Source organism: Equus asinus, chromosome 3, assembly GCF_041296235.1.
Source record: "Equus asinus isolate D_3611 breed Donkey chromosome 3, EquAss-T2T_v2, whole genome shotgun sequence".
Taxonomy (NCBI): domain Eukaryota; kingdom Metazoa; phylum Chordata; class Mammalia; order Perissodactyla; family Equidae; genus Equus; species Equus asinus.
Genome location: NC_091792.1, coordinates 71,860,754 through 71,932,842, shown reverse-complemented (window position 1 = coordinate 71,932,842; position 72,089 = coordinate 71,860,754). Strand labels below are relative to the sequence as shown.

At 39.4% G+C, this 72,089-nt stretch overlaps 1 long non-coding RNA gene across 1 annotated transcript; it reads right to left on the bottom strand.

Moving 5' to 3' along the window:
- Positions 1–23,150: 23,150 nt before the first annotated feature.
- LOC106821903 (uncharacterized) lies at positions 23,151–65,639 on the bottom strand. Its single transcript, XR_011502069.1, has 4 exons — positions 65,159–65,639; positions 46,001–46,235; positions 24,175–24,211; positions 23,151–23,210 (listed from the first exon to the last, which is right to left on the bottom strand). It is a non-coding gene; the product is annotated as an uncharacterized lncRNA (long non-coding RNA).
- Positions 65,640–72,089: the final 6,450 nt, after the last annotated feature.

Genomic DNA, 72,089 nt, shown 5'->3' with positions numbered 1-72,089 from the left:
TAAATTATTGATATAAGAAAAATTTAACAAAACTTTGCGATAATATCTGATTTTTAGTTGTCTTCCCAAAAACATTTCCAAATACTGATTTAAACAGAAGAAAATAAGGAATCATTTTATTTACCCACATGCCTTTTGTTGCTGATTAAGGGCACTGAGAGTCGTACTGATGTTTTCACTTTATGAGACGCTTGATCATGTCAGCTTCTTTGGGCAGGTTGTGATTCACAAATGTCTCTTTGTTTCTGCTGCATTTTGGTGCGAGGGAAATTTCCTCCTCTTCTTTTCTAGAAGCTCTTGATTTATGAATTAAAAATTCATTCTCAAGCAAAAGTCCTGATTTTTTTCCCCTTTGTTCTGTGAGCATTATCAGAGCAGGGCTGATAAGCACAATATTACTCTAAAAAGCAAAATTGTTTCTTTTATAATACCCAGTTAGGGGACATGCAACGTTCTTCAATAAAAATAGCTAACATATTTATATGGGATTCCAACATATTATTAAGTTTTTATGTAGATTATATTTCTCCAAGATATTCATGCTTAGTAAGGGACCTTCATACTCTTGGTTTTACTGATGAAAACTCAAGACACTAAAATGTCATGAACTCTAAGGGCAGTTACATTTAGAAAATCTGAGAACAGAATCTATGTCTTAAGTTTCAACTGGATACCATTCCCCAGTTATGAGTGCGTATTTTACACTTGGACCAGTATCATCCTGATTAATAATGCTGTACCTGCCATCATATAGCAGAACCAAATTAATTAACCTGTTCCTTGTTAGATTTTTGTGTTTCTAGTTTTGGCTGTCAAAAACTACATATTGAACATACTCGTGCATGCATTTCTTTATCTCAATATTTTCTTAAGCAATGTCTAGAACTAGAATTTGGGGTCAAATAATCAGATTATTAGTAAGTGCTTATGATATGCCAGACCATGCCATCTTAGTATTTGGGGTGATAAAAAGACTCAGATGACATAGTGGATCTTTTATGTCCCTTCTGGTAAGTAAGGTAAACCCTGAATAGGAATAAATGCATCGAAGGCCACTAGGGAGATTCAGATAATGTGACTTGGTGTTTGATAAGGCAGTGATGACATTCTGACTACAGCCACCACTGTCAGGTTGTGATCAAACTATGATGACCTATGAGAGCACCGAGATGGTAAGGAATTTATGTTGTAAATTTTTATGTTACTTTTTAAGTTGAGATATATACATGAGCATAAAAGTCCATTTTCTTTTTTTTTTGGTGAGGAAGATTGGCCCTGGGCTAACACCTGTGGCCAGTCTTCCTCTTTTGCTTGGCCCTGAGCTAACATCTGTGCCCGTCTTCCTCTATTGTGTATGTGGGGTGCCACCACAGCATGGCTTGATGAGTGGTGTAGGTCCATGCCTGGGATCCAAATGTGTGAACCCGGGCCACCAAAGAAAAGTGTGCTGAACTTGACAACTACACCACTGAGCCAGCCCCAAAATTCACCTTGTAAAAATGCACTCAAAAGAAAACTTTTTACTATATTCACAAGGTTGTACAAATCAGTACCACTATCTAATTGCAAAACATTTTATCACCTTAGTAAGAAACCCTGGCCTTGTTAGCTGTCACTTCCTATCCCTGGTCCTCCCATACTCTGGAGACCACTAACCCGTCTTCTGTCTCCATGGATTTGCTGACTCTTGAAATTCAGTCTACATGGAATCATGCAGTATGTGTCCTTTTATGTCTAGCTCCTTTCACTTAGCATGAGGTTTTCAAAGTTCGTCCATGTGGTAGATAAGCACATTATTCTTTTACTTTACTTTGGAAAGTCTACATGGCATTACATTTGCCATTTTAACCACTTTTCAGTGTACAGTTCTGTGACAGTAAGTACATTCACATTGTTGTGCAACCATCAGCACCGTCCACTTCCAGGACTTTTTCATCTTCGACTGAAACTCTGTCCCATTAAACACTAACTCCCCATTCCCCTCTGCTCCAAGCCCTGGCAGCCACTGTTCTCCTTTCTGTCTCTATGAATTTGACTTCTCTACGACCCTCATAGTAGAGCAATCGTGCAAAATTTATACTTTCATGACAGGCTCATTTTACTTAGCACAGTGTCTTCAAGGTCATCCACATGCAGTTGGTGTCAAAATAGCCTTATTTTTCTGGCTGTGTAATATTCCCTTATATCCATAAATGGCATTTGCTTCATCCATCTGTTGATGGACATTTGGGTTGCTCCCACTTTTTGGCTGTGACAAATGAGGACATTTTTGTACTACTTTTTTTGTGAATGCATATTTCCATTCTCTTGGGTATATAGCTAAGGGCAGAAGTGCTGGGTCACATGGTAACTCCTACATTACATTTTTTATTCTGATGATGATCGTTGCTGAGTGAGACTGATGGGATAAGATAATTGAGCAGCTTTCTGGAGGACATGACTAACAGGGTGGGAAAGGGTTCCATACAGAAAACTTGCAATAGGATGTAGCCCTGAGAGCAGCAATAATACATCTTACCTATACTCAGGGACCTCACCATCTGCCTAGACAGTCATCCAACAATGAGCATGCCTAGAAACCTGAGAGGACATTGTGTCACTGGTAACTGAAGGAAACAAAAACCATTTAGTAAAACAACCCAAATTTAGTACATTTCTTCAAGACCTACTAAACTCTGTTTACAAGAATGTACTTTCCATATTTTAGAAAACAGCTTCCACTTAACACACAACAAATGTTCACATGCATAGATATTTTAAGAAATGGCCATTGAATCAGCAAGTTAAGGTAAACTGAAACAAACAAAACCCCCATCAGGAGCAAAAGATAAGCACTGTCAATATGTGAATGGACAACTTTCTAGATCTTTTTCTGTCTATTGAAGTCTGATGATTTTTCAGTCGTTTGAAATTGAGATACACATATGTTCTTGAAATGGTGTCATATTGTACCTATAGTTTTATAACCTGATTTTTCTACTGACAGTATTTCTAGAATGTTTTCCATGTTCACGATATTTTTCCTGACTTCATGTTTATTACATGAATATGTCATAAGGTGTTTAATCACAGTCAGTTTTTCTGGAATTGGAATATTGAATATTTCCTGACCAGTTCTATGTCTTTTCTAACCTGTTCAACCTCACCTGACCCCAAGGCCATGAGGTAAGGTGTGGCTGGATGTCGTGGCTCCTTTTCAGTCCTGGAAGGTGCGAATGGAGGCAGGAGGACCTGTTCAGGGCTGGGCTGAGCAGCCTAGTCTCAGGTGCAGAGCAGCTTGCCCAAAGTGGAGGACAGGACAGAAAACTGTCTGCTGAAGTATTTGGGTTTCCTTGGGATTAGGGGAAGAGTTTGGGGTTATCTACAATCCTTCTAATCTTTTCATATTGTTGTGTTTGTACAGTTAGAGGTATTATGCAAAATGGAATGGAGGAGCCAAATGTTACTTCCTTTCATGGTAACCCTTAATTATGCTTGCTCTCATGGTCTCTTTTTCCTTTCTCAGCTCTGGATTGTCTTTGTTCTTTCCCAGTAGAGGAATCCCAAGGAGGACTGATCAGTTTTCGCAGGTGCAAAACCATGTTATGTGTAAGTTAGTGTTTCCTTCTCATTGAAATAGTGAGACGTAAGTGTTTTCATTAATTGTTCTGAAGCGTCCTACCCAAAAGAACCCCATTTGATTATGTGCTTCCAAGTTACTCCCATTCCAGTGAACTGAACAATTGTTCCAAATAACCTAGTCCTCCTTATGTGGCCCAGGCTCTTCTAGCCAGTGTTTATGCATTCACTGACCAGATTATTCTCTCCTATGTGCTCAACTTAGTAATATTAAGAGCTATAATGGAGAAATGAAAAAATTAAGTCCTGTCAAGAAATGATTTGAGCTTCCCGTGTCAGGACTGTAGTTGCATGAGAGATGGAGATCCCATTTGGCCAAGCAGGGAAAGACTGACATTCTCACATACATGAGTTTTCTAGACACATGTGATAAAGCCCAGCAATGAATGGTCTCGGGAGGCTGGGATCCAATGCTCTGTGAGGTTTTTAGAATTGAATAGCAATATGATTTGGGGCTTGTAATATATGGATCATGGTTCTTCGTAAGGAATTTCTGAGTGATATGTCCAATGAATATTTTATTATTGACTAGTATGTGCTGAAATTGAATGACCTTGGTATAATTCTGCATCATCATACATCGAGTATTCTCTAAATCAGGAACCACAAAAGTGTTCAGTGAGGGATTGTTAATGGCCATAAAAAGAGAATAAAAACATAAGCTGTTTAAGTTATCAGAGATGAAGAACAGAAAAGACCTTAGATATGTTGTCCAACCTTGTGTATAGAAACCTAGTCATCTGGAGATGATCAAATATATTATAACTGTAAGTTTGAGTGCTATGCAGCCATTCAAAATATTTATTAAAATAAGAAAACTATGTGTCATAGGATTTAACATAAAGAATTTGAGGATTGAAGACATCCCTTAGCTTATCAAACCCTCTTATTTTTCTATCCCTCGTGACAATGTCTTTATTTCATTTGGAGTGTTTAGCCCATTTACATTTAATGTAATTATTGATACAGTTAGATTAAGGTCATCCATTTTATTATTTTCTGTCTTTTCCATCTGGCCTTTGTTCCCATATTTCTCTATTTTGTCTTCTTGGGTTAATTATTTATTTAAAATTCCATGTTAATTTGCTTATTTGTTATACTTTGTGATTATTTTTAGTGGTCACTGTCTCTATTATAATATATATTCTTAACTATTCAGAATCTACTTAGAGTTAATATTGAACCCTACTCTTACTCTTCAAGTGTAAGAACCTTGCAATTTATAGCCCCATCTTCTATATTGCAGCTGTCGTATATATTACATCTATCTTTATATAAAACTATAATACCATGTTTTTAATAACATCTGTATTGATATAGTACGCAGTACATCTTTAAAGTATACACTTGGATTCATTTTTTAAAAATTTTGATAGAATAGACATATAACATTATATTACTTTCAGGTGTACAACATAATAATTCAGTATTTGGATATATTGAGAACTGATCACACTAAGTCTAATAAATATCCATCGCCACATATAGTTACAAATGGATTAATTTTGAAATGTGTATTCATCCATGAAACCATGACTACAATCAAGATAATGAACAAATCCATCACCCACAATGCTTTCGTAATCCCTCCCACCTCCCAGCCTCCTCCCCCTCTGCCTCCAGGCAACCAGTGATCTGCTTTCTGTGACCAGAAATTATTTTGCAATTTCTAGAAGTGTATATAAATGTAATCAAACAGTATGTTTTCTTTTTTGTCTTGTTTCTTCCACTCAGCATAATTACTTTGAGATTCATCCATGTTGTTTCATGTATCAGTGCAATCCAATATATAGCAGAGTAGTATTCCATTATATGGATATCTTATAATTCATTTATCCTTTCTCCTGTCAACAGACATTTGAGTTGTTCCAGTTCGGGGCTATTATGAATAAAGCTGCTATAAACATTTCTGTGAGAGTATCTGAATAGGTCTAAATTTTTATTTGTCTTAGGTAAATACCTAGGTGTAAAATTGCTAGGAAGTAAGGTAGTTATATGTTTGACTTTAGGATGAATTGACAAGCTGTTTTCCAATTTTTAAAACTGTTTTATATTCCCACTATTAATTTATGACTTTTCCATTGACTCCACATCTTTATCATCCTTCTTATTATCAGTCTTTTGGATTTCAGCCATTCCCTCTAAACCCTTTTTTTAGGTGAATGTCACAAGTTTTGACATATTGTATCTTTATTATTATTCAGGTCAACATTTTAAGTTCCATTTGAAATTTCTTCTTTGACTCATGGGTTATATAAATATGTATTGCCAAATTTCCAAACATTTCCAAGATATTTCTGTTACTGATTTTAATAATTCCATTTTGCTCTAAGAATACACTCTGTGTGATTGGATATTTTTAATTTATGAGACTAGAGTTTTGTTGCCCAACATATGGTCTAACCTGGTGACTATTCCATATGCACTTAAAAGAACAGGTATTCTGTTTTTGTTGGGTGGAGTTTTCTATAATTGATAATTAAGTCTATTTTTTGGTAGCGTTTTCTTCTTTGCTATTACTGATTTGCTATCTATTTACTAAGAGAAGGGTGTTGAAGCATCTTTACCATTTTATTGTTTTCCCATTACTTTTCACTTCTGTTTGTTTCCTATGTTTTGAAGCTATTATTATGTACATTCACTCTTGTGAATGTGGGCTTGAGGAACTGGATACTTTTTCATTATGAAATGGCTTTCTGACCCTGGTAATATTCCTTGTTCTGAAGTCTCCTTTGTCTGGTACTATCACAGCCACTACAGCTTTCTTTGGATTAGTGTTTCCATAATATTCTCTCGTCTATCCTTTTACTTTTGACCTATTTATCTTATATATATACACACACACACACACACACACACACACATATATATTTAAAATGTATATATTGTGTAAATGTGTATATATATATATATATATATATATATATTAAAATGTGTAGTATCATCCTTTCTTTCCTAAATCCAGCCTGACAATCTCTAAATGTAACCATTAGACAATTTACAATTGATGTAATTATCTATCAGCAGTTCTAAAACTTTAACATGTATGAGAGTCACCTGGAGAGCTTGTTAAACCATACTTTTCTGGGCCCATCACCAGTATGTTTGGTGGAACCCATGAATCTGCAATGCTATCAAGTTCATAGCTCATTCTAATGCTGGTCCAGTAACCACATGTCTATGTATTTATGTCTCTATGTACCACTGGTGCCTTTTTTCCTGTCTGCCTATCTGCTGCTTGTTTCCTTTTCCCACTTTCTTGCCTTGTCTTAAATTGAATTTTTTTCTTTGGTATTTGCACTTTGGCTTATCAGATATACCCTTTATTTTATTTTTTGAGATTATTCTATGGTTTCCAGTATTTACCCCAGTCCATCCTCAAATACCGTTATACTACCTAGCATATAAGGTAAGAATGTTAAACAGTATATTTACCTTTTGCCTGCCTAGCCTCTGGATTATTTTTATCATACAGCTCACTTCTGCCTATAATGTACATCATACAATGCATCATCATTATTTTTGCTTTATGCATTTAGTCCTTTTTTAAAGAAATTTTAAAAATTCATTCTTCCATCACTTCCCCTCCAAAATTCTTACACCTGGCAGACACAAACTAAGGCGATCTCTCAGAGCTCCTTTTTATCTATTAATTTAAACCAAGGGGTAAGAGAATTTGATTGGAATACAGCCACACCCATTCATTTATATATTGTCAATGGCTGCTTTCCAGCTACAACAGCAGAGTTGAGTAACTACAAAAATATTTATTATCTGGCCCTTTAGGAAAAAAATTGCTGATCCTCAGTTAATGGGAGTAGAGGAATTTCTGAATCAATGTCACTCAGGGGGATCCACAGTGGTGGTGCTTGAGGCTCTCTGCCCTGGCCTTCTTCCCTCCCCCTTGGCTTTCACTCATCAAGTGGACACAAAGTAGAGAGCAGCGTTTGGTCTTCTTAAATATATGTTAGTGACAAGGTAGCTGGCATATTTAGGGGATTAAGAATTCCTTAATAACCAGACACCAAATAGCCAGACAGCTGAGGAGGACAGTGCAATAAAACCGCATATAACAATGAATAAAACCGCATATAACACTTGAGGCAGAAGATAACATGCTTGGCCATGGCATATTATTCTCTTGAAGAACTGTTCAGTTTTTTTGTGACTATTTTATTCAGAATTTTTGTACAAATATTCAAAATTGATATTAATACTGATTTCATATATTAATATTCAAAATTAAGAATTTAATATTCTTAATGTTTTGTTATTGCCATTACATGTTCATTAAAAGTTAGAGGGGCAGGCCTGGTGGTTAAGCTCGCGTGCTTCACTTTTGTGGCCCAGAATTCACAGGTTCAGATCCTGGGTATGGACCTATTCACTGCTCATCACAACATGCTGTGGTGGGCATCCCACATACAAAATAGAGGAGGATTGGCACAGATATTTGCTTAGCGACAAACTTCCTCAAGCAGAAAGAGGAAGATTGGCAACAGATGTGAGCTCAAGGCCAATCTTCCTCACCAAAAAATAAAAAATCTAGATTCAACTTGATTGCAAACCCATATGGCTCTGTTTTTTTTATTTCATTTCCTTTCTTGCGATTTTAATATTAGGGTGTTAACCACTTTCCCAAATTCATCTGACAGACTAGTGTTTCTATTTCTACTTTCTTTGAAGCCAACAGGTTACCTGGGTACCAGCCCCAGCCCAATTCCCTTGAGCACTTCCCATCCTGGTAGTACTGCTGGGTCGCACATAAAAGGAGCATCTCTAAATGAGCCCCTCACTGAAAATCAAGTATCATGTGTTCTTAGCCAATACTATGCTGGAGCTCAGGGCCCTTCTACAGGAGTATAAAATGCCATGTGGCTGCTTAGCCGTGTTTGGATACTTACCAGCAACCTTAACAATAGTGCAGATTCTTTAATGTGTGAAGGTTTTAAGGCAGGGTGAGAAATATCCACTAATAGTTTTATTTGTTTAATGTACCATGCCTAAAGTTATAATTTGCCAAATAATTGCCATTTCATTAAACTATCAACATTTCTCCAGATTTGCACTGTCAGATACAATAGCCACTAGCTACTTGTGGCTATTCAAATTTAATTGATTAAAATCAAATAAAATTAAAAATTGAATCCTTCATGGGTACTAGCCATAACCAAGTGTTCACTAGCCACGTGTACTGGACTATACAGATAAAGAATTTTTCTGTCATCATAAAACTTTCTATCAGATAGGAATATTCTGAATACCTACATTTTACTCATATAAATAAAGAGAATTTTATGGATTTAACAAATTAAATACTGCCACGAATTTAATCATCATTTGCATAATTAATTGAGTACTGTAAAGCATATGGTTAAAATCATAAATCTTTGTCAGATATTTGAAAGTGTCTTAATTCTATTCTAGTAGAAACAATATACAAAAAATATTGTTTAAAAATAGTAAATTGGAAAAAAGTTGACTTACATTTTGTTATTACCACTTTTATGTTTACACTTACTCATATTCTCATTTCTTACCATATTTCCCCTATGGTTATGATAACTGGATGATTTTAGATAATTCTTGTAGTTTCCATGTTTTTGCCTGACACACACACACAAAGTGTAATCAGAAAAAGTGAATGTTTTAGGAGCTAGCTTATCAACCAAATATTTCTCAGCCAGGGCCTAGGTCTTGGTGACCTTGTGATGGAGGCCACTAAATATCTTTCCTTTATTTACTTCTTACAAAAGTGTGATTGAGATGGGTTAAGATATAGTTTCAGACCCTTCCTCCCCTATGATGGAGTAACAAGGATAGGAGGCACTCTTTCACCTCAAACAACTTAAAAATATAAAAAAAAAATGTGTGAAATGACAGTGTTCAGACATTAGACAACTGTTCAAGACTAAGATCCCTGACTGCATAAACAGTCAAGGTGAACCCTATTATTTCTCCAAACATAGTGAACCAAGAGCCACAGTGGAAAAACTCCATAATATATGGAATATTGGGTAAAGTACGCAAAAGGAGACTGCCTTAATAGACAGGAAAAATTAGACCTATGACATACAAATGCTCTTAACTTTTTAAAAGCTATTCTGGTCTTGCCTAACAAAGCTTGAAAATGCACCTTGAAAGGATCTCAACGTCAGCATTTGCAAACACAGCTCCATCGTTATACATCCAAGCCCAGCCCTCAGGCTCCAGTGGCTTCAACATGCAAGGCGGAAAATCACCGTGATATCTGACAACTGGACAGAATCACCAGGGGCACCAGCTCCCCTTGTCTCAGATTTTTGTTTTAATCTGCTGGGTGGAAAAGTATGAGTAACCCCTTAGATCACAGGGCGAATGCCCACATCTGCTTGGAGTACTTTCGAATGTATATTCACTATGGGCTTTACCAGAGAAAAAACGGAGTCTCCGACATGTAGAAAGAACAAATGTGAAGTTAAACTATGGGGACTGGGTCTGCTGATGCTGCCCTTCTCATGGGCACGAGCCTCAGACCCATAGCCAGTTGTGACGCAAGGGGAGGAAGCCTAGGCAGGCACCATTGACGTGGGTCAGGGTCTGCCCTTAGCAGCTGGGTCAGGTGACCAAATCCTTTGGTTTCTAAACCTCAGTTTCTTCAGGAGTGGATTGAGGGGAGAGAGGAGAGATTAATAATCTTTCCAACCTAACCAGGCTGAAAGAGTCACCGTGATGATATCCATGGTCCCACTCCAGAGTTGCTACTCTGTGAGTCACATGTGTGCAGAACAGGACCTCTGCTTCTGGATTCATGAAAGAAATGTTGCACGGACATGAAGGAAGGAAAATGGTGAAAACGGATTCATTAGTTATCATTACTTGCCACAACCAACAGTGAACAGGAAGGCTTTGGTGCTTTTCTGGGTTAATCTTCCCCTGGTAAGCTAGACCTGTATTAATCAGATATAGTGAAAATGGATTGCAAGTTTGGGTTAGAAGACTTAGTTTCATAACCCATTTTTTTATTTACTAATTGTGTGACTTGGACAAATGACTGGTTTTCTCTTCTATAAATCAGAGATATTAACACTTAACTTTCCAAAATCGTTGTGAAGGTTAAATGAGATAAGGAACTACCAGAGGGCCAGATAGAGCCAATCACGGGACACACGGGAATTTCTTCCCGCCCTCCTTCTCTCTCTTCTGCCTTCCTTCTCACCCTCCACCATCTTGTTTCTCTCACACACACCCCCCTCCAAACACAATCACACAACCCACCGTCTTGTGTATCGTATTCACTGTGTACTGAAAAGTATTCTTGGTGGATTCTGAATAGCTATACTTTTATTTATGTTTTGAAGGTGGCCCACAGGGGAAAAAAAAAGAGGGGTACTTAAATTTAATCCTCCAGGAAGATAGTTTATAGAGTTCTTAATTTCAGTCACAAAAGGTAAATCTAAGCCTTCAGATTCTGTCTTTTTGGGTTTTGTCACCAGGTGAGCAGATACCCTAAACCTCAGGTCTCTGGGGCCTCAGTGGAGGAAAACAAAGGAAGAAGAAGTGTGAAGCCATTGTGGCCTTTTCAATGGGTCTCAAACCTGCATCTTAAGTGGAAGTTGGGTAAGGATTCGGTGGGGTAAACCCATGGGAAGTATCTGCGTGAACTGACTTTAAGCTTGAAAATCGGAGCATTTGGGATATCTTAATGAGAACAATACTAATAGAGGCACAATTTCCTTCTCAGACTCTGGGGACCCGGCACACACTGAGGGGTGGAGTAGGGTCATACCCACAGCACTGTTTCTTCTGGAGAGCAGCACCCACCTGCCCACTCCATGTGGGAACCAGTCCATTCAGAAAAAGGACCATGTTTCCAAGCCCTCTTAGAGGCTCTTACATCCATGATGAGGCTTCTTTTCATGATAATAAGAAGGTTTGGCAGTTTTTCTTCATCTTTTTGGTAACTTTTAAGTCACCACGTGTTGAGATCGCTACTGCTGAATCAAAAAACTAGGAAAATGCTCCCCAAATTTAGAAATCTACCCCTCAATCTTGCACCTAATAGAATGTAGTAGAGTTTGGCTGGAAGGAAATTCCTGGGATGGGACCTCAAGTTTTCCTAGGAATTCGTGTGGGACAGCTTGGCCTGTCTCTGCACAGGTCTGCACTGGGTCACCCTGCAGATCTGCTCACACAGGCTCACAGCTCTGATGCACAGCCCCATGACACGTCAAGGCCCCACACACATGTGGCCTCCATAGCTGCACCACAGGTTGGGCAGGAGGGCAGCCAAACGCCTCTCTGCGTGTGCACAGCGCCAGGTGGGGGTGGGGGCAGGGAGGGCCCCCATGGCTGAACCTGAGCCTGCCTGCCACATTTGCATGGAGCGCCCTTGAGTGACAGGTGTACACGGATGCCACATCGCTGCCAATATGTTATGAGAGGATGGTAACAATCGCGCATCTCCAGGGAGCATGCTGCTTCATTCTTCACTTTCAGACATGAAAGAAAGCATTTCAGGTGCCAGAAAAGAATCTCTGATAAAAGAAAACATTTCAGCTTTCATCGCCCTGGAGTTTGCCCTGAAGCAATGGCTTTGATAGGTTTTTTTTCAGTCTCTTTCTTTATGTTTACAATTAATCCATGATTATCTACAAACAGTCTTCTGGCCTATAAGGTTCTAGTAGAAAAGAATCGGTTTCTTTCTTTAAAAGAACAATCTTTTTAAAGATTTATTTGAATGTTATATATAGTAACATTTACATAGTGCTTGACCGTTTGCAAACAACTTTCACACACAGAACCTGATTTTAGTTCACTTAATCCTCACAACAAACATGCGAGGTAAGAATTACAAGATTATCTCTGCTCTGTAATGAATAATATTGTGTTTCATTCAAAGGGATCGATAAACGTGGAATTACCCCCTGAAAATTTCTTGACATCCTTTTGATGAAATGCTCCTGCCATCAACTCATCAATGGAAAACTGTGAAGAAATGGTCGAATTGTTCGAAACAAGCCAGATGTCTGAGGCTGTTTCCTGCTTTTCCTAAAGTGCTGTCCTCAGTTACACATGACAAGGATGGTGGTAGGAAGTGGAACTCAGGAGCTCTGCTCTGTTTTCCTCCTCAAAGTCTTATTTATTCATTGGAATTTGCTTTGTGTTTAAGAACCCATGACAAATAGAGAGCAAATTTACCCAAATGAAGCGTCAGCTTTGTGTCACAATTCCTCATTCGGTAGGGTTTGAAATGTAGAGTGTAGCAGTGCTAAATCTATGTATACCTATTTCTATATATAGATTGCTGCATTGTATCCTCATTATAGCGTGCCCTTGATCTTAAGTAATTAAAATTAAGAGCCTCAAACTTTGGTAGCAAGAAAGAAACCCAGAGTCCTCACCCAGGATTACCTTGGATTCAGGAGCCTTTGGGATCAGGAACATGACACTCCCTGGCTTCCCTGGAGCCTGGCAGTGGGTGGCTCCCACTCCCATCTGTTTCATGATCTCAAGGCCTGTGATAACACCAACCCTGGCTCCAGTCAGTACCCATTGCGATCACAGGAGCCCACGGGCCAGGAGATGAGGGAGGAAGCGTTCCACTGAGTCCACAGTGGAGGACTGCAAGGCCTTCCCCGGAAGAGGCAACAAGAAGTGAAGTTAATTCAGAGACAAGGTAACACAGGTGCTCGGAAAACTGTCATGACTGCTTCTGAACAGTGGAAAGGAGAGAAGGGAAGTGCTTATATTTGGGAAAATTAGGATAAAGTCCCACATTAACCGATCCCTAACCTCTTCGTCTCTGACCTTTATTATTCTCAACTGTAAAATGAGCGATGTAAGCAGTTCAAAATTGTATGGATCTTTACTTCCACTATTGTTGGATCGATGGTGAGTTGGGGAGAAGTGTCTGAGGAGTGTGGGCAGCTCTGACTCCGGTCCCTCCTTCCTCACACCCTGCGTTCAGTCATTCACTCACAAACACGGAGCTCTGCTCTCCACAGGCATCAGAAGCTGGGTGCTCAAATATGACAAGGCATCTGCGTGCTCCTCGCAAGGCATATAATGATTTGTTTAATTAAGTGACCCCAGAGGAATTAATTTTCCTCTGAAGTTCAGCGGGCTCTTGAGAGGATGCTTTGTTATCCCCGCTCCCCATGGAATGGGCCCAGCCCCTTCGCTGCAGGCCAGGCTTGCAAAACAGAACAGTTGAGCTTTGAAGGGCAGGAAGGATGATGTTCCGGGAGGAGTTAGGACACATGGCTTGACCCTCTGCTCCCCCCAGGACCAAGCCCTGGTCCTGGTGGGGTCAGGTGGGAGGCACTGTTCCCGCTCGTGAGGAAGCCCCACGGGATGACAGGGAGCTCCTCTGTTGTGCAGCATTTTGTCAAGCACGTTTTCGTCCACTTATCCCAAGATCAATTCCAATTAAACCTGACTGTTCAACACTTCCAGCGGTTCTAATGAGCAGGCAGAGCCGGGGTGCTGACGCCATGTGGAAGACAAGAAGAGGCCAGTGTTGGGGACGAGGTTGGACTCCCATCAGGAGGTGACCCAGCAGTTCAGCTCCCAGAGCTGTCCTCTCGCTGGAGTCCAGAGGATGGGCCCACGCTTCCTGTCCCGGGTCATCCTGACCTTCTCCTTCCTGGGTCTCTCTCCAGCTTATCAAGGCGAGAACACCGGTGTCCTATTCCCTTCTTGCCTCTCTGCTTCACTTGTGACCCTCACTGGCCCTTCCTCCTCCCATCCACCTGCTTTCCTGTATCTCCCTGGGACTCCCACGATGATCTTTTCTTCTAATTTTCAGCCGATTTTCATTTAATCTTATAATTATTGGTGGGGGGAGAAGGACTTAGGAAATTAAAAATAACACAATTAATAATGTTTAAAAATCTGTTCTGCCTGGAAACCATTGTGGAACAGAGTCGGTACGAGATGGTGATGAAGAGCGGTCTGCTTAGGAACAACCAGCTCCAGTACCTGCTGTGTGACCCTGGACAAGAGCCATCTCTCTGTGTCTCAGTTTCTCCATTTGCCAACTGGGTCAACAGTAGTGCCCACCTTGGAGGGCCAATGGACTCAGAAACAGACATGCGCGGGCACTGATGCTAGGCCAGGGGTGCGGGAGTGCTTGGGAGACCTGCACTCTGGGCGCTTAGAGTGTTGGCTCTTCTGCTTGCGTCGTGCTCACGGAAAATTGACCAGTCATTGATACCACCTGAGGGGAAAGCACCAGCAGGATGGACCAAGCTCAGGCCAAGACCCTGCCCGTGATCTACAGCTAGACTCCCCATCGATAGATCACCATACACTGTGTTGAACAGATTGAGTGTATTGATGTAAAATAATTATAGTCTTATATATATATATAGGAGAAACATTCATAATTCCTAAATGATATACCCTTAATATTTTCAGATTTTTGCGACTTTACATCATTTTCCTCCTGGATTGATTAATATGGCCAAAATCCAGTTTGCACACCCTGCTGCTTTTATTTAATTAAAAGGCAAAGAAAGCATAAAGTGAAAATGATCCTTTCTTTCGTTTTTCTCCTTGCTTACTCCTGCTGGAAACTTCCTTTCGTCAAGATCCACTTGGGAAATTTCCATTCCAGGAATTTTTTATGAAGTTGCAAGAGACAAATTAGGTGATGTGAATAAGTTAACATTGTGTCTGCTGCTTTGAAGATCACAATACACAGCATAAGTAATACATGCTTTTTTCCTTGTGGGGGATGCAAAACTTCATTAGCTGAGATTTTATGAAACATTTACAGATCCTTAATCAAGAGGCCGCTGGAGAAGGACAGGCAGTGTGGTGAGGAACACTTGGCTGATAACAGACACAGATATTTAAACTCTAACTTAGTTTGTGCAGTGACACCAGACCTCATAGTGCAAAAATGGCAGCAGAGCCCTGCCTTAGAAAAGTGAGTGGCATTCCTAGGGTACAGGCAGCAAACATAGACTTATTACTCCAGAGTAGTTTAGTTAGACACAAATAGGATATGCTGAACTGATTATCAAGGTTGAAAGTACTGTACATTCATCCATGTTGCAAAATTAGCCACCTTCACTGTTGCCAACAACTGATGAGCTTTCTTCTTTCCAAGAACAAGAAGGCGTTAATTCTTGGGGGCCAGTCCGGTGGCTGAGTGGTTAAGTTTGCACACTGTGCTTTGGCGGCTCGGGGTTCAATGGCTCAGATCCTGGGTGCAGACCTACACACGACTCCTCAAGCCATGCTGTGGCAGCATCCCACATAGAAGAGCTAGACTGACTCACAACTAGCATATACAATTATGTACTGGGGCTTTGGGGAGAAAAAAAATAAAAAGGAAGTTTGGCAGATGTTAGCTTAGGACCAATCTTTCTCACCAAAAAGCATACCTTTAACAACAACAACAAAAAGAATGGAAAGATGTCCATTTGTCACTGATAGATAATTCCAAAAAGTTTCCGCTGGTGCATTCAAAAAAAAAAGAAAAAGAAAAAAAAAGAAGGCATCAGTTCAGCAGTTGGCAAATAGGCTTTTCCTCCATTTGTGCCTCCCTCCTGGTTCATACTGACTCTTTCGGGGAGACTGGAGCCTCACCTTGTTTAGAGGGGAGACTATTTCAGGAGAACACATTTCACTCCAGGTGTATTAAAGGAAGAAGAATTTCTCCCACATTAGGATTGCTTAAAACCTCTAACCTGGCAGGTAACCTCTTTCTATCCAGTGTCCCCACCATGGGCAGCAGCTCAGGAGTGGACTAGTGGCTGAAGACCCACAGGCCTGTGGAGCTGGCCGTCTTCTCTCGCTGTCTAGCAGAGCATGGAAGTGCTTCTCTGTGCAAACACATGTGCCACGTCCCCAGGTGCCAGGGTGAGACGGAATGTCCAGTGGGAGCCCACCCTGAGGTTTCTGTGGAAACCATCGAATCCACCAGTGTAGAAAGACTTCAGCATTCCTACTAACTCCCTCTCAGAACCTCTACATGGCCAAAAACTTATAGTACTAAAATAGCAGCTGGAGGAAGAGAGGCATAATATGCTACAGACAGAGACCACTGAGGCTCCCACCCAGGTCAGAAGGCCACCCTGTGATGATGTGTCACCTGATAAAGTGTCACAGGCGTTTACAGTGCTATTGGGAGAAGGATGGAATGACTAGTCTGCCCCCAAATGCTCCAATTTAACTTACCAACCAGTGCAAATACAAGTCGGCCCTACCCCTTACTGCATGCTAAGAGCCGTCTGTAGACTGGAAACTGCCGTGGAGGCTGTGCGGATGGGCGGCTCCCCTTTCTTAGCTCGGGGCTGTCAGTTTCTGGGTCCTTCCCTCATGGAGAATGCACCTTCTATTCCCATTCTGTTTTGGCAGTCTGAAGGGGTGCCTTGGCTGAGACTGCTTTATCTAGGGGAAAATGGCTCCGCAGCGCGTGCAGGCTCTGCGGTGCACGAACTGAGCGTTTCAAGGCAATAGAAGAACTTTGGCAAAATCTGGAAAAATTATCTTCAAACCTACAAAAACAAAGGTTAGCGATTTCTCCCCGTTCCCGTAGTTCTAGCCCCCTCAGCTCTGCTGCCTCCTCTCTCCTCCCTCTGTCCTCACCGTCTCTCCTTCTGGGTTGACATCTCTGTCTATCATTGTTCCTCCCTCCTTCACTCCACCCTCCCTCCTCTCTCTGTATCAACATGCCTCCTGTCCAGTTTTATGTTACTGTCTTCCAACTAACCAAGCAGGAGTGCTTTTAAAGATGGGCGGATTTATGAAAAGAAATAAAAACAATCCGAAGGATAATAAACAGATTGGCAAGATGAAGAAATTATTAAGGAGCGAAGCCCAGGCGGGGTTTTGTGCCATTATGCACGGATCGCTCCCTGGGCCTGAAAGTCTGCGCAAACTTTGGACACTCTTCTGCTTTCTCTTTTCGTCTCTTCTCTTTTTTTTCTTTTTTCCTTTTCAAAACAAAAATAGAAAGAAGACAATTCACAAAACAGAGCTTTCGCGTGTATGTTTGTTCATGTTTTAGAGAGAGAAAAAAAAAACCCAGAGCATTGTGTGAGAGAGAACTGCTCTGCGGCAAATCGACAAGGGTTTATTATTCTGAGCAGCACTCAAACAAATGTGGCCCCATGAACAGAGAGTAATGTTGGCGAATCATCCTGCAGGCTTTTTTTCTGTGTGTGAGTGGTATCCATCTGTCAGCTGTCAATGCCAGTGAGAGATATACAGGGCTGTCACTTCTCCTCAAGCAGCATTTGCGAAGTCTTTTGAAGCTGCTGCACAACACATACTGCCCGTATTGAAGGCCAAAGAGCAGTCAGAGACGATTGTGCTGGCCAGGGCAAGAGGGAGAAAAGAGATGTCAGGGCTGCTCTGGGATAACAGCGTCGACTCGTCGAAGACACAAGTACGAACCGCATTTGTTTCTTTAAAAAAGAAAAGAAACAGAATTACATTAAAGAAAGGAAAAAAAACTCTTGGAAGGTAGTGTAACTATACTTTGTCTCCAGAGGATCCTAGGCAGGTTGGGGTTCAAGGGCCTGTGAAACCCATAACAGTGACCAAAATTTATATTCCAGTAAATGGACATGTTCAAGGTAGAGACCAGGATACATATTTTTAAAATCAGTGAATATAGGGAGAGCATAAGTTTTTTATGGTCTCCCCTAAATAAATTATATGACTAAAAAGATTATGCATATGCATAAAAGTTTGCATAATAGCATATATGCTTAATATGTGTTTGTAATGCAAAAAGAACATTGTGAACCACGGACATACCCATACTATAATAATGCAGATGTTAGAAACTGGGCTAATTTTGATATGGAAACACTCTATTAATCATTACTCTGCTACTCCATTGGACATTTCAATATGTTTATTTATAGGGTGACTTCCGCCTAATTGAATTATTCTAAATTAACCATGGTTCTAGTTTTCTGATCCCCCGTCTCCAGGAAGTTCTTTGTACAACATCTGCCTGAGCAAAACTGCCTTTGCGAACCCTTAATATACCCACTGGTGCCCAGCTGGGAATGAAATGGAGAAGTTCAGTGTGCCCTTTTGTTTGCTTCTTGTTTTAAGGTATTGCAAAATTTGATTGTGCTTTAGTTTTTTTGACACAGGTCTAGTTAAAAAAGAAGTCAGATATTTTGGGCTTCCATATATCACATATTCTTATTTTCAAAAAGAAAGGGCTAAGGGATTTCTTGGAAAAATGAAAGATTAATTGATGGAAGAGCTGCTGAAATAGTGAAAAGAAGAAATGCATACAGAGTTGGTGATCAGAGTAGTACCTTACAGGATCCTAATGACGATATTAGCTGGAGTGCATAAAAGGAGAGGAAGTGAAGGCTGTAGCCAGTGAAATAAGTATCATGGGGTGTATTGACTAAAATCGTTGGGCTGAAAGCCTAAGATGTAATGTCTATATTCCTATCATATAAAATGCCTTCTTCATGGGCCAACATGTAGAGGATGAGTTGAGGTGAAAGAAGAGAAATTGATGAATCATGCATATTATGGTCTTGGATTTGATTCCAGGGGATCCTGCAAGAAAAATTTGAGTTCACCGTTTCTGTATTCAAAGAGGCTATAATCAGGTTGTGAAGACCATATTTAATATGACAAAGGTGAATAAACCAAGTACATTACAGAAGTGTTCACATACAATTTAAGAGGGTGGCCAATATAGTGCCATTTTTGTTTTAACTGAGTGGATCCGAGGCAATAATTGTCACATGTGTCTAAGAAGGAGATCAATCACTTCACATCTGAGTCATAAATAAACACTGGATCTGGAGGGCTGGGAGGGACCCATTAGGTAGGACGAAGAGCAGAAACTGTTTTGGGCATGTTTCTGCCCCTATGGCTGCTGTAACAAATTACCATAAACTTAAAGGCTTAAAAAGTCCCACAAATTTATGACTTCCAATTCTGGAGATCAGAAATTCTACAATCAAGGTGTCTGCAGGGCTGTGTTCCTTTGGGAGGTTCTAGTGGAGAACCTATTTCCTTGCCTTTTCCAGCTTCTAGAGGCTGCCTGCTTTCCTGGGCTTGTGGCTCCTTCCTCCTTCCTCAGGGCTAACAAAGCAGTATCTTCAAACTTCTCTCTCTCTCTCTCATCTGTGCTTCTGTCTTCACATCTCCTTCTCCCTCTGCTTGGATTGTCACATCCCTTTCTCTGACTCTGACTCTCCTGTCTCCCTCTTATAAGGACCCTTGTGATTAAATTTTTCCTGCTTAGATAGTTCAGGATAATCTTCCCATCTCAAGGTCCTTAATTTCGTCATGTCTGCAAAATCCTTCTCCCCATGTAAAGTACCGTTCTTAGAGATTTCGAAGATTAGGATTCACCAATCTTTGGGAAGGACCATTTTCCAGCCAGGCATAGGCAGCAAAGACCTTGGAGCAGGGATTAGAGATGGGAAATTGCGTGGCACATCTGGGGAATCCTGGTTGGAAGCAATTTGCCTGGAGCGGAGGGGTGGGAAGAAAAGTGAGTTTAGACAAGTATTGAATCCATTGTGGGACCAAATTACAGGGATTGTTAAATTCCAGGCATAGAATATGGAGAATATGGGAAGGTGAATATCAGTTCAGTGTGAGGGCAACTTTCTAATAGAGAAAGCAGTGCAGAGATGGAATGGGGAAGTAACGAGTTCCCTGATGCCAGAGATGTTGAAGCCAATATGAGTGGTAAGGCTAGACAGAGTTTTAAGATTCTTCCAGCTCTGAGACTCTAAGATACTTTGTTTTCATGAAATTGACACCTACAAGATTAGGCTTACTTCAAAAGCATGCATTTTGTGGCACTAAGAGAAGTCTACTGGTCTCTCTTTACGTTAAACTCATTAGAATCACAAAATTATATCATAAACAGTAAGATTGTATGGTTCACATTGCCACTAAAGAATGAAAAGCAAGATTTTTTTTTTTAGCTTTAGGAGTGTTTGAGCAAACTTTCAAATAGTCTGAAAGCTCTGCTTCTCCTCACCATAGGCGAGCATCAAATGATAAGTGAAACCAGCCAGGATCCTGTCAACCATTTTGACCTTTTGGTATTTTGGTTGTTACTCTAATCAATTTTTCAAATCCAGATGAGTGAAGAAAAAAATTCAAAGAGATAAATAAGGGAAACTGAAGGATTGCACACGCAGTGCACACATTATTGGCAGTGACTCCCAAACAGATGTAAAGAAAAGCACCTGGGGGTTTTGTGATCCACTTTACAAATGTACTTGAAATCTTTGTTCTACAGGAGTAAATCCATCAGAGCGACCCTCCGAGGATGCACTGCTCTGTGGCCTTAGTTCACCAAAGGAAAATTGACGGGATTACAACAGATTGCCTTTTAAAAGTTATTCTTTCCTGGGGGGCACAAAAGAAATGGGCTTCTGTGGAGGTGGGGAGGAGTGGGGAGGGGTCATGGTACCAGTTATCATGATTAAGAAGCCCAAGAGGCAAGGGGATCTTTATAAACTTAGTTATTCTCAAGGATAGAAAGCGACAAGCCTGAAGTAAATTGGATCTAGAGAAGCCTGTTTTCTGCCAGGCACCAAAGAGGGCATTCTTTGGACTAGAGAAACAAAGAATTATGGCTTCTCTCTTACTACTTTGAAGTCACCAGATCATACAGAGTTTAAATGACTTATCACCATTATCATTATTTTTTTCTTTCCCTTCCTCCTTGTTCCCCCTTTCCCTTCTCTTCCATTCTTTCTTCCCTCCCTCCTATCTTTCTGTCTCCCTTCCTCCCTCCTTTCTTTCTTCTTTTCTTCTCACTGTTTATATTGCAGCTTTGTGGGGACAGACATGCCCTTTAAATCACATCTCTCCTCATGTCTCGGTGGGTTATATATCCAACCTGCTAAGATTCAAGGTGGGTGCAATAAATGGTAAGAGATGGGTCTAGAAGTGGATGGTAGTTATCAGGCAGCTCCCACTGACAGGAGACTATATTTCAGAACTTTCAAGCTTTGTGTCGCATATGTGCATATGACGATGTCTAGATTGATGGGCCTCTGGACACAGTTAAAATACATTGTGTGGAAAATATGAAGTCCTCACTGCTTGACTTACAATAAACCCAAATTTATGAATTAACAGAACACATATTGCTGGATATTCTTTGAATCCCAAGACTTCTAAACATGAGGGGATAGTCAGCAAGTTGCAAATCTTTAGCAGAAACAGTCATAAACTATGGTGAGATGCAAGCTTGGATTGAAAAGAAAAAGACAACAAAGTGTGTTTTGTGTATTGACATTTTTATTAGCAAAATATAAAGGAACGAAATTGACATGGATAAATTTTTCCAAACAGCAGTGGTACAATTATAATTGGAGATCTTGTCAAACATCAGGAGACCATTAAGAAGCAGTCCTGGTCATCACACACCAAAGAAAACAAATTCACAAAAAATACCTTGTCAGGGTAAATTCCTTTCTGCTCCAGATACCAAGCATCTAGCAATTTTCTCCCCAGGAGAGGTAATGAAGTGGATGCATTAGAATAACAACAATAATAATTCCTATGGTTGTAAATTATTTCAGTTTTGTCCAAATTTCAAAATGTCCCTGTTAGTCTAGTGGAGCTACAAGAAATCCTAAGAGGATGTGAAAAGATCAGGTCAGGGTCATTGGCGTGTGCTGCCTTTTATGCTTCTCTCCTCCATGGAAATGCTTCTTTGGAGAAGGGAAGTGTAGAAAATTATTTCCTCCATTATGTTTGCTCATGTGCCATTGCCTATCTAAACCCGCCCTCTCCCCATCACAGTGTGTATGCGCACATACGCACGCACACACACACATGTTGAGGGTAAGAATAGGAAGTATTTTGGTTATGCCCTGACCTTCTTATGGTTCTTTAAGGCCTTAAAGATGGAGAAGTTTTATTATTAAGGCAATAGGAGCAATATAAAGAGTTAGAGTGATGTGAGCTAGGCATCATGGAGAGCACCAAGTCAAAGTGATCAAGAGGAAACCCAGAGGACTGAAACCCAGTGAGACCAGAGACAGGGGTCAAGTTTGATAGGGAGCAGAACTCCAGTGGCCTTCCATCGCACTTCAAATGAGATCCAATCACCTTGCCTTGGGTTCCCAGCCTCTTCAAGGTCTTGCCCTGCTCACCTCATCTACCTTGTGTTCTCCTCAAACACCAAGATTCAACCACTCCAGCCTTTTGGTCTGTTTGTCAAACTTGTTCTCACCAAGTGCCTTTCCTCTGGCAGGTTCAACTTTCTTGGACCTAGGATGTTCCTTTTGCCTTTCAGAAGTCAGCTTTCATTTTAGCTTCATACAGCTTTATACTTTCTGTCATTCAGATCTCAGCCTAAATCTTGTCTCCATTATGCAACTTTCACTTCTGGCCAAGATAGAGTTACGGTACCTGGATTTATCTTCCTATCTGAAACAATAAGAAATATATTAAAGGAACATAAATATATTTTTAAAGCAATTTCTAAGAAACTGAACATCAACAACAAAGGATGGAGATTCTTGAGACACAGGATACAATTGAACTGAATTCTCCAACAATCTCAACTTACTGACCAGAGAGTTTCCAGGCCATGGTGCAGAGAGGAGGAAGCCAAGAAGAGCCAGGCAGATACCCTGAGTTGAGGAGACAAGGAGAAATTCAGGGGAGAATAAGGCAGTCAGATTCACAGAACAAAGTTCCAGAAAAGAGAACTGCACAGAGAACCTGAGAGATCTGCAGAGGGTTCCCCTCAAGAATTTATCAAAGTACTGATCAGCACATGCATGTGAACAAACTAACTGAGCTTGAGAGAGGAACCATACAAGAGTATTAGAGGAGAGGCCAGCCAAGTGGTGTAGTGGTTAAGTTTGCATGCTTTACTTTGGTGGCCTGGGGTTCGTGGGTTCAGATCATATGCATGAACTTACACACTGTTCATGAAGCCATGCTGCGCCAGCATCTCACATACAAAATAAAGGAAAATTGGCAACAGATGTTAGCTCAGGGGCAATCTTCCCCACCAAAAAAAAAAAAAAAAAAGGACTAGTAGGATAGATAAATTCAATCTCATCAAAAATTCAAAACTTTTGTGCATCAAATGATACAATTACAAAAGTGAAGACAAGGAAAAGACTGGGAGAAAATATTTACAAAACACATATCTGACAAGACACTTGTATCCAGACTATCCAAAATTCAAAACAAAGCAAAAACAAAAGTATTCCTTGATAATATGAAGACAAACAATCAAGAGTGAGCAAATGAATTCTGCAGACATTTCATCAAAGAAGCTATACAAATGGCCAGTAAGTACAAGATCGACTTTGCATTAAGGAAATGCAAATTAAAAGTGCAATGCAATACCATTTCTCACTGACTAGAATGGCTATCATAAAAAAGACACACAATAAAAAATATTGGCAAGGATGTGGAGAAACAGGAACCCTCATACATTACTTGTGAGAATTGCAGCCACGTTGGAAAAGCATTTTGCAATTTCTTCAAAAGTTAAATATAAATTTGTACTGTGACTCAACAGTTCCACTCTTGGGTATCTACTCAGGAGACAAGAAAACACACGTCTACACAAAGACTTACACGTGAGCTGTCCATGGGAAAATAGGTTAGCAGTTGCCTAGGGCAGGGAAGGAGAATAAACAACAAATGGGCATAAAAAATCGTATTGATATGATGGAAATATTCTAAAACTGATTTATGGTGATGGTTTCATACCTTGGTAAATTTAAAAATCATTGAATTATACAATTGAAATGGCTGAACTATATGATATGTTAAAAACATATATTAGAGGAAACAGTGCCATTACTCACACAGGGTCAAGTATAGTACCTTTTCCCACCACTAAGCCTGGAATGTCTCATAAGTCATGGGACATTGGATAGATTTCTTAGAATAGTCTTGCCCCAGAAGCTGGGATTAGTTAGCCCTAGGTGAGACACTGTTCTCATACTACCTAACAAATATTAAGAGTGAGAACTGAAAGGAAGAAACTATTTCCATGTAACTTAACTGTACCTCAGAATAAAGATCAAAAATATTTTTAGGAATAGAAAGATATACAACAACAAACAAGGTAATATTCTCAATGTCTGGCTGGCATCCAATCAAAGATGAAGAGAGATACAAAGAAGAAGCAGGGAAATACAAATGATAACAAGAATTTTAAAACATCAATAAGCTGAAATTTATCCAGAACTATTAGACCCAGAAATGTTAGAATTACCAAACAAGGATATTAAACAGTTGTAATAGCTTTATTCTTTATTTTGAAAACATTAGAGACACCAATGATATAAAAATGATCCAAATAGAACTTTGAAAGATGAAAACCACAATGGCAGTGATGAAAATACACTAGAGGAGAATAAAAACTATGTAAATAAAACACATAGGCAAAAAAGAATGTTTTAAAAAATGAAACTGAACTTTGAAATTTGGAACAACTTTAATGGGTGAAAAAATTCCAAATTTGATTTTTATAAACCTATAAATCCACAAATGTAAGAAGCTCAAAGGATCCCAAGCACAAGAAACATGAAGAAAACTACACCATGGTGCATCATAATCAAATTACTCAAAACCAGTTCTAAAGAGAGAATTTTATAAGCCTCTAAAAGGGAAGGAGATGTTGGTTACAGAGGAACAAAATAAAGTGATGGCAGAATTCTTGTCAAGACAGTGGAGTAGCATCCTTAAAGTATTGAAAAAACAATGAAAACTATCAACACCTTAAAATATTGAAAATGGGGATGGCACCATGGTGTAGCAGTTGAGTTCGGCACACTCTGCTTTGGTCGCCTGGGTTTGTGTGTTTGAATCCCAGACACAGACCTACACCACTCATCAGCCACACTGTGGTGTTACCCACATATAAAGCAGAGGAAGATGGTCACAGATGTTTTCTCAGGGCTAATCTTCCTCAGCAAAAAAACAAAACAAAACAAAACAAAAAACAAAAGAAAAATCCAAACTATCAACCTGATTTCTATAGCCAGTGAAAATAACTTTCAAAAAAGTATGACTTTTTTCAAACTTGCAAAATCTGTCTAGATCAGTAGATTGGCAATAAAGAATCCAGAAGTAGATGATCACAAAGAGATCCATGGTACAAGAAATGTGAAAGGAAGAAAAAGATATCAGACAGAAAGAAAATGATGCTAAATAGAAATATAGATCTACACAAAGGAATGAAGAGCGCTGGGAATGGTAATGCAAAGTTCTTTCCTATAAAATACATGAAATGGAATATCTCTTGAGGGCAAATTGTGCTAAATAAAGGACAAGGAAGGAGATAAAGTGGAATCATTAAATACGCTCAATTTAAAAGAAGGCAGAAAAAGAGGAAAGAGGAAACAAAGAACAGATGAAATTGAAGAAAACATTGCAAGACTTAATAATAATAAATATAGACTTAATAATAATAAAACTAAATGTAAATGGTGTAAATATTCTATTTAAAAAGCAGAGGTTGTTGGATTCGATAAAAGAATGAGACCCAACTATATTCTGCCTACAGGAAATGTAGTTTGGATGTAAAGGCACAAATAGATTAAAAGTAAAAAGATGGAAAAAAAGTTATACCATGCTAACAAAAGTCAAAAGAAAAATGATGAGGCTTTATTATCAGAAAAGATAGATATCAGAGCAAAGAATATTACCCAGCATAAAGATCATTTTGTAATTATAAAGGACTCAATTTATCCAGAGAGCAACCATACTAAACATTTATGTATCTAATAACAAAACTTCAAAATATATAAAGCAAAAACTGGTAGAAATACAAAGAGAAATATACAATTCACAATTATAATCAGAGATTTCAATCTCTCTCTCTCAATAACTGATAGAACAGGAAGACTGAAAATCAATAAGGATATAAAAGACTTGAACAATACTGTCAATCAATTTGATCAAATTATTATTTATAGAACATCCCACCCAACAACAACAGAACACGTGTTCTTTAAATTTGCACACAGAATATTTACCAAGGTAGACCATATTCTGGTCCTTAAAACCATAATGTAAATCTCCATATCTACAAGAATTCAAATCATACAATGCATCTTTTCTGACCAAATAGAGTTAAATTAGAAATCAGTAATAGAAATAGTTCTAGAAAGTTCTTAAATACCTGAAAAGTGAATAACACATTCCTAAATAACACATGGCTTAAAGAAGAAATAAAAATGGAAACTAGAAAGTAGTTTGAATGAAGTGAAAATGAAAATACAACATAAAAGGAAATGTCACCTACCTAGTCATCCTCTATTACATCAGCTAATTTTAATTCTCTGTATGAAACCTCCTTATATCTGATATTTTGTACTTAATCCCTTTACTTGATCGTTGTATGTCTTTCACCTTGAGAATTGAGACTCCATGCGAGTAGAACATTTTCTATCTTGTTCATCACTGTATCCTCAGGACAGTATCTGGCACCTATTAGAGTTCCCTAAACATTTACAGAATAAATAAATGATGGATGGATGGATGGACAAATACAAACAAGGCATCAAGAAGGATAAAAATAAGGGCTGGGAGCAGAAGGTAGAAAGAAAGAGGAAAGGACATCTTTGTTACAAACCAAACTGAAGATGGGGTGGGAATTCGTCCAACCAGCAGAGAGCTGGATGGAGAGACATCCAGAAATTTTACCTAGCAAACAGGTCTTCTGAGCTGTCTGACCATTTTCATACCTGCTTTTATGATGCTTTGGCAAAGAAAACTTGAGTATTATTTGCCTAAAGAAATACCCACTTTGGCAATGATTGGTATTGAGAACCACAAAGCACAGATTCTCTGTGGAAGTCCCCCGCCATTGTAAGAAAGTCCCCTTGTGTTTGCTCCTGCATCTGCCATCTACCTGTCCTTTGCTTCTATGGAGCAATGATTTCACTGCACTGTAGCTTCAACAACTAGTATCTTGGAAATTCTTATCTGCATGGCATAAAGGTCTACTGATGATAAACACAACATGAGTAAAATTAAAATATCGCAGACTAACTTAAGTAATGAGTAAATCTCTCAAGGGTTTATACAAATCTCATAAACAAGCAGTAGTTGAACAGAGGGCTGGGGTTAATATATTTAAATTAACCTCAAACAAACCGCAATTCAAACTGTGTATAGGTATGATAGTCGGGGAAGACCTACTGTCAGCTCAAAATACCCTTGATAACCTTCTGAAAGAACCACTGACATCCTCTTCTTAAACAAAGCCTATCATATTGATGATAGTAGTTTAAAGGAGAACAGGGGCAAAGACACATATACATACATATACTTATAACTGTACATGTGCATACACACACAGTGCATCCTCATTCACAAAAGTTATGTTCTATAAAGTCACTATGAACACTGAACTGATGAATACTGAACCCATTGCTACTAGAGGAAATATGGATAGATAGATAGATAGATAGAGTCATATATAGAGAGAGATATATAGATGTATATATAAAATCTTCATTTCTATGAATTTTTCTAACATTTTTCATTTCTACTAACGTTTAACATCTCTTCCCAGAGCTCTTCCATTTCTTCTTTCTAGTCTTCTGGAGGCAATTACAGTTTTAAGTTTTTTAAAACATTTCAATATATTTTCACACCATTTTCATTTTATGTGAAAGATAATCATTTCCCAGTTAGTGACATTTATTTCTGATTAGTAGCATTTATCTAATGTTAAGCTTTGCTGTCTTTTCCCACAACTTTTTTCTTACAGTGGCTTTTTATCAGTGCTATGGCAGCTCAACCTTTACTACTCATCATGGAAAAACCTGGATGTTCCTTAGGCAGTTATGTGTAGGAGGTGCCCGTGTCTGAGCAGCAGAGGGGGAGAACCAGAATGGCTCCCCACAAGGTACCCATCTTGGATTTATATCCTATCTCACAGCTTCTCTCTGTTTTTGTTGCCCCAGAGCTACACCCCTTCCTACCACCATGGCTCATCTCTGTGATTCCTTGCACAGCCCCACCTTCTCTGCTTCTCTGAGTCCAACAGCCAATCTGCTCTTGGCTCTGCCTCCCTCCAGGTCTGACACCCTTTGTTACAAACATGGCATATGGGATGTTTTTAACTTTGAGGTGAGCTCTTCACCTTCAGGAAATTTTCCTTTGCTGACATTTCCTGAGATCTGCCTCCCCTGGCCTGTGATCTGTCTCCACCCATCTCTTCTCTTCTCTAGCCTCTTCCTCCCAATCTCAGCTGCCTTTGAAAGCCTTTTCACATAAATCAGAAACATTGCATTTGTCCCCTTGTTTCACTGAAAATGGAGTTGGCAAGATTTTTTGTTTCTTTAGTGTGATTTGTAGAGAAATGTAGCCATAATCATACGCTTATTACTTTTAAGAATTATGTTTAAAATTATGTGTCTCCCGAATCTACTCCAGGCCTTCGGCACTCCAGAACTGACATTTTAGAGGTGATCTTCATTTTTCCTGAAGGACACTGTGGCTAAGTCTGGGAATCCTTCCTCTTAGCGTGAATCTATTTGGGGTGGGTCATTTAGAGTTATTTGCAATGAATTCATTAGCCTTGCCAGGAAAGCTGATTCTGCTCTCTGAGGATGCCATTCTCCTTTCTCTTCTCTCCTGCCTTTCTTCTTCTTTAATTCCTTCTGGGTCTGATCTTTTAAATAGCCACTGGACTCCAGTCTTTGTGACATCACCCCAGAAATCTCTCAAAGTCATGTTGGTTCTCTGCTGGGCTGAGGAGCGTCCTCTCTTCCTGTTTATAGCACACCTCTGACTGGATTTCTATTCCAAGATATGGGCCATATAGTAATCAGAATAATGGCCCCCAAGGGTATCCACATCCTAATCCTTGAAGTCTGTGAATGTTACCTTACATGGCAAAACGACTTTGCATCTGTGGTTAAATTGAGGATCTTGAGATGGAAAGATTATCCCAGATTATCTGGGTGAGTCTAATGTAATCAAAAGGATCTTTATAAGAAAGGAGGCAGGAGGGTCAGAGTGAGACACAGGTAGGGATTTGAAGATGCTGCTCTGCTGGTTTTGAGGATGGAGGAAGGAGTCATAAACCAAGGAATGCAGGAGGCTTCTAGAAGTTGGAAAAGGCAGGAAAACAATTCTTCCCTGCAGCCTCCAAATGAGCAAAGCCCCACTAACACCTTGATTTTGGCCCAGTAAGACTTCTGACCCACAGAACTTTAAGTTAATAAATATGTGTTCTGTAAGCCAGTAAATGTGTGGTCAATTTATTACAGCTACAATTGGAAACTTGGACACGCCATGTCTTGTCTTTGTGGAATGTAGTGTAGTGATGACCAACAACCTACTTTAGGCTATCAAAACCTCTTTGCTTTTCTAAATTCTTCTCTCCCATTATATTATTTCACACAACCCTTTTCACTTCCACCATGGCTAGGACAGCTGTTTTGATTTTAATAAAACCATCAAAGTTTACAACCAGACAAGAGAAGAGTTACTTGGGGCAAATATATATTTTATTATTCAAAAATTACTATCATGTTGGGCCCACCCAGCAGCATAATGGTTACATTTGCACGCTCCACTTCATCAGCCCAGGATATACAGGTCCAGATCCTGGGCATGGACCTAGCACCACTCATCAAGCCATGCTGTGGCAGCATCCCACATAAAATAGAGGAAGATAGGCACAGATGTTAGTTCAGCGACAATCTTCCTCAAGCAAAGAGCGAAAGATTGTCAACAGATTTTAGCTCATGGCCAATCTTCCTCACACACACACACACACACACACACACAAAATTACTATTATGCTTCCTCATCAATCCATTTTCCCTTATTCAGGCTAAACATTCATGGTTCTCTTATCTATTCTTCATATGAGAATTTCTAGATTTTTGTCATCATTCTCTTGAAATTCTTTGGCTTGGCAATGTCCCACTTAATTAGTTATCACAACTGGACACCAAAATAAGAGCTAATTAGGTAATAATAATAGCTTAGATTTAATGAGTGTTTTCCATGTGTGAGAAATTGTTCTAAGCATTAGACAGATCCATGATTTAAATTTCAAAACAATTTCACAACAAGACCAGGAAACAGAGGCACAGAGAGTTAAGTAATCTGCTGATGGCTGTATGGCTAGTAAGTGGAAGTTGAAACCAGGCAGACCTGCTCTAGGAATTATGTTGTTAACAACCCTACTAGGACTGTGTGCTGCTCTACTTCAGTTCTATGTAAACTAATATTAATAAAATAGTTCATTGAGTTAAGGAATGAACTGTACATTTAAAAATCTCTATCCTGCAAAAGACACAACAAAAGAAGTAAAAGGCAAAATGGAACCAAATGGAAATAGAGACAGTCAGTGAGAGAAGAAAATTATAAGGAAAATTTAATGAATGGCCATAGACAAAAGAAGAGATATCGCATCATGAAAATATAGACAACATGCTCTAAAATTAGAGTAGTGAACATGAGCTCTTATGAATAAAAAATGTAGTAACTCAAATAAAAATTAAGTTGAAAGGTTAGGAAATCAATCAAGGATATTTTCCTAGAAGTCAACACAAGTATGGACAATGTGAGATAAGGAATAATAAGAAAAATAGAGCAGAATTAATCCACAAGGACTAATTTCTCACAAACAGGAACTTTTTAAAAAATTCCAGCATTGAAGAACATGAGAATCCAGAGAAAGGGTTCCATGAATACTAAGAACAATGTTGGAATAAGACTGCAACACCAAAGATAAAGAAATTCCTAAATGCTTTGAGAAAGAGAGACAGATCAGCCTGGTAAAATGATGGCTCGTAAGAATCAAGATGGCATATGAGACTTATCAACTTGGATTTCTATACCCGGTCAAATTACCATCAAATGAAAGAATAAGATAAGACATTTTCAGACATATACACTAATAAAATTTACTTCCTATGTATTCTTTCTCAGGAAGCAATGGAAACAGTGCTCTGCCCAAACAATGGAATAAACCAAGAAAGAGAATAGCATGATAACCAACACAGAAAAGGAATTAATAGGGGCTGGCCCAGTGGCCGAGTGGTTAAGTTCACACGCTCCACTCCAGGTGGCCCAGTGTTTCGTTGGTTCGAATCCTGGGTGCGGACATGGCACTGCTCATCAAACCACACTGAGGCAGTGTCCCACATGCCACAACTAGAAGAACCCACAACTAAAATATACAACTATGTACCAGGGGGCTTTGGGGGAGAAAAAGGAAAAAAATAAAATCTTTAAAAGAAAAAGGGAATTAATAGAATGACTACAAAGCAAGTCATAGGATGACAGCTGCACAAGCAAGCCTGGAAAACAAATAGTCAAGCCTGGAGTGGGGGTGGATGGCTCACAGTGGATGTCAAAGGGCAGATCAATGGGGATGTCTTCTGGAAAAAGAACACTGATAGTTGATGAGGAAAATTGTATAGATAATATTGAGCCAGATACTCATGAAAAAACTAAGCAAGTGAGAAAAAGGAGCAATTATTAACTCCAGGGAAAACTAAAACTTGTAGAAGAAAGGAAGTGCAAATGTAGTATCCCACTAGACTCGGTAGTAAACAATATTTTCATAGTCATAATAATGAACGTTCAGACAATGGATTTAACCATAAAATTATGATAGAATTATATTTGGAAGTATGAAGGGAGGAGGAGAATGTTTTAAAAAGTTAATACCTTCATTTACCATAGTAAAAAGCCAAGAAAATTTAAAATTTATGCACCAGATAACAGTGCATCATACTACTTAGGAATATGGAGGTAAATATCAGAATAAACAGCTAAAAGAGTTGAAAGTAGATACCATTGAAAAGTAGAAAGAGACAGAATGGCTGCTACCACTGGGGACAGTTGTTGTTGCAAATCTTAAAGCCTCTTTGTCTTTTTGTCTTTTCTTTTTTTTTTTTGCAAAGATTGGCATCTGAGCTAACAGCTGTTGTCAATCTTCTTTTTTTCTCTGCTTTTTCTCCCCCAAATCCCCCCAGTACATAGTTGTATATTTTCAGTTGTAGGTCCTTCTAGGTGTGGCATGTGGGACACTGCCTCACTGTGGCCTGATGAGCGGTGCCATGTCCGCAACCAGGATCCGAACCGGTGAAACCCTGGGCTGCTGAAGCAGAGTGCGTGAACTTAACCACTCGGCCACAGGGCCGGCCATGTCTTTTTTTCTTTAGATTTATTGAGATATAATTGACATACAGCACTGTATAAGTTTAGGGCACACAGTACAATGATTTGACTTACATACACTATGAAAAGATTACCACAATAAGTTTAGTTAACATCTATCATGTCTTGTAGATACAGAAAAGAAAAAGAAAAAAAAATGTGTTTTCCTTGTAATGAGAACTCTTGGGATCTACTCTCTTAACAACTTTCACATGTATCATATGTGACTTTAAAAAATTGTTAACTCAAAGATAAGAGACACCATTAGACCAAAAAATAAAAGAAAATCTCAAGGCATATGAACATTGTAAATTCCTGGTTGCATATTTCACCAAGTGTTCCAGACTCTGAATCATTTTACATTCCTATGGATTGCTGTCATCACGTTTGACATGTATTGTGAGCATTATCATAGTTTTGGCATTTAACAGAAGAAAAAGAGCAACTTTTAAAAATTCACATTGTTGAGGTGCTAGTAAAGATGAGCGATTTTATATGCTCATTCACCAATTAATGTCTTTTTCTGTGAACTCTCTGTTCCACTCTTTTGCCTATCGGAGTCTTCATGTACTTCTCATTGACCAAAAGGGGTCTTTCACAGAGTAAGATGATTGGCTTGTTGGCCAGTATTTTTATCAGATAATTATTTAGCTTTACATTTTCATACTTTAAAACATTTTTTATGTGGCCAAAACTTTTTTTGTAATTCTTTCAACTATGTGGTGAGCTGTATTCAGAGAGTACATAAGCCTGCACTTAAAAATAAAAATCAGCAGTGTTATTCTGCCCTTTCCCTGAAGTTCCTGCCTTCTTTCTGCCCCTTGGCTTCCCATATCTGACTCTGATATTCCACCTCAGCCCCGTTTGTGCAGCTAGGGCCACAAAGCTCTGTTTTTCCTAATCCATCATCCCCTCCACCCCTCTCCCTCCGGTTTCCCTGGGGCCTTGCTTAGTGAGAGTCACCTGGCAAACCAGCTCCTGGGAACTGTTGATGTAAGGTAATGACTCTGTGGGGTATTCTCAGGTCACACATTCACTTTTGAGCATGTGTATTCAAAACTCAACCTTAAGGCCAGCATTTACATGGAAGGGACCAGCACACAGACCTGATTTCCTCAGCCTTCAAAGGAGGTCATACCCTCTCCATGGACATTCCATCACCAATCAAAGGAGGACATACCCTCTCCATGGACATTCCATGGCCAATCGAAGGAGGTCATACCCTCTCCATGGTCATTCCATGGCCAGTTGAGAGTCGATGGGCAGAGGATATGTTGTCCTGGCATAGCACCATTTTCAGTAGCTTCTGACACTGCTGCTTATGGAGATGTGGCTCTGACTGGTCATGGGAAGCTAGGGCTCACACAGCTCTGTGGGGAGAGGACATTGTCTGGAAGGGGTGAGATTATGGAGGAAGCTCACTTTTCATCACATAACCCTCTGGAGTCCTGTGGATTCCAGCTCATACCACTTTCTGGATTTCCCTGAATTGGCCTATGGTTTGCATCAGTATCACTCAAGCTTTTAAACAAGAAAGCAATATACAAATATTAATACTTTTAAAAATATTGCTATTACAAACAATGACTTTATTTTAATATATAATCTATAAATTATGTTATATTAATTACATGTAATGAATTAAATTAATTAATATAATTATATAATAAAATATAAAAATTATAAAATATAATTTGCATAATTATATTATTTAATTTTATGTGATTTTATTATTTAATTGATATTATGTAGTATATAATTATTACATAATTATTTTAACATAATTAATTATAACTCTTATAGTAAACCAATGGGTGCACTTTATTACAAAAATATCAACTCGTATAAGCACAGACATAGCTAAAGTATTGATAAATTTCCCCCAAATGATGCTTAGGTCTTTTAACATTTAAATCAAGCACATGGTATGAATCCCTTTAAAACACGCTTTTGCTGAAGTAATTTGTGCACATACATGATTAGAGTCCTTTCTTTCTGTTGACTGATCACACCAGTGAAATGTGAAATGAGTTGTTTGACTGACTTGACTTTTAAAAATCAAATGGGATAGGCACATTGTTTAGAGAAAAGCCAGGTTTTATGTACAGCAGTATTCTAAAGTTTAGAGATGGCCACCTTTAGATGGCTTTGGGTCTGGGCTCCCCGTGACCTGTGTGTGATGCTGTCAGTGACAGGCCCTGAGATCCCCCACAAGCCCCATAGCTGGCGGTGCTTCAGTTGACCAGTTGACCCATCTCTACCACAGATACACGGCACAAATCACACTGAGAGGTTGTGAAGCTCAGTTAATATTTAAAACATTTTGATGCTCAGATAAAAGGGGATTCAAGTTGTCACCAATTAGTAGGAAAAGACTAATTATTATACAGACCTATGATCTTTTATAAGTAGAAACATTAAAGGAATCTAAAAGCTATCACTTTTTATGAAAGAGCAGATGGCCTGAATTAGACCCTAAAATATAATGAGTGTGAGTGTGTCTGTCTAGGTCTAGATGTGAAGGGAGTAGCTAGTCTTCCAAATAAAGCAGGAACAACTGATAATAGCCACAGGACTATGGCCTGTGGGGAGAGGGACTGGATTAAACTGTCTGCTTTGAAGATAAATTGTTTGACTGAATTAGATAAGGTTTTTTTCCAATTTAGTTTGCAAATATAATGAGAGGAACATTTTTGTTTGAGTTTACTCCACAATCTCAATAGCCATAGATTATCTACAAACAGGTTCAGATACTTAGGAATAAGGATTTTGGGTAATAAAGATTCTTTTCATTGAGTGTGGGGTAGGAACAAGAAGAAGAAGTATGCTAAAGTGGTGGGATGATTCAACATGGTGACAAATAGTGAACCTTCTGTAAACCTGAGGATCTTTTCTTGACTCAGCAGCAAGAACTGGTGTTTTAACACTTTTTTGCTAGAGTTACTAATGACCCATTATAAAAGAACAACTGAGGTTGATTATTTATCACGAAGGGATTTCTGTGTGTAGATAGAGCAGCATTTGCTTGATTGAGCCTCTCTCAGTCCTAATCCAGCAAAAAGGCACTGCTTGGTCTGGAGAGGGGTGTGGCATACCCTGAGGAAGCTGGACAGAATCTTCTTCCCTTGAACCACGTGTTCATTCATCTAGTTTCTGCTCTGATCACTCTTCCACTAGTCTGTTTTCTCCACTAATGGCCTGCCCCACCTCTCTCTCTATTCCAACACTTTCTATTCTCCATTCATATGGCAGACAGAAGATGCTGTGCATAATGGAGCCCAGTTCATGAACACAGGTCTCTCCTGGTCAGAGGGGAACTTCTCCTGTTTTCTTTTATTCTCCTTTTGTCCCTCTTTTCAGAATTTTAGCCAATTACCTCTTTTTGCTCCTCATCTTCTGTGACAAGTCCACTGAGCTTCTTAGTTTTAAGACAATAAGGGGGATTTGTTCCTGTAAACTCTTTGGTTAAAAAAAAAACGAAAAGAAAATGGAAAACTGTTCTGTCAGAGATGGAAGTACAAGTAAGATCTGAAGCTCTTCACCGCTGGGCAGTTCCAGTTCACTGGGGGCTCTGTAAGTGACCTGAGAGGAGACATATTTAGCAGTTAAAAGTATTTTTAGGAGATCTTAAAATAGAGTCAAAGAATAAATCTAATAGAAACAAGAAAAGGAGAACTTTGATTCTGGGATACCCTGTGGTTCTTGAAATGTGAATAAAATTACTTCCTGAAAAAGCTCAAAAAAGTTGTTAATCATTCTCTTCTCAGTCACAATGTTTAGCAGGGTCTCAGGTGCCTGTCTAACAAATAGTTCCATGGGCGTGAGTGATCCAAACAAGGCACAAATCTTTACACACTTCCAACGTGTCAAAACATCCCATAAGATTTTAAATAAACGTCCTTGCTCGACAGCTCCCCTGTCAGTAGGCCCTGGGACCATGCGGGGACCTGACACGTTAGGTGGACCTGTTCCAGCTACTCCATTCTTTCCTTTTTCATTCCCTTTCTTTTCCTCTCTCTTTTTAATTTGTATTTTATATGTTACCATCTTCATAACTCTAATGTTCTTGGTGGTCAAATGTTACTGAAATCAGGATCCTGAGAGTAGTTCAAACAATAGTGTAAGTGGGAGTGCAAAAAAGGTTCTTCAAAGGATGTGTTGAGTCCAGCACACTTTTACCTTATCAGTTGGTTTCTTCTTCCTTGAGAGAAGGAGGGGAATAGCTTGAATGAAAAATACATAGACCAACTTGCTATAATGTGTCATCTTAAAAGTTGACTTTAGACAGATAAAGTTGAAGTCGTATGTGAACACATAGTACACCAATTCCTTCCCTAACCCTTCTATTAGTGCTCACTGTGCACTCACCATGTTATGGTCATTGTGTTTTTGTGCTATGCTCCATGAGAGCTATCAGCTGCATATAACCACCTCCTTTTCAGATATTTAAAATCTACCAGTGGGAACAAGTATGTACACAAATAACTTTATTACTAAATGGAAGGTAATGTCCCTGTAAAGATATAAATAAAGCTCTTGAGTGTTCTTAGGAGAAAAAGATCACATCTAACTAGAGGAATGTGAGGAATTCATGCAGGAATGGATTTTCCACTCAAAATGATTTCTCAAGAACTGCTAAGCCTCCAGCAGCTAGAGATTCATAAGAGGTCATTCCAAAGCTATGGGAATTGTGCCTGGAAAGCCAATAATGTGGTAAGGTTTAGGTGTATTTGGGAAATGTTCATGTAGGCTCACTGAGATGTTCCAGGAGACATTTATGGATAAAAGACAATGAAGAAGACACAGATTCTGTCCGTGGAGAGCTTCCAGTCTGGTGTGGGACATGATGAATAAAAAACAATGTTTGCTACAGTGTTAGAAGTGCTGTATTAGAGACACATACAAGGGAGGAGGAGGAGGAGTCAGAGAAGGCAGTAAAGACTGGTCCTGAAAGAGACAGACAATTTTATCAACCTGCATGAATTACAGGGAAAACTAGAGTTTATACAGAGATACAGAGATGTGAAATGCACATTCTGTTGAGCAAATTGTAAGATTCAGTGGCTAAAGTGTGTGGGACAGGACGAGCCAGGAGGGGCAAGAAATGAGAAAGTCCAGATAATTAGGTTAGGGAAGGACCTTGAAGGCCAAGGAAAAGAATTTGGATTTATTTGCCAGGTAACAAAAGCTTCTGAGTGAGGAAATAAAATAATCATAAAAAATTATGTAAGTAAATACTTTTTTCTTTAACCAAAATAAAACACAGAATCTCCTCTCCTAAAGACTATGGAATACCAAAGAATAGACAGACATACAAATCCAAATAATCTGGTGAATAGGGCAGTTTAAAATTTTTCATCATGGTCAAGGGCAAGGAGAGCCCTGAGCTCCTAGGATTTTAAGATCCATGAGAGCGCCAATGTCTGTGTTCATCACCAAGCCCCAAGTGTTCAATTAAAATTTGTTGAAAAAGTGAAGGAAATATCAGATAAGTGAGTGAAACAATGAAAATGACCCCCAAATAATTTCAATCTTTATGACAGGAGGAAGAGCGAGGAAGACCAGTGCCCTCCGGCTTTGCATAAACAGCTTCTACATGAGAAGGAGGGAATCAATCCTACATCTTGTGTTCTCCTTGGATGAGTCAATAACTAAATGGTAGTAAAAAGAATATGTCCCAAAGTCAGGGGAAAACAAGAGGTACCATTCCTAGTGAGCACACTTCCTGTGGACTTTCAACACGTGTGCACAACACATAGGTAGGAATGAGGAGATGACAGGATGCTGTAATTGGCGAAACTGAGAGCAACAAACGTACTCATCTTGGTTACATGATAAAAATGACTATAGGAGGGATGAAAACTAACACTCCATAGCAGAATAAATATCGAGTAGTTAATTAATAGTTTCAGCAGAAGGGATATGTAAATACACATAATTACTAAGCAAAACAATGTAGGAAATCCTATTATCTATTTAATATGTGTGACCTCTTTAAAGCTAGAAACCACCTATTTGATGTCTTTGGTTCCTAGCACTGAGCACACTGCCTTAGTAGGCTAGCAGGCTTTCAAAAATAAATACTAAATGCAAATGAATATACTCAGATGCCCCTTCAAGTGTCTGCATCGATCACCTGCCTCCAGGGTGTGAAGGTGGTGGGGTCCACCCACCATCACCTGCCATCACCCAGGGGGACCTCAGGAGACCATCTTTCCTCTGGAGCCCACCTGTCATTTCAAGGTTATGACAGTAAGGTGGCAATTTTTTATGAGATTTTCTCCTTATTTCCTTTTACTGTTTCGAGGATCACTAGAGTGGCCGTAAAAACAAGAGCCTGATAGCTCTGGAGAGAGCCAGGAGGAGGGCAGGGCAGGTTGTACAAGCCCTTCCACAAATGCTCTGCCAGGCCCCTGCCTTGTGTGCGCCACACCTCAAAGCTGACTTAAACGCATCCCACTGCTCCAGGATGGCTGCCTTTCCAGACTGTAGACTGCTGGCGGGGGCAACGTGCCAAATGCTGCTCCTGGTCTGAGAAGGTTAACCAGTGTCCATGCTGCATGGGAATGAGCCTGCAGAATCAATGCCTATCGACACTGAGATTTCACTTGGATCTAACTCTGCCAGATAAAGCAGTAAGAGGTGTGAAATCCAGCAGTTCACCTGAGAACAAATTTCATGCCGGTAAATTCTAATCTTTGCTATTGGCAGTGTTGTTCAGCTCTGCAAAGGCTGCCCCAGCTTCTGCCCTTTCCCAGCCTGGAAAGCAAAGCCAGCTTGGGTCACACCTGTCCTGGTGGCAGAATCCTTGTGTGTCACGGCCTCCCCTCCATGTCAGCACAAATATCCTTTAAGCCAAAACTTTCCTCTTACCATTTCCATGACGGAATCATTTCATCTGTAATAATTTTCCATCAGAGGCTGGAGAGGAGGCTGCTGCAGTTTACCTGCTGTTCAAACCAGGCACGGTGGAGAGATGCCGTTTTTCTTTGTGTTTGAAACTAACAGGAGGATGAAAAGTCCCCATAAATACAGCCAATCAGGAGTATTTTATATCTATTGCTGCAAAGAGAAAGCCCACCTGTATCAAAATAGAAGAGGGATGCAAAGAAATAAGAAGCAAAAAATAAAGAAGAGAAGGAAGAAAGATTTAGAGAAAAAAGGGAGCAGGATTAGTCAATCCTTCCTGTCAAAATGCTCTGTGGTTTATAGCAAAATAGTGCTTTGCACAGTCGGGGTTATTTGTCAAGGGTTAAATGTCACTCAAATCACGCCCGTTATGAGCTGGAAAGTGTGTACGTGTGTATGCGTGTGTGTGTGTGGAAGGATCGAGATGCGATGCTACTTTCTTATGCATTTCAAATGGAGCCACGCTGGCCTGGAGATGACCTGCCACATGATTTTTAAATTATCTCTGTGTGCGCTCCACTTGTTTTGGAAATGTTCTAAATAAAAATAATGGACTGTCTTTTAATAAGTCTCATTGTGAGGATTCCACATATCAAAGCATGCAGCGCAGCTTGGAGGCAAACATCGGGCATGTGTGATCTCGCTAGAAGAGAGACAAATGGTGATGCAAGGAGCTCCATCGAGGGACTGCTGACAAGAAAATGGCATTTGCAAACTGAAACATCTGTCAGGGTGGAGAATATTGGCACCTGTCACGCAATTTCAGTCATGACTTTTAATAAAGCTGCTTTCCCTTAGGTAAAATTGGAACTTGACTGTAATGTTAGCTGCGAGCACGCCTTGTTTTCCCCTTCAGAGCGCTTTTGTACGTGAGGCGGTTCAAATGAGTCTTAAAGCCAAAGTAATGATGTTTACCAGCTTTTCCCCTGTTCTCCCCAGAACTCTGGATTTGAAAAAGATGTTGCACTGAGTTTTTTTTCTTTCTCTCTTTCTTTCGCAAAATGTCTCCTTTTGCCAATGAATGCTGGTTTCCGCATAGACTTTCATACGGTTTGGCTCACCCTTCTCCCCACCATCCCTGACCTCCCTCTCCCCCTCGCCTCCGCCTCTGACTGGGTTGTTGTTTGAGTGAATTTAGCCCGAGGAAGTATGTATATAATAAAAACTCGGTTGGGATTTGTTGGCTGTCAGTCAATAAATCAGTCAGAGTTTAATTACCAGGCAAGTGATGGGCTGGGGTGACAGGCACCAGCTCCAGTGGAGAGGATTTCTTTTGGGGCAACCACTACAAAAAAACAAACAAACAAACAAAAACTAAAAATAAGGTTACTTTGAATGTCTGTGTGTGTGTGAGAGAGAGAGAGAGACAGACGCAAGAAGAAGCTAAGAGACAAAGTCGAAAAGCAAAAAGTTGAGTGCAAAAGCCAAAGAGAAATGAAAAGTTAAGGAACTCCACTGCTGCCGTCAACCCTATCGAAACTGGAAATCTCACTTCCTACCAAAACTATCGGAAAGAATTATTGTATAAAAAAATGACATAATGTGTTAAATGCTGTTTCACACAGTAGGAATCAAGTGTGTTTTCTCCCTTATTAACGTTCCCACAAACAATGAACCATTTCTTTCCCACCCCTCCCAGCCCCCAAACACCACTTTGGAGCAAGATTCCAGGTTGAGAGACCCTACTACAGATTCAGGATTATTGGGGCGGGGGGTGGGGGGAATATTCTTTTCTTTTTTTCTAAAGGCAATTCACACTCAACATAGATTTTATTTTTGACTAGCTATAGGAAATGTCATCTTCTACCTGTCATATGTCATGAAGCTGTATGTGAAGATGCTGCAGGGTATTTTGACTGAAGGGATGTTCTATTTTCTTTTAACTGTTCTCCAGTGGTATGTCTCAGTTTGTTTATTTGAAATTCTTAGATCATTTTAAGGAATTGTGGGGATCTTTGACTCAAGGTAGTATATCCACTACTCAGAGAACCCCTCTCGGCTGGAGTAGAGAGGAAGGGAGGCATCGGGCTGCGCTGAGAATCTGGGATGGTGGAGGAGGCCCAGAGTATAGATCCTTTTCTAGACTTTAAATTCTATTGAATTTTACCAGAGTATCCTGGATCTTTTCCTCCTTTCTGGAATTCTTTTAGAATTATACAAAAGCATGAGATTTTTATAAATATATCATAAAAACAAAAAAAGATCAGGCAGGATGAGCTGTGAAGATATATGAAAAAAAATATATATATATACACAGCACCAAAGCAAAATCAGCAGGCTTTTGGCTTTTGCTAATTCTTTGTGAAGAAAACATTTGGCATTTTGCCTAAAATCTTAGCAGCAAACAACAGCCATTCTGGCCTAAATTGATATTAAAAAACAAAACCAAAAAGGAAAACAAGACAAAACAAAACCCTATACCCCTGGGCCAGAAAATTGCCTGTGACCTGAGTCCTGGAAACCTATAAACCAGAGCCAATTCCCCCGCTTCCATTTGCCCTGGGTTGAATCCTTTCTAGGCCTCACTTTACCCAGCTTGCCACTCAAATGCCAAAGCTCTTGGGGACCAATAAATTCCTCTATGGTTTCAGTCCAGGAAGCAAGAGATCAATTTCAATAAACTTAAGAATGAGCAGGCTTTGTTTAAAGGTCTGTTAAAACAAATTTTATGACTGCTTCAGTGCTGTATCAGATAGCCCACTGTGTCCACATACCCCATAAAACACCTCACCAGGCTTCCTGAATATGTCAGGTTAAGAGAACCAGAATCTTTCCTGGAGCATTTCGTTTTTGAATGTCTCACCCCATATGAACAACCTTTAAGTCCAAACCTAATGGGACGTTGTAACCAGAAGAACTAGAATTAGAAGAAATAATAGTGGTATTGTCTCAGAGAAAAAAGGAAGATCATGAAGTGGAAAAAATAAGAGAAATACTATTTTAAATTAGCCAAAAGGAGCTTCATTCTCTATGGTTTGACATTTTGCAGTGTCAAAAAACTGCCTGCGTGTTCAACCCATCAGGATTCTTACCTGCCGCAAAACTGTGTTCAAAGGAAAGGCACAGACAATCATCCAGCCACAACTGGATTATAATCCAATGCTTACCAAGAAGGTAAGACAAACCTAAACACGCCTCAACAACAGAAAGACAGGCGGGTCCCTCTTTTAAGCCCACTATTTCTGTTGAGTATTATTTATGTACATCTTCAAATAAAAGAGAAAAGCAAACACTGAAACAGTTATTAAGTGTGGAGCTTTCCACTGCTTCCAAGCAATCACTATCATAGAGAGATGTCTATGGTGACTCGCTGTGCAACATCCCTCATTGCTGTTGTTGTTGAAATACCCATGGGGTTTCAGAAATGAGTAAAAATTAAACTACATCTTTATATTATCCTCTTTTTAAAGATCTCCAGGAATGGGATTTTCACAAAAGGAATAACACTCTATTATGGTGCCCTAAAACCCTTCACCACTTTATATTCGAAGTGCTGCACTAGGAGTTCGTTTCCTCTTGTTCTCTTAAGAGAGAGAGGAGAGATTTCACTTACGTGCTGTGTTTTTAATTTTTATAGACCAGCTCACTAGCACAGGCTGAAAGATTTGCACAAAAATGGGTGTGGAAGTCACTGTTGGCAACAAGTCCCTGCTGGCGGATTGTTCCCCGGCAGCAAGCTCCTTTGTGCCCAGCACTCCTGTTGTAATTGTTAGCACACACTCCTTCATTCACTCACACACGGATCCCTTGTTCATTGGGGCAGGGCACACATTTTGACTAAAGACCTCCTTAAGCTCTAGGGAGATATTCAAAAAATGGAAGGCAAGGCCCCTGCTTTAAAAGTGCTGGCCTTCTCATGGGGATAGACTGAACACAAACAAACATGTAAGCAAGAGAAACATCAGATGGTGATGAGTGATATGTGGAAAATGCAAATAACATGCAATAGAAAGCCCCTTTGGTTTTCTGGTCAGGAAATATCTCTCTGAAGAGGTGACATTTAAGCAAAGGAGCCAGGTGAGTGAAGGTCAAAGCAAGAACATTCCAGGCAGAGGGGACATCACGGAACCTTGGGAAAGGAAATGAAGGCTGGCGTTTTTGAAGTGTAATGAACAAAGGCAATGTGACTGGAGACGAGGTAGGACAGGCAGGCAGGAGGAAGACCATGTAGGGTCTTGTACCCATGGCAGCAGTTTACATTTTCTGCTAGGTTTAACAGCAAGCTATTGTAGGGTATCAGAATGAAGACTGACATGATTTGATTTGAGTTGAGTTTTAAAAGCATCACTCTAATGTCTATTTAAGTGGCCAAAAGTAGGAACAAGGAGACCAAAGAGGGGATATTGCAATAGTCCAGGCAAAAGATGGCTTGTGGCTTGGGCTGGGATGACTGTAAGGAGATGATGAGAAGTGGATAGATCCAGGACTTATCTTGAATCAGTCAACAGGAACTGCTGATGCATTGCATGATGCTGAGAGATAGAGAAGTATATCCTTCAGTATGAGCGGGCTATACTGTGTGACACACAGCACCAAAATCTTAATGGTTTAGAACAACTTAGATTAACTCCCCCTCCATGCTCCATGTCCATGGCAATTCAGCAGGGACTTTGTTCCACATTGTCCCCATTCAAAGACCCAGGTTGATGGAGATGCTGCACTTGGAATGTGGCTGCTTGCTGAATTAGGATTAAAGGAATACAGACAATCATGCACTGACTTGTAAATGCTTCCACACAATGGTGACACCTGTCACCTCTACTCACAGCTCATTGGCAAGGATCATTTGGTCAAGGGGAGGGAAAAGTAGAGTTATTCTCTGTGGAAAACAGTGGAGGGAAACCGGGTATTGGGGAACATAGCTAATATTGATCACAGGAGGTGTCAAGGGCAATGCCTCCATTTTTGATTTGAGTAATGGCATAGATGTTGCCGCCATTTCTTGACTGGGAGATGAGGGGAGGAGCTCTTGTAATCCTTCACCATGATTATAGCTGTTGGTTCAACACTCATCTTGCCAGAGATGGTGCAAGCTCCATACTCCCCAGGTCACTACTGTCCTAGACACTATGAACCCAGCACCATGACTGGAGTATAATATTTGGTGATTTTATGAATGAATTAATGAAGCAAAGAATAAGTCATTAAGCCTTTTTTTTTTTTTCACATTCCAAGGGTGGCAAATGATTGTATTTTCAACCTTCCTGTCTGAAGTCAACCCAGAAGTCCATGTTTAAGCCTGTATTATAAGCCAGGATTCAGCTGCATGGGCTGATTCGCACAGGAGGGGTTAACAGCTATTTACTTTCCCCAGCCATCATTTGGCTGTGATGAAGTTTCGTGCTCTAGTTCCTGATACCTCCATGAGTTTTGGCAACTTATTTGAATGCTTCAGATTACCTACCTGGTCACCAGCTTACTTCTCAGTTTTTGAGTTAGATGCACTTTCAACTCCAGCTAAGGGACACTTTGGTCAGCCAAGGCATTTTGACACTATCCTATGAGCCATTGGAGGTATGGACCATTTTCAAGTGAAGAATTGGCATGAACTGTGTCCCGACTGGAAACTCCTGAGGGCTGGTGCTATATTCCTTGAATCTAAGCATTCCCAACATCAATCAGAGTAATGGTCACACATAGGCACACAATAAAAACTTGACATGTGAATTACTGAGCAAATGAATGAACACATGGATGAGTGAATGAGGTTTAAAAAGATTAATGTTGTGGCAGTAGCAGGCTTAATTGGAGGAGGTACAAGCTTGTGGCAGAAAACCCAGCCCTGTTGGAAGAGTCTAGAGGTGAATTTATAATGTCCAGATACCATCTGTCTCAGTTCAGTGAGTCTCTGGATGAAGATGAGTGATATTTAAAAGTGCAACTCAATATTCCTTCTGATTCAATGTCAGTGCGACTTGTTAGAAAGACACAGCACAGGGCAAGATTTAAAGAAATAACTTGTAAAAAATTTATATAGAGAAAGTTATGTCATCAGAATTACTAATACCTGACTACCTATGCAACAGTAACTCTGAATTCCAACACTGTATAATTTGATCTAATGAAAACATGCATTGAGTACAACTTTAAGATGATAAGGCATATGGTTTTCAAACCCTTTTTAAATCTGTGATATCAATTTAGGCACCTGCTCGAGACATCCAAACTACACTTTTGGCATATAGGAATACTAAAATCCACTTAATTTTCCAGTGGTATATTAATGTGGAGTTGTTTACTTGCAAGAACAGAAACACAACTAAACTAGCTTAGAGGAATGCAAGTGCTCATATGAACAAACCACAAGCAGGACAGGACACAGCTGAAAAGGTTGTGTGCAGCTGACCTTTGAGGATGGCTGAGACCAGGTTCTCACACACCATCAGCTTCTCTCCTTGTCTCCCACTCAAGTCCGCTTTCTTCTGTATGTTGACTCTGTTCCTTCACACGACAGATTCTTTCACAGTAAGGAAGACATGGCAGCCAACAGCCCTAGAGTCTGATGTCTCCTCTAGGGAGGAACTCAATCCCTTTTCCAAGCTCTAATTGGATGGCAAAGCAAGATGCAGATCATCTGTCACCTGGAGATGAGAGGAAAAGTGATTGGCAGCTTTTACAGAAACCACAGAGCTGAGGCTCTTGATCAGTAGTAGGAGCAGCTCTCTGAAGAAGAATGGGGTTGTTTCCAGAAGAAGAGAGTCTAGGCACTCATTCTTCCACCATCTCTCTATGCTGTAAACCTTCAGGAGGCTGCTGCTGCTGCTGTTTACTCTGCTGGGGTTGTTTTTGATTTTTAACCCCCACTGTATGAGTGAGAGAATGAGTGTGTATTCGCTTGTTCAGCTCGCCATAACAAAGCACCACAAACTGGGTGGCTTCAACAACACAGATTTATTCTCTTACAGCACTAGAGGCTGGAAGTCCAAGATCACGGTTTCGGCAGATTTGGTTCCTTCTGAGGCTGTGAGGGAGAACCTGTTCCAGGTCTTTCTCCTAGTTTCTGGTGGTTTGCTGGCAATCTTTGGTGTTCCTTGGCTTGTAGATACACCCCCTTGATCTTTGCCTACATCTTCACCTGGCACTCTCCGTATGTGCATACACATCCAAATTCCCCCTTCTTATAAGGACACCAGTCATATTGGATTGGGGCCCACTCTTGTGACCTCATTTAAACTGAACCTCTGCAAAGACCATGTCTCCAAGTAAGGTCCCACTCTGAGGAGCTAGGATTTAGGAGCGCAACATATCCTTTATGGGGGGAGGGGGGACACAATTCAACCCATTACAGAGGGCGAGGACATTTTTGCTCAATAAAATGGGTGGACTTCTTGAGAGTGAACATCATTCAGTCTCTAACTCAGTTCTTAAATCCCTTTCACTTGCTAATTTCTTGTGTTCTTACACATTTTTTATTGTAGACCTATGGACAATCAACATACAAATTCTTTATTTAGAATTTTTTCAACCAAATTAGTTTTTCTTTAGAATATTTCTCAAAAGGAACGTTGGCTACTTCCCCATCTAGTTACTAAAATAATTCTCAATAAATGCAATCACTACAGTATAATATGTTAAAACTGTTTCACACATTGCGGTAATCAAGTACTGGATCCCCTTTTGAACGTTATGTCTTCCATGTTACATCACAATAGGTATTAAAGAAAGAGGTTAAGGGAAAAAATGTATGACTAATAAGTGGTATTATTCATTGTTATAATTTGTAAAGGGGAGAAAATTCGGTTTTCAAATGAAAAGGTATCACAATCAAGGATTGATCTGAAATTTTGTTTTAAAATAGTGTCATTTTTTGCCCTGGTCTGTGAAACCATTTGTGCCCTCAGATGAGCCACTGGGAAGACTTGCTGGAGTCTCTGAGCAGAGAAATTCCTGGACACCCAGCTTACCCATTCTGTACTCTCATAAAATGTTCTCAATATGATAAAAATGTGTGTAAGCATATTTTTTTCTTATTTTTTAAATTAGTAAAAAGATAACTGAGTAGGACCCTCAGAATGGTGTAATGAGGAACTTGGCAATTTTCCCCAAAAAGCAATGAGGAAACTGCATAAAATTATTAAAACAATTACTTTCACACTATGAAAATTGAGCAAACACATAAATGAATCAAGAAGCATTTATTCAAGCAAAACTACTGAACTCCAGTAAGGGACGATGGGAGTGTCCAGAGTTTTAGCCTAGGGATCCTCCCATCTCCCTCTGGCTTTGTTTTACCAGAGCTGAACAAGCTATGACAACCAGTACCTTTGAGCTCTAGGAGACTGCCATGAGTTGGAATGTAGTATGGAAAAACCCCATGCCTGGAGGTGTTGTGCAAAAGGAATATGAACCTTAGTGCAAACAATTGGGGATGGATAGCTAACACAGATGGCCTGAGGGTGGAATATCATCAGACTAACCAGAGGTTAATCAAGACAATTCTGGAAATGAGAAAGCCAGAGAAGCTCTTAATATGATTTGACATATTCGTGGCGATCTGGAAGGTTGGGTTTATGCATAAAGTTGTGAGAACCCTAGCCATCTGTTCATCTCTGGCTGAATATGAGGTCTTGAGTACACAAAGAGGTGACAGGAGAAGGCTCTGCAGAAAGTAAAAAGTCAAGGATTTATTTCTTTTATTTTATTGAGGTCATGATAATTTATATCATTGTGAAATGTCAGTTGTACATTATTATTTGTCTGTCACTATATAAATGTGCCCCTTCACCCCTTGTGCCTTCCCCCCAACACCCTTTGCCTCTGGTAACACCAAACTGTTCTCTTTGCCTGTTAGTTTATCTTCCACTTATGAGTGAAATCATATGGTGTTTGTCTTTGTCTGCTAAAAGCTGGGAATTTTAATGTGTTTCCCAACCAACACTCAGATCCATTGTCAAGGGGTAGAAGGGTCACCTAATCAAGGTGCTTATGGGCAACATCTGGCCATTCATCAGCTGACCACTAAGCTATGGTGACCTAGAAATGACTCTATGAAGCCAGGCTTAGAAGAGAAAAAAAGAATTAAAAAAATAATAGTAAACAGGTCAGAGACATCAGCATCTCCATGTTGCAAAGGAGACAGATTACAGAATTAGTCAAGTCAGTACAGAAAAGCAACAATATCAATTCCTGGAGGAGTAGGAGATCTAAATCCAGAGTTGGTGCAATATTATCTAAAATGTCCAGTTGTCAGCAGTAAAAAATGAGACCTGCAAAGAAATGGGAAAGTGTGAACCATACATGGGGAAAAGTCAACAGAAACTGTTTTGGGGGGGGGGTGAAGATATTGGACTCAGGAAAAGAATACTTAAAAAGAGCTATTATAAATATATTCAAAGATCTAAATGAAACCATATTTGATGAACGAAAATAATGTCTACAATGCCTCATCAAATAGAGAATCAATAAAGAGAGATTACTTTTTAAAAAGAACATAATAGAAATTCAAGACATAAAGTGTTGAATACCTGAAATGAAAAGTTCCAAAGACAAGCTCAACAGCAAATTGAGTTGTGAGAAGGAAGATTTTGTGACCCTGCTGATAGGTCAACGGAGATTTTCAGTCTGAAGAAACAAAGATAAAAGGAATAAAAATTAACAGAATGTCACAACCTGCTGGGAAAACAATCAAGCATAGCAAGAATACAGGGGACTCAAGTTCCAGGAGTATAATAGTTACTTTGAAGGAGAGTAGAGAAAAGGGCAGAAAAGTTCTTTGAAGAAATAATGGCCCAACATTTCCCCAAATGAGGAAAAACCAATCTACAAATCCAAGAAGGTCAACAAACTTCAAGTAGGACAAACAAAAGGAAATTCACATATTAACACATCATAGTCAAGCTTCTGAAGGCCGAAGACAAGTAGAAAATCTTGCAGTAAGCAAGAGAAAGAGGACTCATTATGTACAAGGGAACCACAAGTAACTGAAGCTGACTTCTCTTCAGAAACAATGGAGGCCAGATGACATTGAAAATGCATTTTTTGCTTTCTTTTAATTGATTCTAAAGATGATTGCACAAAACAATGATAAAACTGTATTGTTGGACCTATATAAAGATGTAATATATATATGAAAATGGGACAAAGGCAGGGAGGAATGGAGCTATATTGAAACAGTTTCTAAACCTTACTGGAAGTAAATTAATATTAATCTGAAGAGTATTATGTTAAGATGTATATTGTCTTACCTTGAATAACTACTAAAAAAATAATTCAGGATATTAAGAGAACCAGTAAAATGTTTCTCTGGAAAAAAATATATTTAACATAAAAAAGCAGCAAAAAGGGCACAAAAGCACATAAAACATAGGAAACAGCAAAATGGGAGATATAAAGTTAACTATATCGATAATTGAATTAAATTTGAAATGTATGAACTCCAATTGAAAGCAGAGATGGTTGGGGCCAGCTCTGTGGCATAGTGGTTAAGTTCATGTGCTCTGCTTCCATAACCCAGGGTTTGCAGGTTCTGATCTCAGGTGGGACCTATCAGCTCTCATCAGGCCACACTGCAGCTGCATCCCAATAAAGCAGAGAAAGATTGGCACAGATGTTAGCTCAGCAACAATCTTCCTCAGGCAAAAAGAGGAAGACTGCCAACAGATGTTAGCTCAGGGCCAATCATGCTCAGGGGAAAAAAAACAAAGATTGTCAATCTTGAAACACAACAACATACAACTGTATGCTGTTTACAAGAGACACACTTTAGATTCAAATAGACAAACAGGTTCAAAGTAAAATCATAGTAAATTACACCATGCAAATAGTAACAAAATAGCTGAAGTGGCTATATCAATATCAGGCAAAATACTCTTTGAGGTCAAAAACGTCACTAGAGAGAAAAAGGAATATTTTATAAGAAGGAAAAAGGAAACTTACATAAATATTTAACAATTATAAACATAAACATATTTGACAACTGAGCAACAAAATACATGAAGAAAGTCTGACAGAATTAAGATATAAACAAATTCTCAACAATGGCTGGGGTCTTTAATATGCCATTCTCAGTCTGGGTCCAATGAAGAAAGAGAAACCTCACAGTAAATTGAACAGGAAACTGTTAATATAAATGACTATTAATTAATACTTAATAAGGAAATTAGAATAATGAGAGATTAGCAAGTAAGTAAACAGAACGCTACAGAATATAAGACTAGACATATAAGGAACACTAAACAGGGCTGAGATTGAGGGCCCCTGGAAGATCCACTTGACAGGAATGAGATCCAGACCTTGTGGGAGAGGGCAAGGCATTTACTTACTGAAAGGACAGTGCGAGTAAGCTGTGGTAATGGATGTTCAAGAAGCCCACCCCCTAGTGTGCTGCGTAAAGCTGTCCAAGGGACATCTCACCAGAGATACTTAACTGTGAAACTGCTCAATGGAAGACACACATGGAAACTGATTAGTGTGAGCTGCTGGCACCAGGCACTGGAGAAGCTCTGAGTGATGCAGGAGCCAAGGAGATACTCCACCACAAAATAACCCAAGGATGGGTGTGTGATTAAAGAGCAAAGATGTATTTACAGAGCAGCCGGAATGAATGAAATTATAGCAGAGTCAATAATTTTTTAACTGTCAAACAGTATTCCCAATAATGGAGAGAAAAACTAGATTAAAAAATGAATATGAACAATCTCATCTGCTAATTTGAATGGTGTCACATGTATAGAATAGAGGCACAGACCATATGCTAGGCTATAAAATGACTCAATATATTACAAGAACTGAAATAATGTAAAGTTCCCCTATCACAATATAATTGAATTAAAAATCAACAGAAAGAAATGTGGGAAAATCTCAAAGTTTGGAAATTAAACTACATGCTTCTAAACCACCCGTATGTCAAAGAAGAAATCACAATGGAAACTAAAAATAATTTGAATGAATGAAACAAAAGCAACATCCCACAACTGATAAGTAAACAAGGATGCAGAGGAAAATTTATAGGTGTAACACCTATATTAGCAAAAATCATTTTAAGTAAATAGCTAATTGTTCACCTTAAGAAGATATAAAAGAAGAGGAAAAAAAAAAACAAAAGCAAACAGAAGGAAGGAAATGATCAAGAAAAGAGAAGACACAGAGCGGGCAGAGCAAAATGGCAGGGTGAGCTGACCTGGGACTCTCTCCCCTCCAAACTACAACAAAGGATTGGAAAAACTGAACTTCAGCCAATAATCCTAATGCCAGACCATCAGAGAACTACAGAAACAAGAACACGGAGGGCAGAGATGCTGCAGACGGCCTTGGAGGAGCTGGAACGGGGTAGGAGAGAACGTCGCTCCCTCCTCTAGACACTGGGATCGCTGCCACAGGTGAGAGAAGGAGCGGGGAAGGGGCCGCGCAACCGAGGATTGTCCAGGACTCCCACCACTGGTATAGTGGAAACCTGCTGACAGGGGAAAGCTTCCATGCATGGGGACACCATCAAGCCAGGGCACCTGGAGACCAGAGAATGAGAGCTGATCAGAATCCAGATCTGCACGCGAGAGAAAGGGGCCCTCCTCCCCAACCTGCTCTGGGTTCCGCCATCTTGCCTGAAGGCGGAGAGCTCAGACTGTGCGGCTCTCGACCCCCATCTAGTGGTGACAGCCTGTAACTGCAAACAAATACTACCATCATGCGCAAAACTGCTCCTCTAACATCCAGCAATTTATAAAAGCTCCAGAACAGAAGGAAAACAATAAAAACACAGAATTAAGTCCTGAGGACTTGGAAATAGGTAAACTAAGTGAAAATGAGTTCAGAGTAGCTATCATCAAAAAGCTCAATGAGTTAGAGGGAAAGAAAGAGAAACAAGTCAATGAGTTCTGAAGTTACTTCACAAAAGAGATTGAAACTATAAAGAAGAATCAAACAGAAATACTAGAGATGAAAAACACAACGGATAAGATAAAAAAGAATACGGATTCCCTGAATGCCCATGTAGACACCATATAGAAGCAAATTAGCATAATCGAAGATAGATAGGCTGAACGGCTCCAGACAGAGAAATAAAGAGAACTAAGGATTAAAAAGAATGAGGAAAATATCAGAGAGATAGCAGATTCAATGAGGAGAACGAATTTAAGAATCATCGGAATTCCTGAGGGCATGGAAAAGGACAATGGAGCAGAAAGGTGCTTAATGAAATTAGAGAAGAGAACTTCCCAAATCTAGGGATTGAGGGAGAAATGTGTCTGGAGGAAGCTTTCAGATCTCCTAGATTTGACAATGTAGAAAGACCTACTGCAAGGCATATAGTAATAAAAATGACAAAAATGAAAAAGAAAGAATACTCAGGGCAGCAAGCCAGAAGAAAATAACCTACAAAAGAACTCCTATCAGACTTTCAGGGGATTTCTGTACAGAAACCTTACAAGGTAGGAGAGAATGGAGTGACATATTCAAAACTTTAAAAGATAAAAATCTTCAGCCAAGAATACTCTATCCAGCAAAAATATCCTTCAGATATGAGGGAGAAATTAAATCTTTTCCAGACAAACCAAAGTTAAGGGAATTTGTAACCAAAAGTCCTCCACTACAAGAAATCCTCAAGAAGGCTCTCATACCTGAAAAAAGAAACAAAGGGAGAAAGGGGTCACAAACCACAGAGTAGGGAGACAGATAGAACCAGAATAGGATAGCAAATATTCAACTATAGCATTAGGATAAAGGTAAGGAAACCACCAAAGTAAAGAGGATCTTATCACTCTGTCTACAAACTCATAACACGAGTTGGAATAAGAGATGAAAATAATAATTTAGGAGGGGAAGACGAAAGGGACTAAATCAGTCTAGGCCAAGTAAGTACGAGACCACCAGAGAAAAGACTATATTATACATGAGACTCTAAATACAAATTTGAGGGTAGCCACTAAACTAAACAACAGAACAGAGCCACAAAATATAAATAAGGAAAAATCTAAGAAACCCAGCATAAGAAATTGCAGAAGTCAATGGGTAGGCTAAAACACACAGGACGAGAAACAAAGGTAATGCAGGAAAACCAGATAACGAGCAACAGAATGACAGCATTAAGTCCATATGCATCAATAATCACCCTCAATATAAACGGATTGAACTCTCCAATAAAAAGACACAAAGTGGCAAAATGGACTAAAGAACAAGATCCAACACTTAGTTGCCTCCAGGAAACACACTTCAGACCCAAGGACAAACACAGGCTCAGAGTGAAGGGGTGGAAGACAATACTTCAAGCTAATAGCAAACAAAAGAAAGCAGGTGTTGCAGTACTTATATCAGACAAAACAGATTTCAAAATAAGGCAGGTAAAGAGAGACACAGAGGGGCAATATATAATGATCAAAGGGGCACTTCATCAAGAAGAAAAAATGCTTATAAATATCTACCCACCCAACATAGGAGCACCAAAGTTCATAAAGCAATTATTAACAGACCTAAAGGAAGATGTTAAAAACAACACAATAATAGTAGGAGACCTCAACACCCCACTCACATCAATGGACAGATCATCCAGACAGAAAATCAACAGGGAAATAGTGGAGCTAAATGAAAAACTAAAACAATTGGACTTAATAGACATATATAGAACACTTCATGCAAAAACAGCAGAATACACATTCTTCTCAAGTGCGCGTGTAACATTCTCAAGTATAGACCATATGTTGGGAAACAAGGCAAGCCTCTACAAATTTTAAAAAATTGAAATAATAACAAGCATCTTCTCCAGTCATAATGATATAAGGCTAGAAATTAATTACAAGAAAAAACCTGAGAAAGGCACAAGGATGTGGAGACTAAACAATATGCTACTGAACAATCAATGGATCATTGAAGAAATTAAAGAAGAAATAAAAAAATACCTGGAGACAAATGAAAATAATAACATGCCATGCCAACTCATATGGGATACAGCAAAAGCTGTATTAAGAGGAAAATTCATCACAATACAGACACATCTTAACAGAGAAGAAAAATCCCAAATAAGCAATCTTAAACTACACCTAACCAAATTAGAGAAAGAAGAACAAACACAGCCCAAAGTCAGCAGAAGGAGAGAAATAATAAAAATCAGAGCAGAGACAAATGCTATTGAAATGAAAAAGGCAGTAGAAAGGATCAATGAAACAAAGAGTTGGTTCTTTGAGAAGACAAATAAAATTGACAAACCCCTAGCCAGACTTACAAAGAAAAAAAGGGAGAAAGCTCAAATAAACAAAATCAGAAATCTAAGAGAAATAACAACAGACTCCACAGAAATACAAAGGATTATAAGAGACTACTACGAAAAATTGTATGCCAACAAAATGGATAACCTAGAGAAAATGGATAAATTTTTAGACTCGTACAATCTCCCAAAGCTCACTCAAGAAGAAGCAGACAATTTGAACAGAGCAATCACAAGGAAAGAGATTGAAACAGCAATCAAAAACATACCAAAGAATAAAACCCCAGAACCAGATGGTTTTCCTGGGGAATTCTACCAAAATTTCAGAGAGGACTTAATACCTATCCTTTTCAAGCTATTCCAAAAAATTATGGAGGATGGAACACTTCCTAACACATTCTAAGAGGCCAACATCACGCTGATACCAAAGCCTGAAAAGGACACCACAAAAAAAGAGAACTACAGGCCGATATTGCTGATGAACATCGATGCAAAAATTATAAACAAAAGTTTGGCAACCAGAATTCAGCAATTCATCAAAAGGATCATACAGCATGATCAAGTGGGATTCATACCAGGAACACAGGGATGGTTCAACATCCACAAATCAATCAACGTGATACACCACATCTACGAACTGAGGAATAAAAACCACATGATCATCTCAATACATACACAGAAAGCACTGGACAAGATTCAACAGTCATTTACGATAAAAACTCTGAACAAAATGGGCATTGAAGGAAACTACCTCAACATAATAGAGGCCATATATGACAAACCCACTCAATGGGCAAAAACTGAGCACCATCCCCCTGAAATGAGGAATAAGACAAGAATGCCCTCTATCACCACTCTTATTTTAACATAGTACTGGAGGTCCTGGCCAGAGCAATCAGGCAAGAAAAAGGAATAAAATGAATCCAAATAGGGAGGGAAGAAGTGAAACTCTCGCTCTTTGCAGATGACATGATCTTATATATAGAAAACCCCAAAGAATCCATTGGAAAACTCTTAGAAGTAATCAATAACTACATCAAAGTTTCAGCGTATAACATTACCTTGCATAAATCAGTAGCATTTCTATATTCTAATAACGAACTAACAGAAAAGAACTCAAGAACACAATACCATTCACAATCGCTACAAAAAGAATACAATACATTGGGGTGAATTTAACTCAGGAAGTGAAAGACCTATACAATAAAAATTAAAAGGCCTTTCTGAGAGAATTGGATGATGACATAAGGAGATGGAAAGACATTCCATGTACATGGATTGGAAGAATAAACATAGTTAAAATGTCTGTTCTACCTAAAGCAATTTACAGATTCAATGATATCCAAATCAGAATCCCAGTGACATTCTTTACAGAATTAGAACAAAGAATCCTAAAATTCATATGGGTCAACAAAAGACCCAAATTGCTAAAGCAATACTGAGAAAAAGGAGGAAAACAGGAGGTATCAGAATCCCTGACTTCAAAACATACTACAAAGCTACAGTAATCAAAACAGCATGGTACTGGTACAAAACCAGGTGCACAGATCAATGGAACAGAATTGAAAGCCCTGAAATAAAACCACACATATATGGACAGCTAATCCTCAACAAAGGAAGCTGGCCTGGTGGTGCCGTGGTTAAGTTTGCACATTCCTCTTTGGTGGCCCAGGGTTGGCCAGTTTGGATCCTGGGTGTGCACATGGCACCACTTGGCACGCCATGCTGTGGTAGGCATCCCACATATAAAGTAGAGGAGGATGGGCACAGATGTTAGCTCAGTGCCGTTCTTCCTCAGCAAAAAGAGGAGAATTGACAGCAGACTTTAGCTCAGGGCTAATTTTCCTCAAAAACAAATAAGTAAATAAAAAATAAAGGAACCAAGAGCATAGAATGGAGTAAGGAAAGGCTCTTCATTAAGTGGTGCTGAGAAAACTAAGGAGCCACATCTAAAATAATGAAAGTAGACCATTATCTTTCTCCATAGACAAAAATAGAACAAAAATGGATCAAAGACTTCAGTGTAAGACCAGAAATTATAAAACTTCTGGAAGAAAATATAGGCAGTACACTCTTTGTCATCAGCCTTGAAAGGATCTTTACAAACATAGTGTCCACTCAGACAAGGGAAAAAAAAGAAACAATAAACAAGTGGCCACGACTTGATCAGACTAAAGAGCTTCTGGAAGGCAAAAGAAACCAAGATCAAAATGAAAAAACAATCCAGGAACTGAGAGAAAATATTTGCAAATCATACATGCTATAAGGGGTTAATCTCCCTAATATATAAAGAGCTCACACAACTGAACTATGAAAGAGTAAATGACCCAATCAATAAGTGGGCAGAGGATACAAACAGGCATTTTTCCAAGGAAGATATACATATGGTCAATAGGCAGATGACAAGGTGCTAAACATCACTAATCATCAGGGAGATACAAATCAAAGCTACAGTTAGATATCATCTTACGCCTGTTAGAACAGTTACAATCCCCAAGACAAAAAAATAACAAATGTTGGCGAGGTTGTGGAGAAAAGGGAACCCTCATCTACTGCAGGTTGGAATGCAAACTGGTGCAGCCACTTTGGAAAACAGTATGGAGATTTCTCAAAAAATTAAAAATAGAATTACCATATGACCAGGCTATCCCACTAGTGGGTATTTAGCCAAAGACCTTGAAATCAACAATACAAAGAGACGTATGCACCCCTATGTTCACTGCAGCATTATTCACAATAGCCAAGATGTCAAAGCAACCCAAGTGCCCAATGACTGATGATTGGATAAAGATGATGTGGTGTATATATACAATGGAATACTACTCTGCCATAAAAAGGACATAATTGTCTCATTCACAACCACATGGATGGAACTTGAGGGCATCATGTTGAGAGAAATAAGCCACACAGAGAGAGAAAAGACCATATGATTTCACTCGTATGTGGAATATAAACAAACTTATGGACAAAGAGAACAATTTAGTGGTTACTGTGGCAGCAGGAGAGTGGGTACAAGGGGTACGGTGGCACATTGACATGGTGTTTGATAAATACTGATGCACAACTGAAATTTCACAATGTTATAAACTATTTAGACCACAATAATTTTTTTTAAATTGGTTTTTTGGAAAGTTCAAAAAAAGTGACACAACATGAGTGACATCAGCATCATGGTGGAATTTTCCCCCTTGTCTCTCCCCTCTAAGTTACAGCCAAATGGACATGCACTGACCAAGAGAGGATTTCCTATACAGCACTAGAGGATGCCTAAGAGATCCATGCATCTATACATCTGAAGGTGGGTGGACTCAACCCCCAGTAAGCAGTGGAACTAGGGGAGAAGCCCCCACCACCCTCCCTGAGTGGCAGCAATCCAGGTTGTGGATCCTCACACAGTGGCTTGCACAAGTGGTGAGGACAGCCCAGCTCACATGACTGCCGGTGGAGCACGGATGGTGGCGGCCTGGCCTGTGTGACTGCTGGCACAGTGGAGGTGGCCTGGCCCACACAACTGTGAGCAAATGGAGTGGGGGCAGAACAAATAGCCCCTTTGCCCCAGCACTGGCAGGTGGAACCTGTGACCAGAGGCTTCAGGGACTACAGCAGAACTGATGACCCAGCCCCCACTGGTGGCACCCCCCAACACCAGCTCAGCAGCAGCAGGAGATACATATAGTTCTCCAGGTCCCTGGCAGGGATAGTGACACCTGTGAACCCAGCACCCCTGGCAGCAGTGCAAGCAGCACCTTCAGACAACCCAGGACAAGCATCATCGGTCATGCATGGGGCAGCAGCACCCAAGCCTATGGGAGCCAACAGAAAGCCAGTGGGGTCTCAAATATACCAGCCTCACTATACCTGGAAGACCTAGAAAAAGAACAAACAAAGCCCACAGTCAGGAGAAGGAAGGAAATAATGAAATCAGAGCAGAAATAAATGAAACAGAAAGTAGAAAAACAATAGAAAGGATCAATGAAACTAAGAAGCAGTTATCTGAGAAGATAAACAAAATTTACAATTTCTCAGCCAGATTCAGAAAAAAAGAGAGAAGACTCGAATAAATACAATCAGAAATTAAAGAGCAGTAATTACAATGGACGCTGCAGAAACACATTGGATTACAAAAGATACTATGAAACACTATATGTCAACAGACTGAATAGCCTGGAAGAAATGGATAAATTCTTAGAACCATACGACCTCCCAAAACTGAATCACGAAGAAATAAAGAATCTGAAAACACCAATCACAAGCAAAGAGATTGAAACTGTTATCAAAAGTCTCCCAAAGAAAAAGTTCAGGACCATACAACTTCTCTGGTGAAGTCTACAAAACATTCAAAGAAGATTTAATTCCTATGCTTCTCAAACTATTCTGAAAAATTGGGAGGATGGGACACTTCTGAATTCATTTGCTGAGGCAAACATTATCCTGATATGAAAACCAGACAAGGACGACACAAAAAAGGAAAATTACAGGCCAATATCATTGATGAACATAGATGCAAAAGTACTCAACAAAATATTAGGAAATTGAATCCAATAATACATTAATTGGATCATACACCACGATCAGGTGGGATTTACTGTAGGGGTGCAGAAATGGTTCAACATTAGCATATCCATCAATGTGATGTACCACATTAACAAAATGAAGAATGAAAATCACATGATCATCTCAACAGATGGAGAGAAAACATCTGACAATTTCCAATATCCATTTATGATAAAAACTCTCAATAAAATGGGTATAGAGGGAAAGTACCTCAACATTACAAAGGCCATATATCACCAACCCACCGCCAACATCATACACAATGGTGAAAAGGTGAAAGCCACTTCTCTGAGAACAGGAGCAAGACAAGGGTGCCCACTCTTGCCACTCTTCTTCAACATAGTACTGGAAATTTTAGCCAAACAAGTAAGGCAAGAAAAAGAAATAATATGTATCTAAAAAGGAAAGGAAGAATTAAAACTGTCACTATTTGTGGTTGACATGATTCTATATAGAGAAAACTGTAAAGAATCTAACAAAAATCTATTAGAAATAATCAACGAATATAGTAAAGCTGCAGAGTACAAAATCATCATTCAAAAATCATTTGCATTTCACTCCATAACGGGGGCCTGCAGTTTGCCAGTTTGGATCCTGGGCATGGACCTTTACACCACTTATCAGGCCATGCTGTGGTGGCATCCCAAATAGAAGAACTAGAATGACTTACAACTAGGATATACAACTATGTACTGGGGCTTTGGGGAGAAAAGAAAAGAGGAAGATTGGCAAAATACATTATCTCAAGGCCAGTCTTCTTCACACACACAAAATCAGTTGCATTCCTATAACTAATAATGGGCCAGCAGAAAGAGAAGTCAGGACTATACTCCCATTTACAATTGCAACAAAAAAGAATAAAATACCTGGAATAAATTTAACCAAGGAGGTGAATGCCATATACTCCAAAAACTATGACATTAATGAAATAACTCAAAGAAGGCAAAGAAATGGAAAGATATTCCATTCCCATGTATTGTAAGAATAAACACAGTTAAAATGTCCATATTACCTAAATCAATCTACAGATTGACCTACAGATCAATCTACAGACTTAATGCAAACCCGAATGGAATACCAATGACATTCTTCATGAAAAGAGAGAGAAGAATCTTAAAATTTATATGGAAAAACAAATGACACTAAATAGCCAAAGCAATTCAGAGGGGAAAAAAAAACAACAACACTTGGATGTATCATGCTCCCTGAACTCAAAATATACTACAAAGCTGGAGTAGTCAAAACAGCATGGTACTGGTATAAAAAACCCAGATATACAGATCAATGGAACAGAATTGAAAGCCCAGAAGTAAAACCACACATCAAGGGACAGCTAATCTTCAACAAAGAAGCCAAGAACACACAATGAAGAAAGGAAAGTCTCTTCAATTAATAGTGTTGGGAAAATTGGACAGCCACATGCACAAGAATGAATGTAGACCATTGTCTCACATGATACACAAAAATTAACTCTAAATTGATTAAAGACTTGAATGTAAGACCTGAAACCATAAAACTCTTAGAAGAACATATAGGCAGTATAGATTTGACGTAGGTCTTAGTAGTATCTTTCTGAATACCATGTCTCCACAGGCAAGGGAATCAAAAGACAAAATAAAGAAATGGGATTACATCAGACTAAAGAGCTCTGCAAGGCAAAGGAAACCATCATCAAAATGAAAAGACAACGTACCAATGGGAAGAAAATATTTGCAAATCATACATCTGACAAGGCGTTACTTTCCAAAATATATAGAGCTCATACAACTCAATAACAAAAAAAAAGAATATTCCAATCAAAAAAATGGACAGAGGATACGAACAGACATTTTTCAAAGAAGATATCCAGATGGCCAATAGGCACATGAAAAGATGTTCGACATCACTAATCGTCAGGGAAATGCAAATCAAAATGACAATGAGATATCACCTCACACCAGTCAAAGGCTATAATTAGCAAGACAAAAAATAACAAATGTTGGAGGGGATGTGGAGTAAAGGGAATGCTCTTTAACTGGTGGTGGGAATGCAAACCAGTGCAGCCATTATGGAAAACAGTATGGACATTTCTCAAAAACTTAGAAATACTGTATGATCCAGCTATTCTGCTACTGGGTATTTATCAAAAGAACATAAATCACCAATTCAAAAAGATACATGCACCCGTATGCTCACGACAGCATTATTCACAATAGGCAAGATGTGGAAGCAACCTAGGTGCCCATCAAGGGACAAATGGATAAGAAGGTGTTGTATATATATACAATGGAATACTACTCACCCATCAAAACAGACAAATTCATCCCATGTGAGACAACATGCATGGATCTTGAGCAAAACAAGTCAGACAGAGAAAGAAATACTGTATGATTTCACTCCTATGTGGAATATAAGCAAACACATAGATGAGAATAGATTAGTGGTTACCAGAGGAAAAAGAGATGAGGCAGGATGAAATGGTAAAGGCACATATGTATGGTGACAGATAAAAACTGAATTATTGGTGATGAACACAATGCAGTCTAAAGAGAAACTGAAATATAATGATAGACACTTGAAATGCATACAAGGTTGAAAGCCAATATGACCCAAGAGAATAATTATATGTATATATAAAAATACATATATATACATATATATATATATTTAAATACAGTCACCACTAAAAATAGGCACATATAGAAAAAGCAAGTTAAAATGGAATTTTAAATAAATAGTATTAACCCCAAAGAAGAAAAAAAGAGAAAGGGAAACAAAAGCCAAATGGAAAAAAAGAAAACATATAGTAAAATGGATGACCTAAATCTAACCGTCAATTATTACATTAAATGTAAAAGGATAAAATTCTCCAATTGAAACTTAGAGTTTATCATAACAGATAGAAAAACAGCATTTAAAAAGAAACAAAAAAAATCTTAAATGCTCAAATTCTTTGTTAAATTCTATCATATATAGTTTCCTTATTTTGACAATATTTTGAATGGCTGCATAGCACTCTAACTTATGGTTATAATAGAATTAATCATGTTTAGATGATTATGATTTTATACATTAAGTTTGACAACATATCTAAGGTCTTTTACTGTCACAGAACTGTACACTGAAAAGTGGTTAAAATGGCAAATGTAATGCCATGTAGACTTTCCAAAATAAAGTAAAAGAATGATGTGCTTATCTACCACATGGACGAACTTTGAAAACCTTATGCCAAGTGAAAGGAGCTAGACATAAAAGGACACATATTGCATGATTCCATGTAGACTGAATTTCAAGAGTCAGCAAATCCATGGAGACAGAAGACGGGTTAGTGGTCTCCAGAGTATGGGAGGACCAGGGATAGGAAGTGACAGCTAACAAGGCCAGGGTTTCTTACTAAGGTGATAAAATGTTTTGCAATTAGATAGTGGTACTGATTTGTACAACCTTGTGAATATAGTAAAATGTTTTCTTTTGAGTACATTTTTACAAGGTGAATTTTGGGGCTGGCCCAGTGGCGTAGTGGTCAAGTTCAGCACACTTTGCTTTGTTGGCCCAGATTCACAGGTTTGGATCCCAGGCATGGACCTACGCCACTCATCAAGCCATGCTGTGGTGGCACCCCACATACACAATAGAGGAAGACGGGCACAGATGTTAGCTCAGGGCCAAGCAAAAGAGGAAGACTGGCCACAGGTGTTAGCCCAGGGCCAATCTTCCTCACCAAAAAAAAAAGAAAGAAAGAAAACAGTGAATTTTATGATCATGAATCTATCTCAACTTAAAAAGTAACGTAAAAATTTACAACACAAATTCCTTACCATCATGGTGCTCTCATAAGTCATCAGAGTTTAATCACAACCCGACAGTGGTGACTGCAGTCAGAATGACATCACTGCCTTATAAAACACCAAGTCACATTATCTGAATCTCCCTAGTGGCCTTCGATGTATCTATTCCTATTCAGGGTTTACTTTACTTACCAGAAGGAAGGTAAAAGTGTCAACTATGTCATTTGAGTCTTTTTATCACCCTGAATACTAAGATGGCATGCTCTGGCATATCATAAGCACTTACGAAAAATCTGATTATTCTACCCCAAATTCTAGTTCCAGACATTTCTTAAGAAAATACTGAGATAAAGAAATACATGTATGAGTATGTTCAATACTTAGTTTTTGACAGCCAAAAACTAGAAACACAAAAATCTAACAGAGAACAGGTTAATTAATTTGGTTCTGCTATATGATGGCAGGTACAGCATTATTAATCAGGATGATACTGGTCCAAGTGTAAAATACGCACTCATAACTGGGGAATGGTATCCAGTTGAAACTTAAGACATAGGTTCTGTTCTCAGATTTTCTACATGTAACTGCTCTTAGAGTTCATGACATTTTAATGTCTTGGCTTTTTCATCAGTAAAACTAAGACTATTAAGATCACTTACTAAGCATGAATATCTTGGAGAAATATAATCTACATAAAAACTTAATAACGTTGTAATCCTATATAAACATGTTAGATATTTTTACTGAACAACATTGCATGTCCTCTAATTGGATATTATAAAAGAAACAATTATTCTTAGATTAAAATTGTGCTTATCAGCCTTGCTCTGATAATGGTCACAAAACAAAGGGAAAAAAATCAGGACTTTTGCTTGAGAATGCATTTTTAATTCATAAATCAAGAGCTTCTAGAAAAGAAGGAGGAGGAAATTTCCCTCCCACCGAAATGCAGCAGAATCAAAGAGACATTTGTGAATCACAACCTGCCCAAAGAAGCTGATGTGATCAAGCTTCTCATAAAGTGAGAGCATCAGTAAGACTCTCAGTGCCCTGAAGCAGCAAAGAAAGATATGAGTAAATAAAACGATTCCTTATTTTCTTCCATTTCAATCAGTATTTGGAAATGTTTTTGGGAAGATAACTAAAAATCAGATATTATTGCAAAATTTTGTTAAATTTTTCTTATATCAATAATTTAAAATCAATGATTTTATGAAAAAAAAACTATCCTCAATTTTGACTTTTGTGTGTAAAACAATTATTTCCCCTCATCAAGTTTCTTCTTTGGGAGATGGCAGGACTGAGGAGGAAGTCACGAGGCACCAGGCTTTTATTGGGGCACAGAATGACTTCCTTACATGGCACTCTCCAGGTCCACACCCGCCCTGCTCATACACATAAACAGATGGAAAATAGGACAGAGCCTGGACTACAGGAATAGGTTTACAGCACGTTCCTGGGGTCAGAGCTCTGGGAACTCCAAGGCTCTGAGACAGTAGCTGCCACTCAAAGCTCCCAAGTACAGAACTTTCCAGGCTTTCCGGAACTAACCTTAGTGCCCACTTGCTGTAAATCTTCCTTTAGGGCTCAACATCCGACTTCCCTCCTACAGCCAAGTAGCTGTGAGGAGAAAAGAGGAGGAAGCACCAGGGAACCCAGAGCCACCAGACTGTGACGCCACAGAGACACAGCCATCACACCAGCACAGGTGAAGGACATGCAACCAAATCCCCGTCGCCCCAGCACAGCTGTGCACCTGTCACAGCCTGGCAGCCACACCCACGGCAGGGAGGCGCATCCCACCGCTCACTCCCGTCTCTCACACACACAGACACCCAGCCACACGCTGCCCATGTGTCCCCACAGACACACACCCTCCTCTGCCTTTCAGGCTGGAGAGTCCCTTAAGGACTGGCGTCCCTACTACGGGCCTCCACGCTGTGAGCGCTTCTGCCACCACCCCTCCTGATTCACGTCGGGCTCAGAATTGTCTCGCTTCACAGGATTCCCGCTTCCTGTGCAAATACATCCACAAATGAGTTCCACTCACCTTGCAAAGAGGGAGAACCGCGCGAAAACGGAATGGAAGCCAAAGATCTGCAGTCACCGCTGTCCTCTGGGAAGTGTCGCTCCAACCTGAACATCTCTGGACGCAGCGGCTCGTCAGAAAGGCCGCCGAAGCGTGGAAGTCCCGGTAGAACAACAGCCACGAGAACCGCCCTGAGCCCGGCTCCGAGCGCAGGTCTCTCCACCAGGAGCGCGACGCGAGGGCGCGTGCACGGGCACGGAGCCTGCGAGGGGGCCGCTTGTGCGCGTGCTGCGGTCCAGAGGCGCCACCAGGCCCAGGAGGCCGAGCATGGCAGCCCGGCGCCGGCTCCGAGGCCTGTGCGCACAGAGCCTCATGGGAGGGTCAGCGGGGCGGCCCAGGGGCGAGAGCGCAGGGCGAGTGTGAGCTCTGAGGGCAGGGCCCTGGGTGAATCCCTTCAGGCGGCTGCAGCCTGGCGACAACAAATGGGGAAAGTAACTCCTGATCTCTCTGGGGATGAGCTGGTTTATTCAGTGTCTGTTAGCCGCGTTTAAATGGTGTCTAGGAGTGAAGTAATACATGTTTACTTAATTCTTTAGGCTAAGCTGTAATAGTCAAAATGGAATGAATAATTAAATGTAAAAGCGATCTCGAGATACACCTGCATATGTTTCTGTAATATTAAGTTAGGGACAGATTTTCCAACCATAACTGAAGAGAGAAATGCTAAATACATACTGAGATTTGACTTGATAATTATGTGTAAACATCCGAATCATCTAAATGGCAATCAATTAATGAAATAAAAATTGATGCAAGGCAAAAATTCAATGACTTAACACATATAATGAACAGGCAGATAATCTCAAGGCACTGTGTTTTTGTCGCTCAAAATAATGGTCACTAGTCTAAGAGGAGAGTAGCAATAACTATAGAAATATAAATTATATATGCAAATTATCAGCATTACATGATAATTGAAAATACAAATTATCATTAGTAATAAACATTATCATCAAATACATCAGAATCAGAGTTACTTGACCTTTTGGGAATTGATCCTGCTCTCCATAACGAGTAACTAAGAAACTATGGGTCATTTTTTCCCCTTAACTCTGTTTTTGCTCCTGAATATCCTGATGCATTTTATTGCTCCATGTTTTTTCATAATTATGTTTTGTAGCTTCTTTCTCTTCAGCTGAGACATCTCCTATATTCTCTTTACACTATTCCATAAATGATCCCAATTTCTTCCTAGGCATCATTGGTGAATTCCATGCTTTTGATGACAATGTAATGATAAATTATCGATGTCTTTTTTCCTCCAGTTTTCTCTATTCCTCGGGTGACTCTCCTGTATATAGTAATAGGCCAGTAGCTATGCATGACATTTTGTTCAGGTCAGGCAGTGAGAAGGAAAGAAAATCTAAACTCTCTCTTTGAGATTTTCAATGCAAGATCTGGGTGGGAGCCGACAAATAATTTGGAAGGACCCATGATTAGTCAGTGTGAGGATTTTATGCTCCATCAAGAGTAGTTGAGGTGGGGGTTGGGGTTGGGGGTGAAAGGGGTGAAGAGGGTTGAATAACAAACTTCCAGCTATAAATAAATGTCGTGGGGATGTAATGTACTTGTTGACTATATTTATATTTATGTTAACTGTAGTTAATAACACTATATTGTATATTTGAAAGTGGCTGAGAGAGTAGATCTTAGAATTTCTCATCGGAAGAAAAAATATGTAATTATGTACAGTGATGGATGTTAACTAGACTTATTGTGGTGACCATTTCACAAAATATACAGATATTGAATCACTATGTTGTACACCTGAAAATAATATGTCAATTATATCTTAATTATTGTTTTTACATAGAGTACTCAAGGTTGTTTTATCAGATGGACAAAAGAAGCTATTTCAAAGGAAAACAAGAAGACCTAATATGTAGAGTCTAATATTTAGACTCCACGGGGGTCCTTGAGGAATGACTCTGTGTCCTGGCCACACTACTGGACAGTGCACTTGAAATACCAAGTACAGTAAAATAAATAAATGATATCAGTGTCCCACAAACCTTTTCACATAGAATGATGTAGGAATCCCGGGCTCCCTCCTACCCTGCCCCCCACATACAAATCTTGACCTGGGACAGAATTACAGAAGAGAAAAGGCTGAGTAAATTTACACCACAATCATCACCACACACCCACCAGAAGCCTCAAATTAAAATTTGGGCAGTATTAAGTGTCAGCCAGAATGTGAAGATATGGGAATTACAGTGTGGGACTATCAATTGGTTTGTTGACTTTGAAGAAAAAAATGACAATATCCCCAGTAAAGCTGAAGATATGGTTACCCTACGATGACTGCTTAATACCATAAGTAAATCCATGCGAATCCATATATATACATATGGGTGTGTGTATATATATGTGTGTGTATATACATATACGCACACAGAAGAATCGTCTCAGAAGCATTATTTGTAACTGCCAATAATGAACACAATCCAGACCTCCATGAACAATCGAAGGAATAAACAAAATGGTGTCTTAATAGGATTAACTCACAACACTGAGTATGAATCTTAAATACTTAATATTGAATGAAAGGAATCAGATGCAACAGTATACATATATATATTACCCTAATTGAACAAGGGAAAAAAACAGGCAAAAATCAGACCATGGTTTTGACTTAGAAATACATATGATAAAAGTATAAAGACAGGCAAGGGAGGGTTATTATACCAATATGGATATTTGATAACCTGGTGGCAAGAGGAGTCTAGCAACAGTAGGGGGCATGCAGGAGACCTATTGGTGGTAGTAGTAGTCTTTTTCTTGACCTGGGGTGATGTCACACAGTTGTTTATTTAATAACCATCTATATGTATCCATTTTTGTGTTTGTATATTTCACCATGAAAATGAAATAGAAGAAAGGAAGGTGAAAGGAAAGAAATTTCTCTATTCATCAAGTTCTTAAAGTTATATTTTTGGTCAATCAGGTTCTTCTCCAAATTCACATTCTAAAAAAGTGAAAGCACAAATACTGTTTCCCAGGACAAGTGTAACTGTTCTTTGTAAATGTATTTCAAGTCAATGACCAGCTCACACTGACCTCTGAGTCCGTAGGTTACAATCTGATCGCCTCAGTACTTAAAATAAGCTTAACTGGACACTTTCAAAGATTATTTTCACAGAGCTGCAATTCACTCAGGCTCTTTTTTCTGTGGGTCTCAAAATAGGAATCCTGCCTCTGCAAATCTAGTATTTATTTGTCATTATGCTTTGGAGGAGAAAGAAGAAACTTCTTAATTTTGTCAACTTAATAATAGAAATTGAGTGACTGTTGGGGGAGATGAGCCTCCTTTCACAATTGTGACAGAACACAGGTTTATTAACCGTGGAAGATCCCAAAGTGAAGCCTCTGGGTCTCTTCCTAGGTCTGAATTGACTTGTGGTGTCTTCCTTTTGCCCTTTCCTTCATATTCTGATGATTCAGACCACTTAACCCTCCTTCATGCTCACAGATCACTGTTTGGAGCTGTGAGGTTCCTGTTACCCCAAGCTGGTGGCATAGTCTCTCTAGTCCCCACTTTCCTCATTGCCACTGGAACAATATGACAACTGAGACAATCCCCTACGTTTCCTCAGTTTGTAGTTGTGCTTATTTCAAAATAGTTTCATTATCCCAGCTACTGCCAACATCTTGCTTTCTTGTTTCCAAGAACAATGTTTAATGAAAAGACCTCTTCTCAAACTGAAGATGAAATCCCATCATTCTACTTAGTTTATGTAGGAAATGCACATCTTCAGGACCCTTCAGAGAAGGATCCCTCTTGCCCTGGAGTACTCTTATTAAGCACTTTCATCTCACTGATTCTGATTATAATAAGAAAGTCAGAAGAAACCTAGTTTCTCCTGTAATGAATTCATACAAGAATTTCTGCAAGTGACAAAACATTGGAGAGAATGACTTCAATACTCAACACACTGATTTTGAAAGAAAGAATAGATCTGATTATTTCCTACAATGTGAACAGCCTTTGTTTGTGTCCTATGGCTTGGCTGACTCCCAAAGTTGTCCTTTCTTTCCCTCCAATACCAGAAGTTGGAAGGAAAACCCTCCCAGCTACTGTAACATATAAGGACGCAACTCATTGTCTAAACACTGTATTCATGGACGACATTCAAACTTGGCAAAGTAGGGAAGATTGTTCTGTGCCATGCATTATGAGGTCATGATCATCAACGAAGACTGTCAGAGCCCTCAGTGGCCAAATGGCCCACGTGGTGTCACTGAGTTGGAGATCTCTCCTTGTGTTCCAGGAGCAAACACATGGAAGCTGTCGTAGACATACAGAAGGGAATGCTGTGTGAGGTCGTAGTGAGGGCTCTCCTCTTCAGACCAGGGCAGGGAACCCAGCACACCAGAGGGATTGTGGCACCTGCATAACTGCTTCAGTGTTTTTTCTTATTATTGTTGTTTTTTATCAAAATAAAGCATTGTTTGCTTTGATTCTCATTCAGAATTTTCTTGAAGATACATTCCATCCTTTGAATTATAGAAAATTCCTGTATTCCAATGAGGCAAGGACATATTCACAGGAAAATGGAGTTCCCTTATACCTATGAACCTTCTTGTGCCCGTTGAGGAGATACGGCAAGACAAAAATTCCTCAGCACACTCCACAGACATCCACTGTTAACTCTTCCTGCTTCCAATGTCCGATTTCAGCATATCAGTTCTGGCACTCCAAAAATAAGTAACAGTTTTTCTAAGTGATCTAGGATCAACAGAAAAATTTCTCTGCTCAGGACGTTATCCCTATAGTGGAAGCCTAGAATGAGAAACCCTGAAATCCAGCTTAATAAAGTTTCTGTCTGTTGTCTTATTCATTCCACTGCAGTAGAGATTTGAAAAAAGTTCTGGAACCTACCCAATATGCCCTTTTGGTCTCGGGTCATTTTTTCCAAATCCAGCAGTCCCTGTGGCACTGGAGTCTCAGGGAAGGAGTAATTAAATTAGCTCAACGTGATATTCGTGATCACGTTGTTTAACACAGCCTGATCATATGTACCCCTCCCAGAAAAGAGAGACAATGGATGCAGCGATCGGTGAATATCTTTTGGGAGGCCAATGGCTCCATCTCTTGATGCTGGATCTTTCTTTTGCAAAAGGGGTAAAAAAGAAAAAATAAAATTTGTGTAAAATAAGAGAAGATCTGGATTCTCTTTGACTTTAGGCAGAGTTCGTAAAATCTATGTAGGAAGGAAACTCAGACTTCCTGTCCTGCAATGGTTACCTTTGTGATTGCATCCCAAGACTCCCTTTCCAAAATTATTGTTTAAAGAAATACTAATCCGTTATGGTAACACTGTTGACATAAGAATCTTTATGTAGTGGTGGTGGAAATATAAATTAGGAGCAATTAAAATCTTTCTCAGTTCATGCTCTCTTATAATTCTAGCATAATAAATTAAAAAATATACAGAAGAATGTTTTAGTATGAATATGTGTTAATACCAGCATCGTTTATAATTGCATATTATAGAAAACAACTAAATTTCCCAAAGACTGAGATAGTTAAGTAAGTAATGAAACACCCTCAATATAATTTTGTAGCCATTAAAATGTTTGTGTTTATTTTTTTGTATGGGGAAATTATTTTGTTACAATAGTGAATACTGAAACTGGGTTATAATTGTATATTAAGTCATAATACTTTAAAATGCACACACACACAAAATTCTATAACATGCAAACAAATGTTCACATTGCTTTTTATTGTACAAGCATCTTATGGCGATTTGTCTCTCCTTTCCTGGCTTGTGTGATTTCCACATTTCCTCAGATAATATTATTAATTTTTATAATAGAATTATTAAAGAACAGGTATTTCATGTCACTTCCTTCTCTGTTCCTTTTTGAGGTTCTTGGAGCCAGGAGCCTCGAGCAGCTGGCTGTCCTACAATGCAACTCAATTCAACCAACTTCTGACACTTTTTACCTGGAGACAGCATCAGGTTCCACAGGTTGAAGATTCAGTCCTACCAGACTGTTACCCTCCAACTTCAGATGCCAATCCTAAGCCCCGGTTGTCACTTGCACTTGTGACCCACAGGCTATAGATCAGAGGTTCCCACAACCTCCTCCTTGGGTTCAATTTAATTTGCTGCAGCAGCTCAAAGAACTCAGAGAAATGTTTGACTTTTAAGATTGCCAGTTTATCATAGAAGAATATAACTCTGAAACAACCAGATGGAAGAGATGCCTAGGGCAAGGTATGGGGAACAGGCACAGAGATCCATGCACTCTCCAGGCACGCTACTCTCCCAGCACCTCCACATGTTCACCCAGAAACTCCCCAAACCCTGTACTGTTGGGGTTTTCTGGAGGCTTTCTCTCGTGGGCATGATCAATTATTAATTCCATTTCTAGCCTCTCTCCCCTCTCTCGAGGATGAAGATGGTGCTCAAAATTCCAAACTTCTAATCATGACTTGGTCTTTCTGGTAACCAGCTCCCATCCTGGAGTCATCCAGGGGCCCACCAGAGTCACCTGTTGGGACAAAAGATGCTACTAGTGCTCTCACCACTTAGGTTTTTACAAGGGTTTTAGGAGCTCTGTGTCAGAACCAGGGGCAGACATCAATATATGTATTTCTTATTATTTCTCAGTTCCGAACCCATGTTTACTCCTATTCCATGGACTTTCAGTGTCCACACAACATAACATTTTTTAAAACAATTAAACTCTTTATAGAAGTACTGGATCATGTTCTCAGACTAGTTTTTATCCATTTTCAGAGATTGAAATACCCTAAGTAATCTTAGAATTATGTGTGTGAATGAGATTTTATTTTGCTGAACCTACAAAAGGAATAATGTTGCAGTGTTCTCCTGTTTGTAGTACAGATGTGGCTAAAGTGACAAGTGTGGAATCCTCG